We start from the raw sequence: 72,089 nt of genomic DNA on the forward strand, positions 1-72,089 counted from the left end.
AAAAATTTGAGATGAAGTATTTTTTACCTTTCTCATCTATTCTTTATTCTTTCAAGTATCTCTGCTGAGGTGTTTTTTTTTTAAGATTTTATTTATTTATTCATGAGAGACACACACAGAAAGAGGCAGAGACACAGGCAGAGGGAGAAGCAGGGTCCCTGCAAAGAGCTGGATGTGGGACTCAATCCCGGATCCCAGATCACACACGGGAGCTGAAGGCAGATGCTCAACCACTGAGCCACCCAGGCATCCCTGAGGTCTTTATTTTAAAGAGACATTGTGCATAAAATGTTTAGCACAAAGTCTAACATAGTAAATGCTCAAGTAATATAACTGCAGGCATTGCTAGATATCTGAATCTATCCACTTCCGAAAACATGTGGGAAAGCAAAATTTTTTTGTAGCAAGAGCAAATATTTTATTATTTTAAATGGGAAAAATAATAATGCATTCTTAGTACAAGCCAAAGCCCAAACCAGTTCCCCTAAACATCATTAAAGCACTCTGAAACATCTATATAATAATCTACTAAGAATTTATGCTATTGTAAAAATATATAATAGTTGATTATGTGACATTTAATGAACACACTGGTGAGTATGTTGGTATGGATTGCAGACAGGATCAGATACATATTACATTTTCCTTCTACACTGCAATGAATATGTGTTCTAACGTAAATAAGCAAGAAGATACATAAAAATACATATTGATGCAAGTAACGACAAAATAAACAAATGACTTTTTTGTTTTAAATGGTTACTTTCAGAGTGAGAGTCAGCGATAAGGGAGACTGTTTCACTTGATAATGCAGAACACCTTCAGACAAGGCAAATGCAAAGCACTGTTTATTCAGAGAAATATCAGAGATACGAATGCAACATATTTTGCACTCTCCTGTGTAAGTCTGTGGAAGTTACATGGAAATTCATTTCAATCTTAGCTTCAAGCACTAAATTTGGGGTAAATGTTTTTAAAAGTTGCTATAACCATTATTAGTGTTACATACACACCTATGCTGTGACTCCAGAGCGCTCTTGTGGGACGTGTGCAAAGCAGAGCAGTGGTTCTCAACTGGGCAAGATTTTTACCTCCCAGAGGATATTTGGTAATGTCTGGGGACATTTGTGGTTGTCATAAAATAGAGGTCAGAGATACTGCTGAACATCCTACAGTGCACAAAACAGACCCTCCTAACAGAACAACCCATCCCAAAATGTCAATAGTGCTGCCGTGGAGAAGCCCTTGAGGAGAGAAAGAATGGAATCAAACCAATAGTTCAGAGGAAACCTCATTTGGAATAAGGAAGACACTGAATATTGCAAAATCAGAAGTTGGAATGAATAGATGCTATTAGCTTGGGGAACTATGGCACATGTCCTTTTATCAATGACACTAATGAATCTAAGAAAAGGAGCTACTTTGGGAAGGTACTATGAGGAAAAATATTAAATTTATTTTTTACTACATTATACTTAAGGTATTGGGGAAATATCCAAATGAACTAAATAATTTTAAGTAATTTTAATTCATGCAAGAGTTTTTGTCTAAGTTTTTTAGTTAATTCTTTAAAAAAAGGTGTTTAGGGGCACCTGGGTGGCTCAGTTAGTTGAGAGTCTACCTTTGGCTCAAGTCATGATCCTGGGATCCTGGAATGGAGCCCCACATAGGCTACCTGCTCAGTGGGGAGTCTGCTTCTCCTTCTGCTTGTGCTCTGTCTCTGACAAATAAATAAAATCTTTAAAAAAATAAAAAATAAAAAAGCATTTAGGTACTCGTTAGGTTTTAAGTCAACTAATACATCTAAACTCTAACTCTATGCCATATGGCAAACTTTTTTCACATGCAAGCTCAACCTTCAAGAAGTTGCTGGAGAATGATATTACTACCTCATTTAATGAATGAGAGAGATAAGGCTTAACAAGGATAAGTGACCAAGGTGATACAGCTATGAGATCATTATACTAAGATTTAAGCCAATGTCTTCTAAGTCTTAAGCTTTTTGCTAAAATAATTTTCTTTTAGTACTCACGCATGCTCCAGTTATTTCAGACAATCTCCTGCAACCACATCTTCACTGAGCTTAATAAGTGACTTCCTCCAGCTACACACACACACACACACACACATACAGTAATGCACATACACATTTTACATGTATTTTGTTGTTGTTCTTATAAAAGTCATTTATGTCAATGCAGAAGTTTGGAAAATATAAAGCCTGAGTCAAGAGGATAAAAATCATCATTACTTTCACCACATAGAAATATCTACTAATAAATAACTTTTACGTAATGATTTGAATTTTTACTGTTTTTCTCTGCTGATGGCTTTGCTGATATGCAGTGGTATTTCTAAAATTAATCATGAGGAATTAGAAAGAGGAGATAAAGGGAATGATGGTACAGAAGCCAGAGAATTAGCTCTCAAATTTATAAAGAACTTTGGGTGAGGTGAGGGTAGTGAGAAAACATGGGGAGGGTAATTTCTAGAGCCTCTCTTTGCCCAAGGAGTTCTAGGGACTTAATAAGTCTTAGTTCATCTGTCATCTCTATGCTCTGCTAATGACAAGATTAAATGGAAGCTACACATTTCAGAGTGCTTATCATTTGCAGACTCGGTACTAAGAGCTTTACTCACATTATCTCATTTTATCCCTGCAGCAACTTCGAGGAGGATATTCTTATTTCCAACTTAGAGAAGAAACTTAGGCTTAAAGAGATTTTAAAAACTTGCCAAGTACCACATCTAGTAAGTGGGGAAGCGAGGATGCAAAAGCAAATGTGGCCACAGAGGCAGTGTTCTTCCTCTTTGCCCTGCTGCCTCCTCTTACTGCAGAAAATCAAGTGCAGAAAAGTACGTAATTCAGGAAAGTGAGAGCAGAGCATAGAACACCGTCTCAAGGTTTCCAGCTTTAGATTTCCGTTTCTTTTCTCTTTGTTGGAGTGGGTTGACACATGGCCTCCAGAATACAGTTCAAGTTTCAGTCACTACATGTTTTACATTGGATTCCATTGGAAAAATACAGTGTGATAGGTAATGTACATGAGAAAATTACTATGTGCCCAACACAAGAGTTTGCTGAATGAAGGATCAGAAGAAGGGAAGTCTACTAAACTGAAGATCCCTTCTCTGGAGTAACTTTAATAACAAGTTGAGCCAGACACGTACCAAAGCTTACCACTTATCTATCTAGAAATGCTGCATTTTAACAGATAGATGTCAGCTGACTGAAATTACTACTCCCTGCTACTTGTCTTGAGGTCAGACCACTGCTCATGGAAAAGAGATGAATACCAGAGTTAAAAATTGTGGGATTGTCACATTTTGGCTCAAATCTAAAATAAATAAGCATAATTCCCTTGGTTCTGACAAGTATTTGGAAAAATGTCATCTTTGGTTTTTAGCTTTAGTCTGTAGGATGGAGCTGATGTAGACAAGTAAAGACTTTGAGTAATATTTTGGGTGCATTTTCTCAGCTAGCTGTCTAGCTTGGTAATATTCTGTGGTCTGTGGAAACAGGCTCTTCCTGTGATGCTCAATGTAGATCATTGGCTTTACATGAAGGCCTATATTAATCTAATCACTCATGGACATTTTTATGCATAATTGTTAGGTAATAGTCTGTGGTCATTTTATGATAGATGTTTCAAAGCTACTGTTCTCTGGGGTTCTCACATAAAGGAAAAATTTATCTCATTGGAATTTTTTAAAAGATTTTATTTATTCATTCATGAGAATACACAGAGAGGAGAGAGTGAGAGAGAGGGGCAGAGACACAGGCAGAGGGAGAAGCAGATTCCATGCAGGGAGCCCGACATGGGACTCAATCCCGGGTTCCCAGGATCAGGCCCTGGGCTGCAGGCGGCACTAAACCGCTGAGCCACCAGGGCTGCCCTATCTCATTGGAATTTTAACCACACTACAATTAAAATGAAATGCAATCGATAAAAAATTAATGCAGATATGTTTGAAGATCAACTACTTAATGGTTAGGCCCCTATCTATTATTCTCTAGTATTCTGAAGGTCAATATATAGCAGAGTCAATGAGTCAACCAGCAAATCAGAAGCACAGTATCTAATTGTGGGTCTATTATTAATTGCTTAATGAAGTGCATGACTTGTTGATCAGAGTTTATGCTGGCTATTCTCTTTAAAATCTTATGCCAGGCTGGATTGTTCTCTAAAGTCTCAGATAATTGAACATTATTTTTAATGCTAGATATCATTGTAGCACTATAGGGAGTAGATAGAATCATAGGATGTGCAGGCAAGAAATGGCTATATAGATCTCTTCTCACCCTTTCTCTTAGAGAAGGGGACATTGAAAATCAGAGCTGCTCAATGTGACACAGTTAGTGGTGGAGCTGACCTGGAACTCAGGTCTTCTAGTTCCCAGGTCACTGGTCTCCAAGCCACCATGCCACTGAATTGCAACTTGTGAGCCTGGTCTTTTGTTTTCCGTGTTGTTTTCTAAGCAAACTGAAGTAGGAATTAAGTAGGTAAGGCATAAAGGAGCAGCAGCAGCTTGCACTAACTGGAAATTCTATGTCACAGCGGCAGGTGCTATGGAGATTTTTTGAGGCTACCTTTGGTGAGGATGAGCCACCTATCTCTCACTCAGCAGTGAATGTCTGAAATGACTAGCACCAACTTTAATCTTATAAAAAGTACTACCTCTAGGTTCCAGGCAGAAGGATAGAGCTCCATGGAGTTTCTGCCAAGTAAAATGGATTATTGAAAAATAATGATATCTCAATTGCCATTATGGTGTTTTATGCTGGCAGTAGAAGTCAAAAACTAACAATGAATTTTCCCACTAATTTCCATTGCCACTTTCTATGTGAGTCAGTTTTAATTATTCATTTTACTTAGTGCTGGATAACAAAATGATTCTATGCTTTGGTCATTTGTGTAACTCTAGCAGCACCCTACAAAGGAGAAAAGAAAGTTCTTGAACTAAGGTTTTACTCTAACCATACAAGCCTGTCACAAAAAACAAAAACATAATTATAAACAGAAATTGCTATTCATTTCAGTTTTAAAAACATTTATTTTCATCATGCAAATGGTCACTGGGCAATTAGAACAACTTAAAGATAATTAAGTTTGGCAATATTACCAAAACTGCATCAATTCTCATATCAAAATACAGCTACTGTGTCAAACTGATCCCAGAATTTGACTTTCAGCTCTACCAAAAAAAAAGTTTCAACTGATTCAATGACACTTTTCGATTTGATTTTTAAATAAAGGTCTTTTGCAACAATCAAATCAGATTGGCCAGTTGAATCCTAATTCCTGCTCTTATTCCCACTTCCTCATTACATTTTCATGTCTGAATAATTTAGCTAGAGTTATGGAGTAAAGAGTCAGTTCTTCCTACAAGATGTTTGTGTCTCAGCTTTTTGAAGCACCAGAAGAGAAATGAACCTCTGGGTCTTTTGCATAAACTGAAATGACTGGTTTGCAGTATAATAAAGTGTTACAGATGGCAGGGGTCTTGGACAACATTCAACCCCATGTTTCCCAGGTTGAGGGACGTGTATGCACCATTGGTGTGTACAAGATAATTTTAGGAGGCATATGGATATCGAATAACACAATAAGAAGATTTGCATCATTTCAGGTTTTTTGAGACTTCTAATTATATCAGGAAGAAAGTCACAGGCTGGTGCTGACAAAGAACTCTCTAACACTTTTCTCTTGCTTTTTAAGAAATAGAAAGTAAGCCTCAGGCTCAGTTTTCAGCAGACAGCTCTGTGGAGCTAGAATTTAATAACACTGTATGGTTTCCATTAAATTAATTTTGGTCATCTATTTATGGCAAGGACACAAAACTTCCTTTTAAGATACGTTTAGTTAAATTTTTTAAGCTAATTAAGGACAAAAATTAAGTAAACATTAGTGCAGTGAATATAGCAATGCAAACGTTACATAAAGGCTGTAGGCACTGATACAGTGAAGATCACAGAGCTGCTGGGGAGCAGGAGACTGACTCACTGAGCGGGTGGGAGATTCAAAGCTTCAAGAGGGCAGGAAATCCCAATCAGGACAGCAATGCACAAGCCATTCACCAAGTAGATGCCTCCCCTTTATTTCATTTCCAAAATATTACTAATTTGAATCATTTTCTTTAAAATGGCCTTTCCCCTCATTGCTTTGTGAATAATATACTTTAAGTTTGAACTTGGAAAACAATAAAGGGCAGAAGTGATTTGATAAGATTATTTAGAAGAAACCCTATTATTAGGAAAATTAAAAGTATATTTGAGAGACATGAGGGGCACCTGGATGGTTCAGTTGGTTAAGCATCCGCCTTTGGCTCAGGTCATGATCCCAAGGTCCTGGCATTGGGCTGGGAATCAAGCTCCCTGCTCAGTGGGGGAATTTGCTTCTCCCTCTCCCTCTGCTACTCTCCTGCTTGTGCTCTCTGTCAAATAAATAAATAAACTCTCTCTCTTTTTTTTTTAAGGATTCATCAGACATGAGTTAGAAAAGTGGAAAAAAATCCCCAGTATAAAACTTTTTAAGTTTAAATTAAAAACTAGTGTTTTTTCTCTTTTGAGGCTAGTTTGCCTAAGCAAATAAAAATATGTTTTGTTTTATTTTAAATTTACAAGTCCTGAATACTTGGAAAACTAACAAGACTAATTTTCTAAGCAATATATATATATATATATATATTCTATATATATATATATATTCTAAGAGATATAAATATATATATATTTAACATGTACAGGCTTTCATTGAAATATAAACCTAAATGCTACTAGAAAAAGGTTTAAATTAAGGGAAATTATGTGTCTTGTAACTCTTAAAAATATCATTAAACTTACAATTTGAGAAAAGAAATCTAGAAGTTTTTGTGAAATCCAAAGATTCTTGACAAAGTATTTTGGTGAGGTCTGAGAGGGACGGAGGAGCTACTTTTACTGACAACTCATGGCCTCCTAAGGTTCTAGCCACTCCAGCTGAGCAGACATTCTAGAGCACAGGGAACAAAATTTGAGAATGACAGAAGAATGATCACTGAACTACTGACTTAAAAATAAATAAATAAAAACTTTCCTCTTACTATCTTGTGCACTTGAACTGAAGCCTACCCCCACCGGAGAAGTAGAAGAGTTGGTGGGTAGCAGGATCAGGCTAGTTAATTAATCAATTGGGTGTGGAAATCTATGCTGTATATGGAAAGAGATGAAACAGAGAAAGGCATTTAATATATTTAAGAATTCTAGCCAGATGAGAACTAATTCCTTAACTTTGCACTGCCTCAGTTTCCTTTACTTAAATATTGGGACTAATAAGCATCTATGTAATTGGGTTGTCTAAAGAAATAACTAATATCTATTAATGAAATACAAAGTTCAAGGGCTGAAATAGGAAATAATTAGACTGATTCTCTTTTTTAAATTAATTTTATTTTCAAGGTTTTGCTTATTCATTTTAGACAGATACCACGAGAGAACATGAGCAGGGGGAGGGGCAGAGGGAGAGAGAGAAGCAGACTCCCTGCTGATGTGGGGCTGGATCCCAGGATCTGAGCCATCCAGGTGCCCCTAGACTGATTCTCTTAATGCCTAAATAACATTCAGGTTGTGAATGAGGGAAAAAGAAATACACTACATTTTCCAAGTAACTAATACTCTCCCATATTGAGGATTTCCACTCTCTGGGTCTAACATTGTTGTTCTTGATTCTGAGAGCCCAGCTGAAGAGCCTTTAGAGAACTTCCAGTCTCTGGGGATTTCCAAGGTGCATACCCCACCCCCTCCCCCAATCCCATCCCCATCCCCCCATTGCATGCACAGCACAGTGTATGGGAGGTTGCTGGGCATAACTCACCAGAGAAGGAAGATGCTGCTGCACCCTCTTTGATTTTCTCCCAAGATTTCAGACTCATTTCTGATGCAGAGTCCCTGAGCAAAAATGTTAGCCATTTGAAATTGGAGATCACTAGTGAACCATTCTCACAAAAATCTGGAACTCATCATTACAGCCCCTCTCCTCACTCATGAGACTGCCACAGGTGACATGGTGCCACACCATTCAGGACTCATCTCAGGTACCCAATCTTTACAAATTTCTCTCCTGTAATCTCCCCTGAAAAGGGGGAGGAGGGTAGACTAGAAGCAACACTGAGTAAAGATTCCACAATACCTCTTTAGCAGTTCACACCAGTTTGAGTCAGTTTAGTGTATGTGACTGCAAATGATTTTTATGACTTTGCTCTTATCCTGAAAATCTCCCCACTTCATCAGTGAGGAATCAGACACCCAGAGCTATTTACTTACGAACACCAAGTCATCCCATAGCTGGGTCGTAACTGGCATCTGCTCCAACACCCAGCTTCCCATTTAAATGTTTCTTCTACAGTGCAATTCCCAGCGGCGTTATCTCTTTCAGCTTTCCCAATATCCCAGGTCTGCTTGTCCTCATCATTTATGAAGGATATTACAAGGTCCCATTTACAAACAAGGGCACTGAGTCTCAGGGAGACTAAAGGACATACCCTAGATGACAGAGAAGCCACCTTGGTCAGCTGTATAGCGTATTGATTCTTTTCAGTTAAAAAAAAATCACTTATCCTTGCTTGCAGGGTTTCTGACCCAGGGGCCTCCAATCTTTCATGCCAATCCTTCTTAGCTGGCCTACTTCTTGGTTCTTCTGCTCAGCAAATACAAGTCATGTGATTCAGCTGAAGTGAAGTCACCTGGCAGATTTTTTCCATCCTCATCAATAGCATACATACCAATTGTCCTTTAACCAATCACAGAAGAATTTTCTTATTCTTTATTATCTTTTAAGCACTTAAAGAGAGCTTTAAATAATTCTTTTTCAAAGGAAGCCACTATCATTTGCAGCTTTAATAATTCATTCATAAAAAAATCAAAAATTTGTAGTGAGACATTATAAATTGAAAACGTTATTTGATCCTTTGGTTTCATCATATTTGCTTGAGGAAATGACCAGGAGCTTAAAAACCTGTTCTAATGTTGACAACCTCAGATATATAATCATCAAGGAAAGACTGAAGACCTTGGAATCATTAGAATTTGTTTTTGTCAAGACAGATGCCTTCACCTTGTATATGTTTTTCCCTTCTTTATTAGTAGTACAAGCAGATAATTATAATAAAATAGCCCAGGAGAGTTAAAATAGCCTGAATTAATGAGAGAATTCTCATGAGAATTAAAATAGCCTGAATAATAATGTGTTTGGTTTTTTTGCCCACTTTGAAAGGACAAAGATGTGGCCTCTCCAAGTAAGGCCCAAGGAGAAAGTTTTCTTTCTTTCATCCCTCCTTAAAGAGTAGTTTCTTTAATAATAATGAAAAAATAACAGATCTTTAGGCAACTTCCTTTTTATAGCTTGATTCTACATTCCATTCCAGGGAGAAGGAGTTGAAATCTCCGAGAGGTGGTTGCACTCATTATTTACATTCAACTTAATGTTTGCTGAGTATCTACTATGTACTACTCAGACACTCTCTTCAATGTTATATAGACAAATAGGTAAGACACAGGCCTTAGAGTTTGAACAAGAAGATATTTCTGTAAGGAAAATTAATCACAAGTACATGTTTTAAAGACAAAATTGGGAAAGATTTCACAGAGATCACACTGGATATAGCCCCAGAAGACTGAGTTGCTGTGCTAGAGGAGGCAAGAAAAACATTCCACAAAGAGGGAACAATTATTCAGAAGCGCAGAAATAGGAACATTGGAGATTTTAAGTTCAGGAGGTAAATAACTCAAAAAACTCAAAATTTGAAGTCAAAGTTTATCAAAAAGGTTTTCTCTCCTCCAGTCTTTTAACAAGTCTAATTTGTTGAGATAGCGATATCACTTTAATCCAATGCATCATTTAAATTCCTTCCATGAGCAGACTTAAATAGTCTTTTCACAGTATCCCTCCCCCACAAACTCTGGTGGGCCAGAAAGGTGCCAATAGAGAAGTGAGCTACATAAGGAGGCCTGCATGGTAACCGACTGGTCACTTTCTCCAAAACACAGGTCCTCATGAAAGAGCATGTTGTAAGATGTGGAGTACCCTAGAATAGATGCCATTATAAAACCACATGGACTCGGTTAGTGAAATCTAAGGTTAATGGGTCTAAATTTTGGAATCAAGAGGTTTTTAAATTCATATAGAATCATATATGTGAGGCAGGGAGGTGATATGAAAGTGGAGACCAGTGTTTTTTCACAAATGATTATTCAGGTAGTAAGGCTGTCATGGAAGGATTCTTTGCATCAGGAGACATTTTGGCATGGCATGAGGTGGTTGTACATTCTTTAAAATCATGAGGATTGGGGTGCCTGGAGTGGTGGGGGGCGCGGGTGGCTCAGCTGTTAAGTGTCTGCCTCGGGCTCAGGGCGTGATCCCAGGATCCAGGATCCAGTCCCACTTGGAGCTCCCAGTGAGGAGCCTGTTCCTCCCTCTGCCTATGTCTCTGCCTCTCTCTCTGCGTGTCTCTCATGAATAGATAAATAGAATCTTTTTAAAAAGGCATGAGGATTATTTTTTTTACTTTCTTTATGATAGTAATTTTACAGTTAGATAATCAAATATAACTGAACAGCAAATAATCTACTTTAGGTATCTCCATGCATTTATTCAAACTGAGCACATTCTTGGGTGCTAGGGATACAAAAAAGAAAGAGAAAAAAAGGCCAGAATTCCTGCCCTTCAGGTGCTGCCATTGTGAGATTTGAATAATATGTTAATGTGCCAAAAGGCAGTGTGAAGACTATGAATCGTGCTTACTTTTGGGAGGTACTATAGCAGTGGGAATGGTTAAAACTCAAAAGAGAAATAATTCCCATGGGAAACCTACAGTCATTTGAAATCTATTTCCTTTAGAATGTATGAACTTTTTTTCTCATTGGATTCAGGATCAGCAAACCATCACATCTTGAATAATCTGGAAATCTCAAGATGCTATAAAAATGAGCGTCTAAATACAAGACTAGAAAAATACTTTAATCCTTAACACCACTCTGATAAACCTAAAGAATCCATGCCCTACTGCTCCTACTATAACCATACCCATGAAGTAATTCATCAGAATTAGTGTTTTTTGAAAAAGACTTTATTTGTTTGAGAGAGTATAAGCAGGGAGAGGGGCTGAGGGAGAGGGAGAAGCAGACTCCCCACTGAGTGGGAGCTCTACCCAGGCCTCCATCCCAGGACCCTGAGATCATGACCTCAGCTGAAGTGAGACACCTAACCAACTGAGCCACCCAGGCACTCTGATTTAATGCTCTCTTTGATGAGGCAATAATGAGCGGATATCTAATTTTGCTATATATCGTAAGTAAATTATTAGCTCATGCCAGCACAGAGAAAGTGGGCATTGTCACTGATATGCACTGAATTAACCTTACATAATACAAAGACCATCCATAAGCTACATGTAGGATTTTCATGGGATTTGAGGAGTTCTTGCATCACATTTTGAAAGCCATAAGTCCATTGTGCTTTATGCTGGTGTCTTCTTGGACAGTGTATGTCTAGGTATATATATCTGGAAAATCCATGACTCTAAAAACACAAGAGATGGAAACTTTTGGTGTGCAACTTTCAGGAAAACTTCAGAAAAAGCTTCAGGTTAATATATTCACACTTTCTCACTACATTGCCTGGAAATGATTTTTGGTCAGAATAGGTTTTTTGGGTTTTTTTTTTTTGAAAGTGTAGGAAGTTGCTTTTTTTTCATCTGTGATATTTAGCATTCCAGCCATAGAGGCATACTTTTATCAGAGATGTTTAATCATTTTTGGTTTACTTTTCAAGAAACCTGAAATGAGTTTGGGTTTTCTATGACTTTGGTAAATAAATATGTAGTAGAGAGAAAGTCCACCTCATTTTAAATTTGCATTTTTTCTCCGGAGAGAGCATATTTACCAGTCTCTATTCCCCAATTTTTGTCATCACTGTAATAATAAACCAGACACACAGGCATGTGTGCATTCACATGCACCTGCACACACACGCATACACATTCCCATGCACATCCTCTCCTACCATGACATAAAGTTTAGTAGTTTGTCATTCTGATTCCCACTGGTTGAATTCTGATTTCAAAAAATTATGAAACAAATGGAAAAACCTTAGACTTTACATCATCCATGTACCCAGCAAGAGAGATAAAGCTTAATTTGAAAAATGGTGGTGATATGGACTAGATTTCCTATCCAGCAGGAAGATTTGTAGCATGAGTGAGATGCCAAGAAATGAACTAATTTGGTACAGTGTATGGTTGTTTTAAAACGGGAAAAATATTCTACAAGACTCATGAGCCATTATTTCAAATGCTTGTGTAAATATGGTTTAGTTCATCATCACCTTTTCCAATTATGTATACGTTCATCTCCAAAGTACAGCCTCTGCTTCCTTGTTTGAAATGCCACCAACTGAACTAGCATTTTCATTAACAAAATGTTTACAGTGCCCAGAAATGATGGTAGGAATATAGGAGTCTTTTATTATTTGTAAACTAAACATACCCTATTAGTTTCAGCTTAGCTTTTTGAACAGAGCCATTTAAAATATTACAATTTTTAGGTACTTCATGAAATTTTCATATTTTTTTATTTTTTAAAAGATTTTATTTATTTATGAGAGAGAGAGAGAGAGAGAGAGAGAGAGAGGCAGAGACACAGGCAGAGAGAGAAGCAGGCTCCATGCCAGGAGCCCAATGTGGGGACTCAATCCTGGGTCTCCAGGATCACACCTGGGGCTGAAGGTGGCGCTAAACCGCTGAGCCACCTGGGCTGCCCAAATTTTCATATTTCTATAAGAATTATTATCATCATGTAAGTAAAACAATATATTTTATTTCTAAAAGTATCATTGCATACAAAGGAGATTAGCAATTAAATCATAGTTTCTTAATAAAAACAATTTTATTTTTCAGGTGAGTTATGGACCCACTACATACTTGGAAACTACCTATAGCTCTGTTTGTACTGAAATTTTATTCTTGGAAGACTGTAAAATATTTTAACTGCATTAAATATGTAATGCAGCAAGGCATTATTGCATAGCTATTAAGAGCAAGGACTGGAAGAAGATGGCCTGGTTTCACTAACTACCTGCATGACTTTGGGAAATTGCCAGACCTTTGGGAACTTGCCTGAGGAACTTGTAGTTTCCTCATCTGTAAAATGGGATAATAATAGATCCTATCTCAGAGGTTAGTTGTGAAAATTAAATCAATAAGTATGTGTTAGAAGAGTGAAACAGAAGTGTTTACTTTTGCTTCTATGGCATATCACGATAGTAAAGAGGGGTTCAAGAAGGAATAAAATGACACAAACAGAAAGAAGACGTTGCGAGTGCTAGTTTGTGAAGGATGCCTTTACATCTTTGGCCCACTCCAGGAACTAGAATATCATCTATAAATGTAATTGAATCTTCCTGATTCAGGCATCATTCCTTAATAATACCTTAAGACAATATTTTTAACACTAAAAGATCATCAAAAGGTTAATGAAGAATACCTGAATGCAGAGCTCTCTGAGGGTCACGACTGTCCAGGGTCCTCAAGGTCGATATGTTTGCTTTTGAGTCTTCTTCCTTCCTTCCAGTGTCTAGCTATTGGCTCATTTGGGCTTTCTTTTTGAACATTCTAATTTAGTCCAAACTTGGGTCATTATCTGTCTTCTCTGTCAGAGCTACTCCTAGCTGTCAGCTACTTTCTGTCGCTCACCCTAATTCCACCTTTCTCAAATTCAAAAAGATTTTTTAAAGGAATATATACTTATCCTACCTCACATGGTTGCTTATATCCAGCTGTCCTGCTTCTGTAAGCACAAGAGACACACCATGTGTCATGAGAGTGAATGATGGTTACTGCTCTGCTAGGTCTCAGTAGTAACAATCCTAGTTGATTCCTCACCAGCACCTCTAAATCAAAATAGGAAAGAATGGTTTTATGGTACAATATACTAGTTTAAAGATACTGGTCTGCTCTTACTGCTTAAAGTCATAGGTTAGAAGAAGAGGGAACCATATATCTTTGGACCTAGTGTCCTAGACATGAGTTCCAGCACCTGTTAAATATCCCAGAGCTATTCTACTAGCCCCGAAAGTGATGTCTCACTGTTCATTTGAAAACAGATGCTAAGGAAAAGGAAAGGGACATACCGAAAACCAAGCATGAACTAAAGACCTTCAGAAAATCACTTTAATACTTGCCTAGCCACGCTCAGTGGGAAGACTTGCTCTATTGAATCCATACTGTATCAGAATGCCTTCTCAGAAGACACCCTGGTGGAAGAAAAAAATAAAACATAAAAGCCTTGTTCAGCAGAAAGCATCTTAGATAATAGAAGGCAACAGGGCCAAAGATGGTGTTTATTCCATGTCACCATACCTTCTTTGGTCCCTTTTTTCACTGAAATTCAGGCAAAGTAGCATGGTGGGCAGAATGTGGTGGTATTGTGGAAAGAATCCTGGACTAGGAGATGGGGTCAGGGTGTGGTTCCAATATCTGTTTTCTGGAAAAGCCATTGCTCTCTCTGAATTTCAACATCTATTCATATTAGGAGGTAATAATATCTACCTCACAAAACTGTTGTGAAGATTAAATAAGACCTTTGTGTGTTACAATAGCAATATTGGACATTATTGGTTTTTATTAGTGACAAATAATTTTGATATTACAGATCCAAATAATTAAGGTCCCAAAGCCTTGTTTTCTACCAAACTAGATGCTTGAAGTTTTTGGAGTTTTTTTCCCAGAAACTCATTAATCTGCATATCTTCTGGATACAGTAGGCAGAGTGCAAAGAGCTCAAGCATTGGAATGTGAGAGATGTGAAGTCAAGCTGTGGTTAAGGCACTCTGAATTCACTTACTAGTTAGTGCCAGTCAAGTCTTTGATCCTTGGTTTTCCTTTCATAATATGGGGCTAATGGCATTTTGCTTAGTTGTAGAGAGGATTAGAGATAATGTCCAACGGAGCCTAGCATAGGGAATAGTTCACAGTAAACAATCATATAGGATATCCAATATAGGATTTTTTTGGTTTTTCATTCCTTTATATTATTGACAATATGGGTTTACCTTTGTTCACAGTTACTTTATAGGTTCTTAAGCAGTGTGCTTAATGGGCAGTAAATTCTGACAAGATTACACCTTGACAAAGAAAAGCCATTTGGATTAATGAATCATTACAAAGTAACATGGGGGGGGGCTCAAAAATTATTTTCTCTTTAGATAACTGGAAATTCTTTAGAAATTCAAATTATTGAAGAATATGAACATTGATAAGACACGGTTAGTGCCTTCAGGAAGCTCACATCCTAGCTGGAGGAATTTCTTTCACTAATATCTATGTTCAACCAAATGTAGTCTTTGTATGATGACTGGGCTGTGGATTAAGAAAAAATACTTTCAGAAATTAGACAAAAATCTGTGAAGTCATCTTTCTGTCAAAGGGGATGGGTGACAGGGACCTGGGTAGTGGGAGAATTAAAATCTTTTAACTGTATTCTATGTGTCAGACTCAGTACCAGGCAATTTAAGTTCCTTGTTTCAGCTAATCCTAAAAACAAGCCTATGAGAAAGGCTGTAAAATGTTGACTTTATATTTGAAAACAACTGTGAATCTCAGAGAAGTGAAGCAATCTTACTTAATATCATACATCCAGTAAATGTTGGAAATGGTATTCAAATCATTAATGGGAGGACTGGGGTTTGAATGTGGGTTTTGTCCTATTTAACAGATTTTAAGAAATCTGAGTATTTCACCTTCTTCAAAAAATGCCTCCTTTTCTCTTCTTGGTTTTCTCCTTTCCTTTTCTGTTGGGCCTGATAGTGAGTTCAATTCTAGACTTTGGAACCCTCTGATCAGGGCTATAGCTATTTTTTTCTGTGCACATAGCCCAGAGGGTTTATCCTATTTTTTAATTTACAAAAAGAACTGATAGCCACTTCAGATGTGCTAGTGTTAAGTGTTCAAATAAAAGGAAATTCACCCAACATGAATTTAATTGTAGAAATGTGGCACAGGACAAGCTCAATTAAGATACACAGTTCAATCATTTATCCTTTTGTTTAACAAATATTAGTGATTATTGCTCTCAGCCTCCAATAAGTCTCAAATCTTTATAAAGCAGTTTTAGGTAATCAATATAATCAGCCACAAGTAACAAATTCACATGGCTCACTAGAAGGATGCTTTTTTTTCTTTTATGTATCAGCCAATGTAAGGATGGATAATCTGGAATAGGTAAAGAAGAAGGGCGAAGAGGTGAAGGAATCAGAAATTGTTTTGCTCGCTCTGTGTGTGAGTGTAGAACACTTAACAGGAGGTCTATCCTCTTAGCTAGAGATCTGCTGTGCAACTGAATCTGTCTCTTAAGAAGACATTCAGGGGAACCCAGCTAGCAACTTCATCTCAGTTCATTAACTTACATCTTCAGTCAGAATCTATCACACGGTTACTCCTGGGAGAAAGAACTCTGTTGTGGCTTGGAATGTAAAATTGGAAGAAAAAAGTAGTATCAGACACAAAGAAGTCTTTTTCAAATGTTAGGAATTTTAGTTTTCTAGCCTCCAGAATAGAGAAAAGCAAGGCAGAGAAGGGCTACTACGAATGGCTTTGAGGAAGCTATCAGCTCCTCTGCAATGCTGACCACTGGAAGCTACTGGTCTTCCCCGAGCCATGTGTGGTGCCACGGAGGGCATTGTGGTTCTACTATTTACTGTGAAACTGTATTAAAGGTTCTTGACTTCTGCCAAGCTTAGCCTCCCTATGTATAAAACACGGATAACTAAAGTATTTATTTTAAAGGATTCTTGTGGCCATTTTATACAATAGTGAATGTTAAGTGCTTAACAAAGTACTTGGCACACACTGAACTTCAATAAGCATAAACAACTATAAAGATAATAATCATTCATATTCTTAATACTGACACTTCTCCTTGACCAGAGTAAGCCTTTTTACATTATTATATTGCCAGGTTTTCTGCTTTGTTTTTTGCTTGTTTGTTTCTGTTGTTGTTTGTTTTAGTCCTAGGAATACCCATCCCGAGCTTTGGATGTGTCCTTTGAGAAGGTACCCATGACACAGACCACGCTGGACACCAACTCACACATTGGGAAAAGGTTCCATGACACTTGAGTGTGGACCTGCCGATCACAGAGCTCACTGATGCACAGTCACTAACGTCTCCTCTTGAGCTGATGGAGGCTGGTGCTGCTTTGAAGCATTGAGAGATGCCACGCCAATTTAAAGCAAGGTCTTTATTGTCGAAACTCCTGCATAATGACATCTTTATTCATGTGAAAATACAGGATGAATTTCAACTATATGATATTGTTTATGTTCATCAGAAATGTTATTTGTCTTTACAAAGTCTGGTTTCAATGAACCGGCTATGTAATGGATATTAAATAAACATGGAATTTTACACATCCATAATATTTGGTTTCTTGTTGTGATTTTGATGAACTACACTTTCAAGCACTGTCAGTTCATCCTTATTTACAAACAAAACATTTGCTTGTAGCAGAGTGATATAGTGTCTTGCTTTATTTTAAGATAAGTCAACTTTTCTATTCAATGTTTAATGTGAAACTGACTCAAAAATGTTCTTTTAGGCCACAATTACATTTCTCTCTGTATAACATGTATTATACTATTTTAACTTAATGCTGTGAGCTATATAAACCAAAGACATTCTAATTCTGTTTTTAATGTATTTTTTCCAAGATAAATAATTTATAATGTACTAATAAAACTAAGGAGCTCATATTAAAAGACTTATTTTATATGACCTACTGAAACTGATCTATGGGAATTGACTCTCTTAAAAGTAATTTTGTGAAATTATTTCGTATAAAATTGACTTTCTTATATGAATTCTTGACAACAAATATAAAACAAAAAGAACTTGAAATTTCTCTCTCCATCCTTCTACACACTGAAGAGAAGTAATCAAATACTTTCTAACTTTATTTGGAGATTTTTTAGAAAAAAGCAAGCAGATGAATAGTAAACATTTTATTTATGCATATCAGCCTCTGGCTACCTCTTTAAAATAAAACTCCCTTTCAAAGTACACTTAGTCTTTTCACATCTTTAAACGTATACAGTTTTACTTATGGATTTACTTGTAAAATGTTCTCATTTTGCCATCCAGGGGAAGAAACGTCCTTTTCTTTTCAACATGAAAATAAGTAACCCTAAGCCCATGTTCCTTCATCCTTTCAGCCTCAGCTCCTAACAGGCACCCTGTAAGCACTCATAGGCATCATGTGAGGTAAGGAAAGCTCTGGAAGGACAATATTCCAAACATTAAGGTTCCTTTTACATTGAAAGGGCTTATTTATTTATTTATTTATTTATTTATTTATTTATTTATTTATTTATTCATGAGAGACACAGAAAGAAGCAGAGACACAGGCAGAGGGAGAAGCAGGCTTCCTGTAGGGAGACCAATGTGGGACTCAATCCCAGGACCCCAGGATCATGACCTCTGTCGAAGGCAAACACTCAACCACTAAGCCACCCAGGTGCCCCAAAAGGGCTTATTTAAAATGGGTACTCATGGCATGCCATGAGCAACGTATGTCATCACATGGGCACGTTTTTGACATTTCCTTCACGGGGAGGCACCGGGAAGGTGCTGGGAAGGGAAAGCTGACAAGCTTCCAAGAGGGTTTCAGAGGGGGTGATGGTATCTGCATACCTAGTGTCTAGTCTTCAGTTTCAAAGCTTGAGGTGGTGGGGTTGGAAAGGGGGAAAAAAGGGGAGGAGGGAATTGAATAAATAGAAAAGCAGAATTGAAGGAATGAAGGAAGTCTGTAGGAATTTTAGGGACCAAACGCTGATTCCTGTGAGCATACTTCAGAACATTCTCGTACCAGCTTGCAAGGGCCAGAAGAATAACTTAAAGAACTTTAAATTCCATAAAAAATGCTTTTCTATGACATTTCTTGGATTGGGCTACTTTTGTGGGTGACTAACCTCACCCATTCCTAGGATTCTTTCCTTTTGACTAGTTCCATTTTTCAGGCAGCGACCCTTCCCTGACCTCAGCCCGAAACTCTGGGTCACCTTGCTATAGCCTTGGTGTAGCACTGAATAGAGGGTTTACCAGATTGTTGGCACCGGATAAGTGGTACTGAGCACAATCGTCCTCTTTCATGAGCTGGAGGGAAGTTGCCTTTTCTAGGGTTCAGAGAGCTGGGCTGACTTATGCCTCCTTTTCATTCTGTTGCCCAGTAATTTTCCCTCTGGCCAGATCTGCAAACTGGTTGCCTTGCAGGAAGGTGACATGCACCACTGATGCAAAAAGGAAAAAAAAAAAAGACTATTGGCATCTGCACAACATTCAACGGTACTTCAAAAGTTTCGTTTTACAGTGAAATAGGTCAATTATTTGCTCAAATAATTAAAAAGTTTAATTGCTTAATCTCAGATATCTTTATGTTCCTGTGTTGTTATTATACTCCTCTTCTGAGTGGAATCATTATCTGAACACCTGCTTTGCCAGTTTTCCAATCCATCCCCCAAATTAACTCAGATATCATCAGATATCAACTTCCTCTTCTTGAAAAAAAAAACCACCTCTTTTTCCCATGTTTTCAAACATAATAAATAAATAAATGAATAATAAATAAATAAATAAATAAATAAATAAATAAATAAATAAATAAATGTTTGATTATACCCCAGAGGCTCTACATAACCTCTATCATTGGCCCCCATGTTGCCACATAGCCATGGCTCCACCAGCAGGATGGTGATTTCTGATATTCTAGACTGTTCTGCGTCTTTTCTAGGAAAAAAACCTGATGGGTCTCCATGCCAGGACTCAAGGGCTACAGTGAATAGCGAATTTCGATGTCACATTGAAAAGGTAGTGCAAGGTACCAGCCTGTCTCTTTGACATAAATCGATCCTGCAATATTGACAATTTCCCAGGCTATCTATATTCTGTATTGGCTCCCATTCTAAGGATGTCAGCACTAAAAACTGACAAAAAAAAAAAAAAGAGAGAGAGAGAGAGAGAGAGAAGGATCTCAATGGCAAACAGGAAACCTCAAGCTAATCCCTATCTTGTCCAACTTTGTCAGTTCTTGGGAAAATAGTGCTAGAAAGTATTTTTCAAATGAATAGACTCATGTCTTACGTTTGGACATTTAATTAGGCCTAAAGGGGGGAAAAGGTGGAAGTTTTAAATACCATTTTGCTAGGTAAAATGCTCATGAATATTTCCACCATATTAGGTAATTCACCCTCAAATATACTTGTGATTCCAAGTGGCTTGGCCGCAGGACCGCAGAACGCAACCATCATTCACTGTTAGCTCCGCGCAGGACGTATTGTGCCCTGCGCGCTCTAAAGCAATCAAACGAGTCTGCAAATGTTCTTCAAAGAATACATGTAGAATGTTACTTCGTTAAACATCTCCTTGGCATTCATTCTATTTTCCACTTTGAATTGCTGCATTTAGTTTTGTAATGACCTTCTATAGCAAGGAGGTTTTATTAACTCTTTGATCTTCTAGCTTTGGGATGAAAACAAAGAAAATATAAATGAGCACTTTGTACACTGTCTTATAGAGGAGAGCAGGAGAAAAAAAAAGGAAATATGTTTTCATCAAACAGATTGGTCTGTGTGGAGACTTTCAGCCCTTTCTGTTCTTTTCTCCCTTTAAGCAAAATGCTTATCAATGTTGTACATGTGTTTGTTTTAATGTCGTTTGTATAACTAAGTCTTTGTTTCTCTTCTCTCTAGCTCCTGTAGCTGAGGTTAGGGTCAGATATCTCTTTGTGGATTTTCTTTTTTAAGGCATTCTCCATCCTTGGTTTCCTCTAACCCTAAGTGCAATTCTTGGGAAATCTGCCATCCTATTTGTGGGATGCTGGCAGCCCTGCTCTGTTTCCAACTGTTCCTTTGTGTGTGTCCATGTGAGTGGGGAAGGGGAGGGGATCCCTGGGCAGGTAGTTGCCTAATACTGCAGTGCAGAAAACACTGGCAACTCTGCATCCCAATCCCAGTTCTGTACTTTGTTGTGACTGGGTCTATATTCTGGAGCAGAATCTCAAAATTTAGTTATCTTGCTCCTGAAGTCCGACACTTACAGAATTATTAATATATAGATGAGATATTGCCTTTCACACTATTTTTTTTATCATCCTTTAGCATGCTTCCTTGAACATATTCATTTGATTCTATCTTTTAGTCTTTAACACAACTTTGGAATCAGAACTTTAAGTGCAATATTTTAAAATACCAGCATTTTATGATATTAGTTCTAAAGCATGAAAATAGGTATCAATCAGAACAAATCTTTTCCCAATATTATAAACAGCTTTTTATTATATCATACACATTTTCTCTTGAAATTTGAAACTCTTATTTGTTGTTGTTTTTTAATGATTTTATTTATTTATTTTTGAGAGACAAAGAGATTGAGTTAGAGACATAGGCAGAGGGAGAAGCAGGCTCCCTGCAGGGAGCTCAATGCAGGACTCAATCCCAGGGTCCCTGGGATCACCACCTGAGCCGCAGGCAGACACTCAACCACTGAGCCACCCAGTTGCCCCTGAAACTCTTATTTCTTATTAAATCAAAAGCATCCTGAACTGAGAGCCTGGGAATGTTCTGGATTTCCTCAATCTAGACTCTAGAATAATAGATGATCAGTTGTATGCTGATAATGTCATCTGGTCCTAATGCAGTGCCTTAGGTTTACTGGAAATGGAAATCCATGTTTTATCATGAAATGGATTCATTCTGTTTTGGCGAAGGTTTTCTTTTCCCTGACTCATTAAACACTAAGCATTCATTATGGTAGTGATGTGCCTTATGGTAGTGAATTATAACCTATATAATTCACCAGTCTTACTTCAGAGATGAAAAAAAAATGAGTGACAGTGTACTTAGGTTTCCTGTCCAAAGAAGCATCACCTTTTCGTTTCTCTTCTGCTTTAACTTGATTTTCTGGGTCAAAGAATGGGAGGAAATGATATACTATTGCATTGGGAGACATTCAGCTTTCCATCCTTGGTGTTTTCTCAGTTGACAATCCCATCAGTAAGAGAGGTGGCAACCAGCTTGGTGAACTCCTTTTCACATCCTCACTTGTTGCCTTTCAATTGTTTTCTACTTCTTTTCTTTTTAAGATTTATTTATTCATGAGAGACACAGAGAGAGAGAGAGAGAGAGGCAGAGACATAGGCAGAGGGAGAAGCCGGCTCCATGCAGGGAGCCTGATGTGGGACTCGATCCCAGGTCTCCAGGATCATGCCCTGGGCTGAAGGTGGTGCTAAACCGCTGAGCCAACCGGGCTGACCGATTGTTTTCTACTTCTGAGAACATTCCTTCCTCATCTAGGCAATTCCTTATATTGTTGTATGTTTATTTGTCTAGTCATACTTTAAATATTATAATTTCCCTAAGATGAAACCTTGCTTATGTTCTAGAATGTATTCTAAAAATAGTTTCCAATGATATTAATAAATATAAATGGCTAAAAACTCAGACTAGTTCTTTTAGGAAATTTGAAATTATAAATAACTTACTTAAAGGTGTCAGTCTGGCATTTATGATCAGATAAAAATCTAATTTAATCTAATTTATATACACATGAAGAATATTTCTAAGCATTTTACAGAAGTACCTTTTTATAATAAAATAAATAAAAGAGCAATCAGCATTTACATACATGCAATGCTTTGACCTTAGGCACAAAGCAAGAGGACAGGCAAAAAAGAATAACTTAGAACATTTATTAAATAAAAATTTGATTAACATATACATGAAGAAATGCTAAAATTTGAGATCTTAGGGGCCTGGGTGGTTCAGTCAGTTAAGCACCTGCCTTTGGCTCAGGTGATGATCCCAGGGTTCTGGGATGGAGCCCTGCGGCAGGCTCCCTGCTCAGCAGGGAATCTGCCTCTCTCTCTCTCCATCTACCTATCCCCCCAATTCATGCTCTCTCTTGCACTCTCTCTCCTTGTCTCTCTATCTCAAATAAATAAATAAAATCTTTAAAAATTGTTTTGAAATCTTGAAATACTAATTGTTTTAAATGGTCCCAGAAAGATTGGAAAAGATTGGGAGAAAAAAAATCAAGTTACTTACAAAATTCTCTTCTACTTTTACCTTTTGGTGGCCCATTTGAAAAAATATTTTAAACACCATATAGCATTTATTCAGTGGCTAATAGCATTTTAAACCTACTTGATAATATTTTATACTTCTTTCAAAAATCTCAAAGTATACAATCATAGAATAATATTATGGAGGGTGTACATAGAGTGTACACAAACAAGTGAAGAGGAAAATGCTTTATAGAAGACCATTATTTATTTAGATTTTTTTCAGTCATGTCACTAGGTCAAAGAGTAAGTTTGTTTTTCTACTTTGCAAAATGATGGGAGAAAGAGCATGTAAGGATCAAGGGCTCTTGTGAAAAGTTCTGATTGCACTGATGCTTTAGAGAGAAAATTCTAAGGAGCTCTTGGTTAAAAATGGTGAATTAATCACATGTACTTATCTCTTCTCCTTCTACAAACTCTGCCAAAATGATAGCCAAGGAAAAACAAAGGTATTTGCCTATAAGTAAAGAAAATGAGAAAGAAAAAAGAGTGGACATGGGATTTCAGCAACTACATAGAAAATAACAGATAGAGAAGTATAAGCAGATCAGAGGGACGCAGCTAGGAGGTATGCCAAAAGGTCCTGAAAGGCTGAATATAGAAGAAAGGATAAAGTGCAGGGCTGAAAATTAGAGTAGTGATGGAAAGTGTGAATATAGACAAGATGAAACCTTCCTACCCCCTGCCTACACAAACAGATATATATACATACCACACACACACACACACACACACACACACACAACACATACACTATCTATCCATCACCCTCTCCCAAGCACCAAAGAGGAGGTTATTTTCCAATGAAAATAAACTATACTGGCCCTAGTTTTAAGGATTTCAGACATCATAGAGGCTGAGGCTAAGACACAGGACTAAAATAAATGAAAATTTAATATTTAATTGTAAAACTTCCATCCCCTTCTCTGGCTCAGCTCTCAAAATGCTGACAACCAGGAACATGCCTTTCTAGGTAGGACACTTGAAAATATTTATCGGAAAAAAATTAAATGGTCCTCAAGAAAAGACCCATACAAACTGAAATTTGGGATCTCCCAGGAAAATGCTGGCTTATTAATCAATCCCCCTACAAGGAACTTTACTATTCATAAGCTCTGACCATACATGCAGATTTTTCACTCAGCTTTAAAAAGTCCCATTTTAAAAATATGATTGGTAACTAATGATTACCACACACAGAAAAAAGTCTTCAATATGATAGATAAAGACAAAAAATCTAAACTGAGAAAGTTACCCAAATAATAGAAAAAATTCAAGATTATCTATAGTTATATATATCAGATATATGAGAAAATACTGTGTCCAAAAAGCAAGAACAGAATGTTATTTAAAAAGGAACAATAAAATAAGCTTTGAATATGAAAAATGTATCTATAGTCTTAATTCAAAATTCAACACAAAGGTGAACAGATAAAATGAAGAAAATAATCCAGAAAGAATAGCTAGTTAAAGAATTGGAAACCAAGAGAGAAAAGAGATGAACTAAGAATTATATCTCAACATATTAAATATACAAAGAAAATACATTGCTCTTATAATCATGTCCATGAGCTAATGGTAAATATCTTGTGTGGCTGGAGTTATGGTTGCCTTGTGAATTCTGCAATGGAAGAAAATGCTACAGTTTACAGTGAAGCGCCTTCAAAGACTTGAGAAATGGCCAAGCTTGCTATGTACCAAACTCAGTGTGGTCCAGACTTGAATAAACACATTTTCCCATGAGTTTATGGACTCCAGATTGACCCAGGTCACTCCTCGTCCCAAGCATTCTCGGTATGGTAGCCAACTGATCAAAAAGACAATGAGAGGGACCGAGTCAACTTTGGAATCTTGGAGTTACCCACGATCATTAATGAGATACTCAAAATTCTAGTGCTTCATTGATTTATCTGTTCATTCTTTGATTCTTCAAACATTTAATTACTATCATTCTTCCCTCTTCCCTGTGCTCTAAGACATTTGGTCTTTAATATGCAAAATAACAAATAAATGTAGTTAATTGTCATTGTAACCATCTTTGGTCCATCTATACTCTCACCACTGCAATTTATTGCTAGCTCACAGCCTCCCAACTTTTTCAGAAAAAAAAGTCACATTAAAAGTCTGTCTCAAAAAAAAAAAAAGTCTGTCTCATACAGCACTTCCTATACAGTGCTGGTTTATTATAGTAGATTCATCTCTGAAATATTTTATATTAACTTGAATACACGTGGTGGCATATGTACTGTTGGCCAAATACTCTTGTGCACACAATAGAATTATATTTCCTTTTCCTCTTTGAAATTAGCTGTGCCCAATGAATTTGAGCAAAAGTGCTTTTTCCCTCTGCCATGGTGACTGGATATGTCCCAAAAGCTTTTATCAGAGACTAAAGTAAAGATGATAAAGAGCAAAAATCCAAGTAAACTCATGGATAAGTAGAATGAGCAAAAAAAAAATCTTTGTTTTATATAATCTCTGAGATTGGTGGATTATTTATATTATGGCAAAATCCAACCTATCCCGACTGATACAAATGTAATATAAACACAAATATAAACATATATAGTTTTTTTTCATAGCAAATAAACCAATATATATGATGGGTATCATTCTAAGCTTTCAGTTAGTGAGCACTGATATGGCATTCTGCGTTTTTCCCTGAATGGTACTTCTCTCTGTTGTTTGTTTAGTTCTGCCTTTAATTTAGTTCAGGAGAATAATTTTGACCAATACTGATAAACAAATATTGCAAATGATTCACGTAAACTTCCTATCAGGCTAGATGTTAAGCTGTAAACCTTCAAAGAAACAGAGGAAAAAGAGGCTGAAGGCCAACAGGTAATTAGAACTTGGGTGGAGATAGGGGTACCTGGGTGGCTCCGTCAGTTAGTTAAGCATCTGCCTACAGCTCAGGTCATGATCCCACCCTGGAATCTGGCCCATATCAGGCTCACTCTCTTTCAGGAGCACTCCCCCCTCCCTCTCGAATGAATAAAATCTTTTTTTAAAAAAAGAAATTTGTGGAAGACATCTGACATGAAGTGCAAGCATCATTGCAAGCTGGCAGGTGTTACTAACAGTATGAAAAGTAGCTGGAAGAAACCATGGCCAAACACCTGTCATAATTCAGGTGTTTTGAAGATAGAGGCTGTTCATTATCTCTTGCTGTATAACAAATCTCCCCGCATTAGCAGGAATTTAGAAGTGGTTTAAATGGTGGTTATGGCTCAGGGTTTTTTTCAAGTCTGAAAAGTTCCTTGGCATAAGAGTCTCATCACAGGGCTTCTGGAATGACCTTACAACACAACAGCTAAATTCTCCCAGAGCAAGTTATACAAGAAAACAGGATAGAAGCTTGAATGTTGTTTATGACCCTACACTTAGAACTTATCCTCTCTCATTTCCACAAAATAAAGTTTGCTACACAAGTCAACTCCATTGAATGTGGGAGGAACTAACAAAAGGATATAAATTCCAGAAGACAAGGACCATCAGAGGCCACGCTGGGGATTGGCTACTACAATGGAAGAACCTTCATCAAAGAGTAGCACAGTGATTGCATCTTTGCAAAGGGTTTCTGCTGTGATGGCCTGTTTCTGTGAATTCAGTGCTCCTGTTCTGGAAATGCCATCTATCCATGTCATCTGCACCTGCCTAATGGGATATAATGAATAAACATATTTTAAAAACATAAAAAATGACTGATTGATGGAAACCCCACAAGAGCTACTGGGATCCCTGGGTGGCGCAGCGGTTTGGCGCCTGCCTTTGGCCCAGGGCGCGATCCTGGAGAACCAGGATCGAATCCCACGTCGGGCTCCCGGTGCATGGAGCCTGCTTCTCCCTCTGCCTGTGTCTCTGCCCCTCTCTCTCTCTGTGTGACTATCATAAATAAAAAAAAAAAAAAAAAAGATATTACACCCAATATTCCACAGTGTTTTGCCATTATTTTCATAAAATTGTAAATAATTTAAAAGATTGAACTCTTGGTGTCTCAAGGAAGTCTTTCTTTGTTAAGTATATTATTTTTCTATCATGTAAATATAAATATAGGTTAATCAAGAAAAGCTAAATTATAATTTTTCAATTACAATTTTTCAATAACAATTTACATCATATAGTACTTACTGTCAGCTACAACTGTACTTTTGGAATAATTCTTTCCTCAGCTTATTCTGCAATGACTGATAATCATCGTCTTAATTTCCCTCCTTTTCTCATGTTTTTAAAATTGGAAATATTTCCTGAATTTCATTATAATGTCAAATTCATTAAAATTTAAAAATTCTCATTTGAAGTTTTTATTTCACAAAAAGACAAATATAATGAAATATTTCATCTATAAATTTTTAGTGAAGATATTACTTCTACCCTTGTTTGAAATTAAGATCAACATTTTAAAATTCATGTTGATTTCTTTTTTTTTTTGAAAGGCACCAGAAAACATCTATCATGATGGTGACAAGACCATAACCATCTAAGTGGCACCTACATTCCGTTCTCCTCCTCAAACAAAAACGCACTCTATTGGCTTTCCAATAGTTTCCTAGTTGACTGATGGGACTCATTTCAAAAGTTCTTTTTTAGTTTGGTTTGTTTGTAATCTGGAATGGATATCCTATAGAAACAATGTTAAATATAGTAGTGAGGCAACTAAATTAGTCCTTGGAAGCCCTCTTAACCAGAGAATTCCTCAATTTACCATTCTGCATCTACAGAATCTAATCCCTCTTGTGTGGGAAAGCCCAAAGATGGGGAGGTTTATTGGAAGGATGTGCTACAGCTTCTTGTGGTTTAGAGAAAAAAAATTAGTGGTCTTTTTGGAAAAAAAAATTAAGATTTTATTTATTTATTTATTTATTTGAGAGAGAGGGTGCACAAGCAGGAGAAGCAGAGGGAGAAACAGACTTGTCACTGAGCAGGGAGCCTGATGAAGTGGGGCTCAATTCCAAGATTGAAAAAAATATCATGACCTGAGCTGAAGGCAGATGCTTAACCAACTGAGCCATCCAGGTGCCTTAAAATTAGTGGTCTTAAGATTCTTTCTTTTGTTTTCTTCCTGGTGACCTCCATATATCTACTTTTTTTCCCTACTGTTAAATCTCTTTGCTACTTTCTAGAGTGTATCTGCATCCTTGGTTCACAATAGATACAAAACTTACTTCTTAAATAACAACAACAATAATAACTCCCACCACCTCTTGAGCACTACTGAGGATTAGATGCTGGTCCAAGCACCCTGTGCGTATTATCTTATGTTAGCCTCACAACAGCTGAGGTGGAAGGCATTGTTATTTTCATTTTACAGCTGACATAACTGAGGAATACAGAAGCTGAATAACCTCCCTAGAATCATGTAGTTAGCGGGTAAGGGGATAAGAATTTCAACTTAAGTAGTTTGATTGTAGATTTCATCTCTTATTAACCACAAGAAAATAGATGATAGATTAGATGATAGATAGATGATAGAAATTTCGATAGATACACAGACACACACAATTTCATCTCTACTAAAAATGAAAACAGACGGATATAACACCTTTTTTTTTAATTTAGCAGCAGTGGGAAAACTGAAGTCTCAGAAATCAGTAATAACTTGTACAGGTCATCTCCATATCAAAGGAAAAAAACTGGTTTTCGGAACTGAGGCAGTAGCACTGGGTAGATGAGGGAAGAAATCTGATAGTGGATTCTGGCCTGGGTATGGAAAGCACAGCAATTTGTTGGAGAGATCTGAAGGGAGGAACTCTTCCTTTTCCATTCATCATAGGACCTTCTGGTCCCCACAAACCTGACGGTGAAATAGCCTTCACCAGTCCCTGGAGAGCATGATAAGGAGGCTTTGGGATTCTGAGTTTGCCAGACCTGGAGGGAGCCCTGTATCAGGATATACTTCAGGTTGGCAGTATGAGGAACAAGGAAGAGGTTCAGAAGAGAGAAAAACAGCAAGTAGCACACACTTGTTTCTATCCTTTAAAAAAAATAAACAAAATGTATAAAGTGAAATTTGTAGATGCTATATTTTATATAGAATTTAACTGAAACTTCCTTATTTGATGCTAATATATTAGTACATTTTTTTCGTCCATTGCTGATATCTGGGAACAGAATCAAATATCACAGACACCTCTTGAGCAAGTCATGAGTGGCTGTGAAGCTAAGCCGTTCTCAGTTCCAAAAATTAGAAATACTTTTCCATGATGCATTCTCATATCCTTACCAGGAAAACAGTGACATTTCCTCTCTAGGAACAGAACAAGGTCACCTTGGCACAGGTCATCAGGAACTAACTCAGTACCAAACATTTGTCTACAGGAAGATAATAATATTGTTATTAAAGATTTCTAACATTTCCTTTTTAAAAAAGATTTATTTATTTCTTTTTAGAGAGAGAGAGAGAGCAGGGTCAGGGGCAGAAGGAGAAGGAGACTCTCAAGCAGAACCCCTGTTGATGCAGGGCTTGATCTCACAACCTGAGATCATGACCTGAGCCAAAATCAAGAGTTGGATGCTTAACTGACTGAACCTCCCAGGTGCCCCTCTATCATTTCTTTAAAAAGAGAAGACTAATAACATATGGAGATTTAATTAATGTCTAACAAATATGAGATAGCAATTTAGTTTATACTGCCAGCTAAGTGATTTTGTTTAAAAAAAGAACAAATGAATGAATAAATAAGCAGTGCAACAGTCAAGTAGTCAACTGACTTTCTCTAGCTAGAGAGAAAAGCAGAAAGTTGCAGAAGTTGCAAATGGAAATAAAATCCAAACAGCAGCCTGTTGGGGCACAGAGAGGGACTGGGCAAGTCTTCACCAAAGGAGCTATGGAGGTGGCTGGCCATTGCCGAGGAAGCTAGACATCCATGATGAAGGCAAAAATTTTCTCATATACAAACATAGTATATGTGAGAGTCTGGAATTTGGAAAATCACTGTTGATTCTGAAATGAATAGGTTTGGAATCTTGAGAAAATTGGTTTTCTTCTTTGGGGTCTTGGTTTCCTCTACAAAATGAGGGAGTTGGGAAAAAAATCAACATTCCCCAAGGAGTATGCTTTGAAATAGTCGCTCTTTGGGATCTAAATACACACGGCAAAAAAAGCCTGAGTTCCAGTCAAATTGTGTATTGGTTAGGGCTTTCTAAGTTGCAAGTGACAAAATACCTGACTCAGGCTGGATTGATCAAAAAATGGGATTTAGCCTCTCAATAGTTGGAAAGTTCAGGAACAGAGCTGGCCTTTGGTATAGCTGATTCTCTGGCTTGAATGATATCATTAGGAACTGTGGCATAGGCTAAATAATGGTCCCCCCAAAGAGGTCCAGTGCTCTAGACACTGAAAATTGTGACTATTTTATCTTAGATGGTAAAAGGGATTTTGCAGATGTGATTAAGGTTTGAGATGGGAAGATATTCCTACAGCCAAACTTATCTTGCAAATCCCTAAAAGTGGCAGTGGAGAAAGGTGACATAGGAAGCACTAAACGTGCTGTTGGTGCTGTTGTTGGCTTTGAAGAGGGAGAAAGGGGGCTACTGCCAAGGACTGTGGTGGCTTCCGGATGTTGAATATAGCCCTTAATTCAATAGCCAGAAGATAATGAAGGCTAATCAGGGGAAAAGAGTACCTTCTAGCATCTCAGTTCAGTGCTTTTAAATTGGGCAACTTTAAACTGCCAGAAGGAAAGATTTTCACTGGTGGGGGATGAAATGAATGAAGGTAGAGGGGGTTAGAAGAACAAATGGGAAGAACAGAAAACAAGGAACTGTGGTGGAATGTGAGTTGTGGCTTTTATGGCTAACTAAACCTAGCTGTTTTTTCCGTTAAGTCTTATGTTTCAAGCATTCCACATAGTTTTCAAAGTTGTTTCACATTGCATTTGATTCTTAGAACACCTTGGGAGACAGGTAATGCAGTATCCTTATTCGTCTTCCACACGAGGAAACTAATACGCAAAAAAGTTCAATTTCAAGTGTTAGAGTCAGAGAATGAGTGGTATAATGGACCAAAGATGGATCTTGCCTGTAAATTCTGTTTTCCATCCGAGCAGTGCCATTGGGAATGAGTTGCATCAAACCACTAAGCTTCTTTCTGCACAACTGTCAAATGGAACACATGATATCTGCCTTATAGAGACATGAGGATGAACCGAAACGAGATGTACAAACACCTAGGATACAGAAGAGCATGGACAGTCAATAGCCATAAATTCCTTTTACCCTCTTCTCCACCCAGAGCTCATATTCAGCTTATCTAACTCCAGATTGGTCGTTATAAACCACATGGCTGCTATTGTCATTCAGACATTCATTCATTTCCATACTGATGTAAGCTTTGGTTTAATGAGAATCCAAAAGAGTTGCTTTGGAGAAATTAAATTTCTTACTTTTTTCATACAAAATCCCCTCAATTACGTCATTATGGTTTTGGAATACTTCTTGCTAAAAGGGGATCCCTGGGTGGCTCAGCAGTTTAGCGCCTGCCTTCCGCCCAGGACGTAATCTTGGAGTTCCGGGATCGAGTCCCACATCGGGCTCCCTGCATGGAGCCTGCTTCTCCCTCTGCCTGTGTCTCTGCCTCTCTCTGTCTCTCATAAGTAAATAAATAAAAAAATTTTTTTTAAATTACCAATAGTGCTTCCTGCAGATGTACTAAGAGGGTTAGCAGAGTTTCACAGTTTTGAGGGAACAGAGAAGAAAGAATGCATTACTTTTGTGTTAAACGACAGTACTATCAAGGTATAAGAATTGTTTTAGATTTTATAGCTAATATTTTACTGTGCATCACATGCAAGTCTACTTAGATTAGAGCATAAAGATTGAGAAGAGGTTGGGGAAAAATTTACCATGCATATGATTTAAGAAATTACTATAATTTAAATTTTTTTTGTAAAATCAATGAGTTTAATAACTTTATCATGATGTATATATAAGTTTATATACGCATATATATGCTGATCTGGTGTTTTAGTGTCTTAAACAGTGGTTGTTTATGGAGATGTATTCTGATAGCAAAGAATATAGAATTTTCAAATTGATGCTAGCACTGTATCTCCATATTGAGAGTGAACAAATGCAACAGGAGTCTTTTTTCATATTTTTAATATTGCAGTGCTGCTGACATCATTATCCATTGGTCATGTTAATCTCAAAATGCACAAAGTATTTGTATGATTTGTATAATGTATACAAAGTGTTCAAAGATGTGACAATATACAGCTTTATTTGGGCATTTATTATCAGATTATTGTAATGTGCGTCTACTTTAAGGAATCTGATCTGAAAACAAGCACCTTTTTAAAATATTGTATCACACAGTGTGCTGGAAGTGGCTATAGAGAATCTTCTTTGCATTTCTGGATCTATGCAAAAACCCACTTGCAGCTAACCAATAGCTGCAATAAAAAAAGAAAATTTGTAAACAGCTGGTTTATATAGATTTTTCAAAACGCTTATGCTTTGATTCATAATATGTGTGGAATTTGTATTAGGTTTGGGGAAGGAAAAATGGAAGTTACTACAGCTGTGAGTCAAGAAATTAATTCCAGGGAAAAGAAATAATATTTCTTTTCTTAAAAGATAGCAACAAAATGTGTTTTTGGTAGGGATGCGTTTCTTGATTTTGTGTTATTGGCTATGAAATATACCTGCCCGGAAGAGCAATAGCATCTACTATGAAATTATTAGCCTATTTCATAACTCTAATATGGGAACAACCCCACTCATAATGTTTAGTTTATAAACTGACCTCAGTGGAAGTCATCAAGGTAGTAAAGAAAGGTTTTACAGGATTTGCAGAAATTCTTTGCCTATGTGCATGTGTTCAGTTCATATAGTTTAATGTCCATGAAAACTGGATAGTAAAGTGAGAAGCTTTGTTTTGGGGGGGATAAGAAAAGCTCAGGACATAGTTTTACATAAAATAAACTCATTAGAAAGGATCTTGTTTGTTAACAAATTCAGTTGTTCCATAGTTAAAATCAGTTCACCATGTCACTCTATCTCAGAAAATGTATTTACTTGGGTTTGATCCTTATTTCTTAAATCCACATTTGAAATATAGCTCTCCCACATCATTATGTTAAGCTATCATTTACAGGTGTTGTAAGTGACCAGTCTCTATTCCTTTTCCTGGACAAAGTTTCCCAAAGGCTTCATTTTTAGTAAATACTGCAGTAGCATATTTAAAAATATACAGTTTAAGACAAGAATTGCTTCAAGATATAGTTCCCATTGGTTCCTTCTAAGAGATATATGGATTTATCATTTTTGCAAATTTAACTTTAATTCAAAGCCGAACCACAGTGTTTCTGTATTTAATAAATTACTAATGAAGATTCTGTACAAACTTTACAGTGATCCCTGATAATAAAAACCTTTGCAAAAATGTACTGCTTCTTCTAATATAATGATTATATGGTATAACCATAACTCAGAGCCTAAAAAAATATGTATCAGTTTCCTTTAGTAAACCAGACCTAATTTAATGATTAATTCAATATTATATCAAGCTATGCTGAACTGTCAAAAGACATTTTTTGTAATTTCTATAACCCTTATTCTAATGATTGTTTTTATTCATAAAAATAGGATAGATGATATTTCCTTATCCTTCCTTTACATGGCATCCCTATTTGAAAAAAGTTAGAATACCAAAGAATAAAAATTAATGTGCTAATATTATCAATAAGATCAAAAAATAAAAGTCTAGATCTCTAATTATTGGAGACTGGTTAAGTTATAATAGATTCATATAATGGAATAGCATTTAAAGGATGTTGTCAAAGAATATTTATTGAAGTGAGAGCTTGGCTATAACTGATAAAAAAAAGTAAAAACAGCATATTATACACACACACACACACACACACACACACACACATATATGATAAAAAAAGCTAAAAACAGAATATATGGTCAGGATATACCAAGATCTTAACAGAGATTATATTTGAGTGGTCATATTGGTGATGATTTTTGTTTTTAAAATTTTCATTCTTCCTTTGTACCTTTCTGCATTTTTTAAGTTACCTGCATTGGCTCTTTCTTATTTTTGAAATTAAAAGAAAATTATTAAAATATTCTCATTAAAGAGAAAAAGATAACATGAGTGTAGAGGCCATAGCAGTATGCTTTGCCAGCGAGCATGATGTTGTAGTTAAACCCATCTGCCTTCTTCTGCCACCAGGCCCCTCTGATGACAAGTAAGAGCAAGGAAGACTGGTTAGGAGCCCATATCTAAAACATTCTCAGGTTTGATTTTGATTGCTCAAGCTAGGGGAAGAAGTTCATTATCTGACTCTCATTATTTACTTTCCCCCCCAAATGTTGGGCTTAAATATCTCCTTTTACTATTAAACTTATACTGAGCATAACTGCTTTATGACTATTAGGTGTATAATAGTGCTTTTATTTCACATATATAAAAAAAAGCACTATCTTCATTTTAAAGCTATGCTTTTTAAAGTATTTTGCAAAGGCAAAAGCATTTTTGACTTATTTAGCAAACTAAGAGGAAAAGATAGTTTCTGTTAACCTTTATCTTAACTCGATATTAAATCATCTGGCACATTTGTCATTTCCTCCGCATTTGGCATTTTCTGCACATTGTTAATGCTGATTCTATCTGGTCATCTGCCAAAGAGAAATCAGGTGTGAACAGTCGCTTCTGTGTTCCAGAGTTCCTAAAAGAAATAAAGACACACACTGTGGTAAAAAAAAATGTATATATATGAAAAATTGACAAATTCTTACAGCATATTTTAAACACAGAAATTTAAATTAAGGATGCTGAACTTATAGTATAATTTTGTTAAGTATACAAGTTCTCTGTAGATATGTGGGCCAAAGAATAAAGATAGGTTTGGAATTGAAGCCTACTCCCTCCAAATTCTAGGATTTTTATTAAATCATTGTAAGTAAAGCATTGAGAAAAATAACCCAAACTTCTTGCTTTCTTTCCTAACAGTTGCTTTTAGGAGACCATGAAAAAGTAATTAAAATAGTAAAGATAATCACTGGATAGAGAAATAATCTATTTAAATAGCTCTAACTAAGCTGCTTTGAGTTATCCACTAATGGACATGGCTATGTACTCTTCCTAGGAGACGAATACCCTAGGAGTCAAGAGCCACGCCAGTTCCACCCAAACCAATAGTGCGACCTTGAGCGAAACCAACAGTCTTTCTGGGTTAAAGTTCCTTAGTCACACTTTACATAAGAATTTTGATCACATGTTTGAGTACATATTTAATGGTAAAACTGAGTATTTCTGCCTATAATGATAATTTGACTAGATAATTTGTCAGGTGCATTCTAGCTTGAAATCCATTTGATTTTATGTATGTGTGTATTATGTTATATAGATAACATTTATAAATTTTAAAACATAAAGATGTGTTAGAAATGAGAGCTTACATATCGAACTGCCCTACTTTTCTATTTGCAGCCAATTACCACCCCAATCTAATGTTTCACTGTATATAAATTCATTTATTCTTTCATTCATTTCAAATATGTGATGATATAGCTATAAATTCAGTGTTTGGTTATTTTGAATAACCCAAAATAGCAAATAATTTAAAAATCACTTCCACTTGACTTTGGAATCTATTACATGCATTGTTTTTCCAGAAAATTTACCTCATAATTATGTTGTGTGAGAGCGAAATGAGTTTCTATTCCAAATTCACACATTGAATTCTGACTGCTGGGTGATGAGGGGAAGCATCCCAGGGTTAACACTTGTCATGTTGCCACGGATAATTAGGATTGCTTGAGTGTGTCTTTAACTCTAAATTTGGTATCAACTCTTATGAGTCCAGGTCATCATCCACTGTTTTATATTTTTTGGACCTTGTCAGGATCTCGCCTTTCCTTTTGTAAATTTATACACTTTGCTTTTGGAGACTCTGTTTCCCATACCTCGCCCCCCTTCTTGCTCCTATGAGTTACCTCTTATGATAAAAGGTAAGAGATCCTTTTAAAAAGGAAACTCTTCCTAATGTTTACTGTATTTACAAAACATTACTATACAAGTTTAATTCTTAACCTCACCCATAAGCCTTTACTGTAATCTTAACTCACTTCAGGTCAATCAAGGTAGAGAGTTTCTTAAGCACTGTTCTTCTCACTTGCTGAATTTCCACTTCCAGTTATCCTTCACCATCAGAACTTTGAACAGGGCTCATTCCATTCACTGTATATATTTGCTCTGTCAGCCTCTCTTAACCCATCTCCAGGTTTGTTTGTTCAGTTTATCTCAATCTACAACCTCAAAAAACTTGATTTTGTGTATTATGATTCTTCAGGGATCTAGTTCCCAGAGCTAGTACAATATATTTTGACCACTGAAATAATATCACCTGAATTTATTAGGCCCTTTGCAGTTGACACATTAATAATTAATTATTGCAAAAAAAGCTCAGCCTGCTGTTACTTTTAGTAGTTTTATTGATTGCTAAATTTCTAAATATACTTATTAAAACTTCTGGGGCTTCATTCATGCATTTTTACATTCAGCAAATATGAACAAGTGTTACATATGGACCAACACTGTTGCAGCTGCTATGGATACTGTGGTTGACATAGCATATCAAATGCCTGTTTTCAGGGAGGATATTTGTTTACTTGGGAGAGTTGGACAATAAACTAAAAAAGAAAATATCAGATTGTGACAAGCTATGAAAAAAACCTAATAGGGTAATGGTCACAGAAGACATCTGAGGAGGGCACATTTGAGTTGACCCCCCCAAACCAGCATCCCCTCAAAAAATAACAGCCAGCCAAAAAAAAAATAACAGCCAAATGTGAAGATCTGGAACACTAAAGGGGATGCAACTGCCGTAAGAAGGTGTGAGCTTAGTGTGTTCACGGTGGGTCCTCTTGTGCAAACATCATGAAAGAGAAAAGTGGAATGAACTGAGGTTGGGGAGGCCAACAAGATCTACATCACATAAGAGCATTGCAGACTATGGAAGGAGGTGGCAGTGGGAAGCCATGAGAAGGTTTAAATTAGTGAATGTAGACTCCAATTTAGATTTTCAAAGATTATTTACTGAATAGAAAATAGACTATAAAGCAGTGAATATGGAAGGAAGGAGATCAGTTGTAGGAGGTCTTTGCCTCCTACAGAGATGATGATGGTTTGGACTGAAGTGGTAGCTGTGGAGGTGCTGATGAGTGAACCTATTCAGAATATTTTTTGAAGGCAACACTAATAAGACTTCTGAAGAACTGATTGCATGTAAAGGGATCATGTGAGGGATGATTCCTAGTTTTTTTTGCCTGGGTTGCTGGGTGCTTGGATAGTGGTACATTTTGCTATAAGAAAGATGGCAATGGGAAAGGAAATTGCTGGAAGGGGCAGGAACCAAGCACTAGCTTTGGACATGCTAAGTGTGAGATGCCTATCGACTTCTAGTGGAGATAGCAAGCAGGCAGTTGGCCTTTGAGTCTAGAGGTTAGGTGAGGTCAGAGCTAGGTATATAAATATGGAAAGATAAATGAGATCAAATAAAACCTTGCAGTCAAATCTTCAATTTTTAAAATTGCACTCAATCTGATCTCATTTTCTCTTTTTTTTTGGGTGGGGAGGATCAAGAAGGGAGTCTAATCATTTTGTTCTGAAAGGAGAAGTAGATGCAGGTAGCCATTTCCTTGAGGTAGCTCTTTTCCAAGCACATTTATTTTAAGGATGGAAAATACATCACAGCAACTTTATTCTGATGTGCTTAGATGATCAGGAGAAAAAGAACCTCCTCACTCTCAGATTCTGACTTAAGAATCTCTGAGGGAAAAGCTGTTCACATGGTAGCTACAAATATTACTGACATCACAGTACATCATCTAAGAACAAGGGTTAGAAATTCCAGGGGATCCCTGGGTGGCGCAGCGGTTTGGCGCTTGCCTTTGGCCCAGGGCGCGATCCTGGAGACCCGGAATCGAATCCCACGTCAGGCTCCCGGTGCATGGAGTCTGCTTCTCCCTCTGCCTGTGTCTCTGCCTCTCTCTCTCTCACTGTGTGACTATCATAAATAAATAAAAATTAAAAAAAAAAAAAGAAATTCCATAAGCAAACTTCTTGTAAGATTTCTTGGCAGATGTTATAGATAGAAAAGTTCACCCAGAATTCCAGTAAGCAGATAAATATTTGCACGGTTTTCTATTTTTTAAAAAAAATGCACTTTATATCTTTTTTTAAAAAGATTTTATTTATTTATTCATGAGAGACACAGAGAGAGAGGCAGGGGCATAGGCAGAAGGAGAAGCAGGCTCCCGGCAGGGACTCGATCCCAGGACCCCGGGATCATGACCTGAGCCAAAGACAGACGCTCAATCGCTGAGCCACCCAGGTGCCCTGCACTTTATATCTTTAAAATTTCCGCTTTGCTTATTATCACTGGAGGAGTGATATTAGGGCATGGCACCCAATAGATGTATGATGACATAACGGAATAACCACTTTTAGTGACACTTCAGTAGAGTCTCTTTAAGTATTGCAGAGATATATATAACTTATGTAACTTTTGTATATAACTACAAAATCATGCTAAAGACTAGCATCCCATATTTTTATTTTTTTTAATTCCACAAGAATCTTGGGATATATATTATCCAAATTTCATGTTTTAACGCTATACATTAAATGAAATACATCTTGTCGTATTAAAAATTTTTAAAAGGATAAATGAGGTTTCATTCTTCCACACATCATTGTTAATTATACTGGAATCACTCTGAAAATTCTCATCACCCTTTCACTATGACTGAAGACTGAGTTGGACAAATAAACTAATGTCCAATTCAATGAATTTACCCAATGGCATGTATGTGTGCTGTTTTTGTTGAATTATGTGTTCTTTTGGCATATACTAAGTCCTTCCTGAGAGGGTCCACTGGGATCCCTAAGGAGGTGGGAAGCAATGAAAAAGTATAACCATTGCAACCAAAGAAAACTGTCCTGTTCCCTCTCCCAGCCAAAGGCTTTCCAAGCTCTCATAAGTGTCAAATAGCAAGCTTTGAAGTTGTGGAGTCTTCTGTCAGTAGAACTGATTCGACCAATTCATTGCTCTCTTTCTTCTTCTAATGCATAGAATATTAATTTGCATCAGGCTCCTTTTTAGCCTAAAAAAATCTCTAATGCCACAACAATCTCACTCATCAATGTTTCAAATTCCGGGAAAAGCATTCTTGTTATTACTTGACATATGTGCAACATTTAATGTCTGTTATTTAACTGCTGTTTATTTGCTCTTTGCATTTCAAATGAATTGTGACATTTTCTTTTCCATTGTCTTATTAATAATATTCCAAATGCATTGTGGGGAAAATAGTCATCTCTATAAGACAACAGAAAAATTCCAATCCTTATTGTATAAATGGAAATTCAAAATGAGACTAATAGATATATTTGGGTAGATAATAAAAAATCATTCATTCAGTCAATGCATTTATTAAATCCCAATTATTTGCTAGTGATTGGGGATATAAAGAGGAATAGGATACAGCCCCTGATCCCAAGAGGCTAACGACAGAGTAGAGGGATACAGACACATAAAAGAGAAAGAACACCAAAGTATTTCATGAACTATAATGTAATATGTGTAGGAAGAGAGGAAAGACTTTTCAATTCTGCCATAATAGCATTCATGGGAAAAGTGTCTTAAAGCTGTGTGTTATCAAGGAAAACAATCACATTTTCAGCATAGTCCTCATCCTTTTATTGAATAGTTTTATTTTTTAAGAAGCCATCTTTAACAATGTTTTACCTTTATGATGCCAAAGCAATCCTCTGAAAAATAAAACTTTAAACAATGGATTCTTTAGTTTACCAGGATGATCTCTTCAAACCATCTAGTCAGTAATTATAATGGCTAGTTTTAGAATGATTTAGATAGTCTGGACTCTGGCCAGGAAACTGGAAAGTCTCTGAAGTTACAAGGTTTCTTGCCATTGTCCAGCCAGTTGATTCCTTCAATAGAACTGAATTCAGTTCAACTGTCACTTGAGTGCTAGCTGGTAGCTATTAAAACACGTATCTGTAAAGTTTATTTTTTAGGGTCCAATGTAAATTCTGCTGCTTTGGGTTTCTATGTAGGCTTAAGGACAAGGTTTTACTTGCAGATTTTTTACCTCTGATTTTTCTTTTACAGAAGAAACAATGTCACTAAAAAATAAGGGGGAAATAAGCAGGATTTCTAAGAAAAACGAAAGGAGAATGAGTACAAGAAAGGTTGAAAATTGATTCACTCATTTTAAAAAATACCAAATGAATCCTGGTTATTAATTTTGGAATTAGCTAAGCTATAGGCTTCTGTTAGAATGTGAGGGTCCCCTTTCTCACTTTTTTAAAAAAGATTTATTTATTTTATTTATTCATGACAGACACAGAGAGAGAGAGAGAGAAGCAGAGACACAAGGCAGAGGGAGAACCAGGCTCCATGCCGGGAGCCCAACTCAGGACTCGATCCCCGGACTCCAGGACCCGCCCTGGGCCAAAGGCAGGTGCCAAACCGCTGAGCCACTCAGGGATCCTCCCCTTTCTCACTTCTTATTCATCTCTCAACACAAAGGTTTCTGCTCCGACCAGTTCATTACAAATTGCTCTTGACAAGGTACCTTGAAGATAAGCCCAGGGGACCCTTTCCATCCTCCTTTTATTTGAGCTTTTGGCACTATTTGACATCACTGGCAGCACCCATGTTCTTGAAACCCTGCCATCTCTTGACTTAACAGGATTCTAGTTTTTCTTTCCCCTGTTTGGCCACTCCTTCAAAATATCCTTTGAAGACTATTTCTTCAAAATGTTTCTGTTTCAGTGTTTTTGGTCCCAGGTCCTCTTCACAATTGTTTTTGCTTGTTTGTCCCTCATGCATTTAAGAATGTGAAAATAAGCTATGCACTCACTCTCCAGGATGAATACAGAAACATACAAAAACATTGTATGCATTATTAAAATGGGTTCATAAAATAGACATACCCCCCTGCTTCACACAATTTAGTAACATAATCTCCACCTAACATTAATATGCTAATTCCCAAACTCCTATTTCTCCAAGATCTGTTTGACCTGTATGTCAGACTCATATATCCATGTCCACTATTCACTTGACTCCTCTTATATGTCCCTCTGACACCCAAAACTCAACATGTTCAAAATGCAATTTACTATCTTCTTTCCCTAAACCCGTCCTTCCTCTGTTTTGCATCTTAGGACATGATATCATGATCACAACCAGCGACTTCTCCTTTTGGTCTTCTCCCGCCCCTCTTGGCATCCATCACAAGAACTATGAATTCCAGCTTCAAAATGTCTCTGCAATATCGCCATTTCTCTACAACCCAACGTAGACCAGCCTCTGTTGGCCCACTATTTTCTCTCTCCTGATCTGCTGCAACCACCTACAAACTGGTGCTCCTACCACCTTTTTTTTCTACAATGTATTTTCTGTGTCCATGCAATTGGATCATGTAATTTTCCTCATCCTTCTATTCCTAATTAGACCTATCATCAAACCTCATTTATGGTTAGAAGAGAGTTGATACAAAGAAAGTTTAACTGGCTCTCTGTAATCCCCAAATCATTTACTCATAGGACATAGAGCTAACATCTTCTGATCTCATCCCAATTCCCTCCTCATATGATCTCATCCCAATTCCCTCCTCATAGGATAGGGGTTGTATTAACACCTGCCTTTCCCAGTATTTTATGAAAAAATGAGGGAGTAACAATTCTAACAACTTCCATTTGCATAGTGCTTTACAATTTACAAGATGCTTTCATAGATGTTTTGTTGCAATAAATGTTAGAATACTTTGAAACACTGAAGCTGCAAGATAAATAGAACACTTTTTATTTTCCATATAATATTTCATATATGAAAGTCACTGAGAATCAAGGTGATAGGACAGGAGAGGAAACTAACGTTCCTCAGAGTAAGCTCTTTCCAGCTGTCAGCAGACTGCCCCGTGTGTAGCTGGAGGTCTTCCCAGAGAGCCACAGCCCCTCCCATCCATAGATGGGCTGGGTAATTTTAGCGTCTAGACTGCCTACACTGGCCCTTGAAAAGTCACATTTAGTAGAATCTTTAAAAAGCATCCTCTTTGTTCAGAAACTATTCCATCTGGAATATGATCTCTCTGTGACTTCGCACTACTTGTGGCAGTAATTTTATCTTTTAGTAGAAAGCCTGCAATAATATTATGTCCTTGGAGGAAAGAGAAGGGAAAAAAATTCCACATCACAGCAAGTGACTCAAAAAATACAAAAAATTAATATAACAAAACCTTTAGAGAAGGCATAGAAATGTATATAGAAAACTGCTCTTTTCCTTTCTTTTAAGGTTTACTTGTCTTTTATGGGAGATCTTGAAAAGACCAAGGGAAAAGTCTTTTAGCTTCTCTCTAAGCTACTTCAAATTCGCTGTTTGGAGAAGACTATGCAGTGGGAAAATATGGGTCTGGGGTAGTTTAATCCTGCCCTTCCTCCACAAAGCGTGACCACAGCTTCCTACTTGATCTGAAAGTATGGGCAGAGGAAAAAGCAATGGCTCAGGAAGGCATAAAAAGTTCCTGAGGGCAATTTGTAGCCATGTCTGTGAAAAGAGATTCATGTCATCACCAAGAGAGATTGGCAGGGCCTTTGCACTGGAAACAGAAGTGCTGCGAGTAGACTCACTGAGTGTTGTAATGCAGTGAGTCCAGGCTCCACTGCCATCCGCAAAACCGTCCTGGTATGCAGACAGAGGTAAGACCACTTTCACAAGGCTAATATTGGCAGTTACAGGGTCATCAAGGGGGTAAGTAGAAGGTCATTTGACTCTGGACTCACAGTCACAAAGATGTCAAATTTAGACTTTTGACATTATTTCCAAATGAGGTCACACATGCAGCTGCAAAGCCATACTGACAGGATTGAAAGAGGTTCATTGTGTCCTTTTAAACTTATGCATTGCCACTGAGACATCACTGTTGACAGCCCAAATCAAAGTCCCTACATTTTCCACCTGAATTACTGTGGGAGCCACTGAAACAGTCTCCCTACTTCCATTCTTGCACCCCTACCGCTAATTTTCAAAAAAAGCAACCAGAGTGATTTTTTTTCAGAGCGATTTTTTTAAAATGCAAATATCATAATAATCCTGATTGCAATCTTCAAATGCCTTCCAATCAAACCTAGAATAAATCCCAAGTCCTTAGTATAGCCTGTACAACCTTACGTGATGTGAACTTTAGCTGCCTCCCCTACTTCATTTTAATCGACTCTATTGCACTCTAAGCAAACTGAACTCCTTGCTCTTCGTGACACATGACAGGATGTCCCCCACCTGAGGGCCTTTGCACTTGCTGATCCCTTGTTTGGAAAAGTCTTTCACCAGATATTTTATTGCTTCTTTTCATTTATATCTTTCTTCAAAAGTAATTTCTTCAGAAAGATGTTCTTTGGACAACCTCTGCCACTCTCTTTTCAGGATGCCTTAATTTTCTTACACAAATACACACACATTTATTTTGTTTATTTGCTTTTTTTGTCTTCTTCAAAGACTATAGGCCCCATGAAGGTTGTTAACATTGAAAACAAAACTGCCAGCTGTTTTGCCAGGAAAAGATGCGTTTAGTTGAGAATAGCAGAGAACTACAGTCCAGGACAAGCAAACTACAGCAAACCTATAGGGAAGTCCAGAGAACAAAGGAGAAGCACTCTTATAGAGGAAAGGGGAAGTTGGGCAGGGCTGTTAAAAGCAAAAAGTCTATTGGAATAAACTGGGGGGGGGGGTCTAAGTATATAGCTTCTCATTAGCTGAGCTGTACGTGTCTCTCATTGGCTGGGTTGTTGCCAGAATAGGAGAGATCTTCCTTCCTCCTGCTAGGAGAGTAAAGTAGTAGTCACAGGAAAGGTCCCTCTCTTCTTATTGAGCCCATGAAAACTCCCTCTGCCTGCCTCTCAACTCCACTCTAAATGAGGCTCCCTTTTATTAATTTTCACATATCCCCCTTTTGACTAAGATCTTTCTTTGAAAGCATCACTAATCAATAGCCAGGTTTTTTTAAATATATATTTAGTGGCTTGTCCCTCAGTAACAAGAGGGACCTTTTGTAGTTATCATGTCCTACATCAGAGGGAGAGGACGTAGTGGTTGGAAACCAGTGAAGGCCACATTTGAGTAACAAGGAAGGTTAGGAGGGAGAATCTTTCAAGTACTCCAATCTAAAACTCATACTTTCCCAAGATCATAAGTGTTGGAGATCATCTCAAAGCACTGAGCCAGCATTACTTTACTGGGTACATCACTTTTTTTTTTAAAGTTCAATAGTCAACAAAATACAAAACTTAAAATAATTATACAAAACAGAAGGAATGTTACAATTCCAAGGTGTGTATGATGGTTCTAAATCAGGGCTCTAGGGCTGAAAGTAGCCAACTGAAATATTTATTGGCACTTATTTCAACTTAGGGAAGAAAGGTTCTTCTTATAAAGTCAAACCCAGAGTCATGTATGTTTCCTGAAGTCTCCACTTAAAGCAACCATAAAGGCAGGCAGGTGCTCACTGAAAGAATTAACCAAGTTCTTTTGGGAAGACACAGTTTAGGTATAAAGAAGCAATAGTTGATGAATTTTTTGCAAAACAGCAAAACCTCAAAGATGTTTTAATACAGTATTATCTCAAAGAACTCTTTGAAACCAAATGTGTTATTGATAATACAGCTTATATTACAAATTCAGAGACCGTGAATGTGGAGAAGAATCCAAAGTCAGTTAATAGTTCAGATGAAAGAAGACTTTCGTGAATTCTGAACCATCTAAACCTTCAGAAAAACAAGTGAAAATTACCTTGTCCCAGGATCACAATGAGGCTGTTTCTGAAAGGCCATAATCAAAAGAAGAGGTTTCCCCTTTTCACAAGGGCTTGGGAAGTACAAAGACATGGTTTTTCCACTGAAAAGAGAGAAGAAACATCGGTGAGAAAAAGAGATACACACCCAGTCTGAACATCTTGGAAAAGCTGTCTCATCAGATGTCGTCTGCTTCAATTCCAGATCTTTACTTTCAGGTCACCAGATGGTGTGCAGGTCTAGTCAGGGTTTGGTGCTTTCTTTAGATGCCTCATGTGAATCCAAGAGTCCATTCCCTGGAGTTTGGTGGCACAAAGATTGTTTAGCAGTTCCTGATGAGGCCTTCCCAGAGAGGCTGGAGAGTCTTTCTGGAGATGTTTTTTCCAATAGACGAAATCTCCATATGCTTTAGGTCATCATCTCCTCAGAGGGCACTGGGAAAAGACTGCTTTACCTAATCACAGTTATTTTTAATAGTAGCAATTAGGCTTTTACAATATTGAAGTATATCTCCTTTTATTAATTGTGGATCAGAAGAGACAGGATCCAAGTACATTAGACATCCTGAGACTACCTCAAAGGGTGACAAGTCTCAGTTCTCAAGGGGGTAGATCTGAGATTATTTAGAAGGATCAAAGGCTATGCTTTCAGCCAAACTATTTGGAAATTCTCTACAAATTTTGCCTGTTGAATCTTAATAGTGCTGTTAATGAGTGCAACTAACCCTGATGATTAAGGATGGTATGCACAGTGCAAGTGTAGCAAAAACTGAGCAAACAGCACATACTTGTTGCAGCATCTGGCCAGTATATTGGGTTCCCTGATCACTATGAAGTTCAAGAGGGTTCCCTCGGTAGGGGCAATCTTTTCTAACTGAAGTGTGGATGCAGTGAGAAAGCATACAAACCGTGACTAAAACATATTTATATCCATGAGATGGGGACGCTGTATGAAATCCATTTGTACTAACAGGTTTCCCTGGATTATACTTTGGACAGGTGGGACAAGTGATATTAGCATTTTTGAGGCCCAATTAACTTTTTCCCACCAATATGGGTTCATGAATGCTATCATTTTGTCAGTAGACCAATAGTTTAATGCATGTACAATTATGAGTAGTGCAAATTTAAGGATTTCTGGTAGGTCAGATTGTTATTTGGTCCAAACCAGTGTTCTGTTTTTATCAAGCCAACAATTATTAGGTTTCCATGTTGTTTCTCTCTCTGGGGCCAATTATTGGTTATCTCTTGTCAATTTTTCCAAAATTTATAACTTGGGAGAATATCCCTTTGGATCATGACAGAGGTTTGGCTATGGGCCTTCTTGTGAGAAACATTTTTGGTGGAAATATCAGCAAGGTGGCTTACTTTGGCCCCCAGGGAGTCAGGTCCGGAATGCCTAGAAAGCTTAATAATAACCAGAGCAGCTGGCAAAAGTATAGCATCATAAATTTTGAATGTAGGAGCCATTTTTTAAGTTATTCTCATAACTTGTTGTTTCTATAATATTCCAAAGTCATGAGCTATCCAAAAGGAATACCAACGATCAGTCTATGTGTTTGTGCTTTTTCCCTGGCTAAAGTATAAGCCTGGGTAAGAACATATAACTTAGTCTGTTGGGCTGAAGTACCTGGTGCTGCCTCAATGACTTTAAAGGGGATTGCAATAGCATACCCAGCACCACATTTGCTATTTTAAGTAAGAACCACCAGCAAACCATGAAAATTGGGCATTGGTGAGAGGAGTTTCCTATAAATTGTCATGGGTACTCAAAAAGCAATCCGTCAGCTTTAAAGAGTCATGAGGGATTTCATGTGGGTCCAAATATAGCCCTTATTTCAAGATCAGAAGACCTAAATATCTAACCTGAGCTTGAGCAAACTGCAAATTTTCTTTGGAGACTAAGTTCCTTCAAAGCCAGAAGTTTTAACAGGTGGATGATGTCTTCTTGTGACGAGGTTTGGGAAGAGCAGAGAAGCCAATCATCTATGTATTATAACAAGGTAGAACCTGCAGAAAACTTTCTATCACCCAAGTCAGGTTTTAAAGTCTGTGAAAAGAAGACTCTCTGTAAAACCCTTGGGCATGACTTACTGTCCAGGTGTATTTCTGTTCTTCCCAAGTGAAAGCAAAGAGATATTGGCTAGCCTTTCCATCCGGAACACTAAAAATGCACTACGTAGATAAATTTTGGTAAAAAATTTGCTTTCAGTGGGAATGGATGTTAGCAGCACATGGGGGTTAGGAACAACAGGGTGCCAAAGGATAACAGTGCTATTCATTGTCAGAGGTCCTGGACGAACCTTCATCCTCAGCCAATGGGTTTCATCACAGGTCAGAGAGGGTTGCTACAGGGACTAGTGCAGGGGATAATGAGACCCTGAGCCTTCTAATCTTCTATTATGAACTGAGGGGCTTCTGTACTTATAGGGCATTGATTAATTATGGAAAGAGTGTTGAGAAATCTATTTGAATCTTGATGGGAGGTGCACAGAGGAGGTGCCATTATCACCTGAGGATTTTGCCTGTGAAGAGGATGGTAGTTGATCCCATAGGAACAAATGACCGGTGTCCCCAGACTGCACTACAGCGCCATCAGAGACAGAACGAATAAAAGATGTCAAATAGTCACTTAATTTCCTGGATGGCTATTTTGGTTTCTCTTGTCAAATTCTAGAATTTTTTCCCCTTTTAGAAGAAATTCTGGCATCATACATTTCTAAAAAATCTTGGCCCAATAAGTAGTGGTGGAGTAATTAAGGAGAAAAGTGGTGAGTTAGCTCTCAGAGGATCTAGACAAAAGGAGATAGGTTCAGAGACAGGACCCTGTTGAGGTTTATTAGAGACCCCTACTATGTGAAGTGTTTTCATACTCTGAGGCAGGGGCTGCTTTACAGCAGTGGGGCTAAGCACCCGAGTATAGCTCCAGTGTCAATACAGACAGAGAGAGATTGATTCCCAATCTGGAGAGTGGTTTCTCCAAGCTGATTAAGAGGGAGGACCACCCCTGTAGTTCCTCAGAGCCCCGCCATTGGGAATTAGGACACTGGAAAAATTGGCTAGAGGGTTGATGATGCCCGAGGTGCTTAAATTTGTGAGAATTTTCTTTTTCTTTTTTTAATGCATTCTTTGTTTTGTTATGATGCCCCAAACCAGAAGGTTTTTGGTTTTGTTCAGGGGCCTTCACTTGCTGGAGTTGAAAACTGAGAACTTTAGTCCTCTTTCTAGATGTGGTGACTCATCTAGGATGTTAGCAAGCGGGTTTTCCTATTAACTAAGTCTGCAATGGGCAGTTTCCCATTCCATCCTAGTCTTTTTATTTTATTTCCATCTTGGTCGTTTTAATTAAGAGAAAACTCCTCATTCAGTCCACTAATAAGCACAGAATTAAAAGCTACTCAGGTGGATTCAATATTAAAGAAAGGCCAGAATTTTTTGAAAGACCATTTGGAGCTCAATGTAATAATCATGAGCAGATTCTCAGGTTTTCGTGTGCAAGCCTGAATTTTGTTCCAATCAACGGACTTAAGAAAAGCTACTGTGACGCTTGATGGAGATTTCCAAAGAGGTTTCTAGCCTCTTACCAAAATCTAGGGGTCAGGGGCACCTGGGTGGCTCAGTTGGTAAAGCAACTGATTCTTGGTTTTGGCTCTGGTCTCATGGGCCATGAGATGGAGCCCTGCCCTAGGCTCTGCATCCAGCGGGGAGTCTGCTTAAAGATTTTCTCCCTCTGCCTCTCCATCCACTAATGCACCCATACTCACCCACTCTCTCAAATAAATAAATCTTTTTTTGTTTTGTTTTTAAAAAGTTAAGCATCTGTTTCTCTAAATCCTTTTCAGGATCTTCCTATCAGGCTAATTTCATCCAATGTTTGGCCTGGTCCTCACCAATAAGCATGTGGACTAATTGACATAAATTTGAGAAACCAAGTTGATAAGTTTGAAACAACTATATTAAATTCTTCAGAAAATTAATGGGGGTCCTCAGCCCCTTTGGGAACTCTTTAATGATGACTTGCAATTTGGCCTTAGTCCAGGGAACACAAGAAACTTGGGTTTTATCAAGATCTTCAGGACACTTAACTTTAAGGGTGTAGGTTTTAGTAGGTTCAAGAGAGGAGGGAGCAGAGGGAGTTTCAGAGGAAAAGGGAAACTTGACAAAAGGATTGAAATGAGTGGGGGGTGGGGAGGGAGTACAGAGGAAATGGAAAAATACATTAGGAATAGAAAAAGATGGCACCAAAGGTGAGACCTGAGCACAAGGTGGCTGCCATGTGTCTGCAGGCAAATAAGATGGGTGAAGGGGAATAGGAGGCCTCAGAAGCCATGGTGACATCTTTCAATTGTTTGCCTCAGTTAATTTAGAAACAGTGTTTTGCAAAAAGGCAAACATAAAATCCTAAAAACATCTGGAAGCTTCAAAGTACCATTTAAAATAGGCATCCCATTCAGGTTTTTTGAAGCTGCCGCTAATTTAATTTTGAGTTAAACAAGTTTGGAGGGATTGAAAATTCCCCCATCATGGCCTCTGAAGTTCTCAATTACTTTTGGTTAAATCAGTCGACTTAGCTTTATCGGTGTGTATGTGGAGGGGCCATACTTTTTAAACATAAAATAGGCTGGAGTTCCAGTAGGAAGAGGCACCCTCAAATCATTTTGACTTAGGTTTTTCTCTAGAACAAAGAGAAAACGTCCAAAACAGCACAGTTTTTACAGGAACAGCCTGGTTCCAGGAGGGATCAGACTAACGGCCAGCAGAGTGCTGGTAGGAGCAGACCAGCTCTGAGAAGGAGTCAGACTAAAGGCCAAATGAGCACTCTCAGAGATTTAAAAAAAAAAAAATTAAAGCAGGTACAGAATTAAGCCTGGAGAGTTTAGACATAAAATGTAGAGCTCGAAATCAGGGAGAAAATTTACCCTCAACTCCCCGGGTCTGCAAAGAAGCAGCACACCCAATCAGCATGTGGGTACCAGCACCTGCTTAGACACTAGCCCCCAATCCCTTGGGTGTCTTTTCTGCATCCCACCACTGATCCCCAACTACTGTCAGCCTTAAAAATAAAACTGCCAGTTACTTTACCAGCAAAAGATGGGTTTATGCCAGACGACCCAGGGACTGCAAACCACAGCAAGACCAAACGCCAGGCCATCAAACAAAGGAGGGGCAACAGAACTCCTTTTATAGAGTTAGGGAGCTGCGCAGGGCTGTTATAAGCAAAAAGTCTATGGGCGTAGACTGGGAGGTCTAAGTAGCGGCTTTTCATTGGCTGAGCTGTAAGTGTCACTGTCTCCCATTGGTTGGGCGGTTACCAGGGAAGGCAAAAATCTTCCTCCTGCTGGGATAGTGAAGTAGTATCCGCAGGCAAGGCACCCTCTCTTCCTGTGGGGTCTGCAATTGTGGAAGAGGGGTAGGTGGTGAGAGTGCCCCCTGCCTGCCTCCCAACTCTACTCTAAATGAAGTTTCCTTTTATTAATTTTCACAAAGCCGAAAACTTTTTTTTTTCATTATTGTATCTCTGGTGCTCGGAAGAGTCCCCGAGACACAGAAGGTGTTCAATAAATATTTGGTGTCTGAATGAAGGAATGGTCATTGGATCATGCTGCCTATGATGAACTAAGAATTTATTTATTGTTTATGTTTTAAAATAAAATTATTAAATTGCTAAATGTGCATGCATGGCATCCTTCCGGATAGCTGTACCCTTCCACGCTATCCCCAGCTTCCTGTCCCGTCCTCCAGCACAGGGGCCTCATGCATGTATGTCTAAGCACTAGTCACGCTGCTTCCGCCCAGCTGTCCCTCATCCAGTCCCTCGCAGCAAACTGCCACCCTCCGGGAACTCCTTTAGTATTGGGTGTGTACACCAGCAGCAAGGGTTCCCTGGGCAAAGAAGACCACGGGAGAAGGCTGTACAGCCCTGGAAGTGAGCATAAACTCTCTGAGTGGGGAATTCTGGAGTTCTGAGGATCTGAAGTACGGTCTCTAGCCAAGAACATGAGCTATATAAGTGGAGATGTCCTCTGGCACAGGGAAGGGTGTGGCTGAAGGACTATAAAACGAGGACCTTTTAAAGTTATCTAGCTACTCGTCACTTGTGGCTGTTTAAATTAAAACTTGAATTAATAAAAATTTAATGAAATTAATTAATTCCTCAGTTGCACTAGTTACATTTCAAATGTTTAATAGCCACATGTGGTTACCATAACCCACGGTAGGCAGATATAGAGTTTTTTCATCATCACAGAAATTTCAAATGGACAGCACAGCATTAAAGCACAGGCCCTTAGAGCCTCTCATCCAGGTTTAAATGAAGTACTCCATAAGCTTTGTTAAATCACTTTGATTTATTCAGATAATATTTACTGAGCATCTGTTATGTTCCATGTGCCATATAAATTATTAGAAAATCAGAAATGAACAAGGCACAATTTCTGTTTTCAAAGACCATGCCATCTTGAGAAGGGCTATGGCTAAACCACTACCAACATGAAGTAAAAAGCCCCCCACAGAATGCTTTGCAGCATCTTTGCAGTTCTACTAAAGTAGCCTCAAGTAGAATCCAGGTGTTCTATGCAGAGAAATGACATATAGGAAAAATGGGATAATATGCACAAAATGTATCCAGTAATATATAATCGAAGAAACACAAGATCCAGCACCTCTTATGTAACAGAAAGTTCTGTCTTTTAAATTAGACTAGAGGTTAAAAGAAAGCAGATTAGGTTTGGTTTCAGCTCAGGTCCCCATCTCAGGGTCCTGGTATGGAGTGTCCCCCTCCCCCGCAGGCTCCTGAACACAGCGTTGAGTCTGCTTAACAATCTCTCTCCCTTTTCTGCTGCCCCCACTGCAAATAAATAAACCTTTTTTTAAAAAAAAAAAAGAATAACTGAAGAGAGAAAAAAATAATGGCTTTTTAAAAAACACATTTTCAAAGTTTTATGTCTCTGTGGTTTAATGTTTTACTAGAAAAAAAGATTACCTATTTGTATTTGTAGTCCAAAATTTTCCCAAGTATATATTTTTCAAGGTTTCTTCCTTCAACTTTTGTCCTCTAGTACACAACACATAGAAAAGTCTAATTCAACTAATAACTCATTTTTCCACTCGAACTGAAGAAACCTGTTTTGAAAAAAATTACCTTGTAAAGTTAAGCCCGGATTTATTTTTCTGAATTGGACTCATTTCATTCTGGCAATTTGTTCTGTTCTAAGAGATGTATTAAACAGTCCTGTGTGGATGTTGTGTGAGAATAAACACAAGGTTTGTATAAAAATCCTTACCTGACTTCGGAAAGGGTTTCAGGTCTTCCTTCCTACTGTTTGCCTGGCCATTAAATCTAAAACCTGAATGGATCCTCCCAGAAGCTTTTGAGAAACCAGAACTAAGGCAAAGGTAGGTTTCTCAGCAACTCCAGGACTGTGGGACTTGATTAAGTTTAGTTAATTGTTAGTTTTGTTGATATTCCTAATTAGTGCTACATTGTCAAGTCAGTTCTTCATTTCACAGAAACTTCTAATAATTGGCACCCATCAGCCAGGCAAGTTTGATACACGTTATGCTAAAAGTGTGAGGACACATGTTCAAATACACATTCTCTCTTGGGGATGAGTGTACAGGCCAACAGAATACCATGCCCGTTGTAAATTTCCTCTCATTATCATAAATGTGATATTTTATACAAAGATATTGTCTAAATAAACTAAATTGCCATTTATAATCTATTAGCAATCCCATATGCCTTACCCAGAATGGATTTTTGCCCTTGTTTGGTCTAGATTCTATACTCTAGAATTTCCATATGCTTCATAGAGTTACAGACTGTATATTATAGTGCTGTGTATCCACACCAACTTATGGATTTGTATTAAATCCACATTCACATTTATATTATTGCAGAATATTTATTCAGTTTCAAAATGTTTATTTTCACAAATTTTAAGCATATTTAATATGCACAGGCAATTAAATCCTTTAATATCATTTTCTAATAGACTAACTGTAATGAGTTTATTCTGCAGGAAAACAAATGGAAACATTATAAACTAGTTTAATTCTATTTATATTGCCTATAAGGAAGATTTATTTGAAGTGAAAAGAAATTGCCTTTGGAAAATTGGTGAATGTGTCTCACTTTCAGGAGAATATCAGAAAGACAATAGTAGTACTTCTCTATGAGATCCTTTTTTTTTTTTTGGAGATTCATAAACTTCTCTAGTTGGATCCCTCTTTCTTCATAAATGGCATAGATCTGTAGAATATCATTGTTACTGTCACGTTCTATTAAATACATATTTTAATTTCCTTTCAGCATAGCATCATAAATTGAATTGACAGCCCAAACTGTCACTTATCCTGAGCACTCATTTGTGGGGTCCAGAAAAAGTAGCTATCCACGAAGAAGATATATTGCATTATAATATTAGCTATTATAGAGTAAAAACAAAACTTTCAAATTTAAAAATAAAATCCTGGAAGTATACTATTATCTTAGCCTGTATCTAGACATATTGACTAGACCTATTTAGGATTCGTTTTATTCATTGCCTATATTTCACATTCTAAAAATTTAACACATCCCTTCACTTTTAAGAGGGATTTACTGTGTTGTTGAAAGAATACACCTTAGCAGAAAACATGACAACAATTTTTTTCAGGAGATGATTCCACCTTCATCTACCTGGTTGAATCAGCTGATAAAATTATTTATATGTGAAAATCAGTTTAGTCATTTACATTGTTCTCTCCCACAATGTGCCCAGTAGTTCTAGGATTCTAGGGTTCTAATTCGGCAAGCCAGAACTTCGATTCCTTAAGGGAATCCGTGTTCCAGAGCATAATGTTCTTGGTTTCCCTTTAACATCAGTCTGGTTAACACGTCTGCTAGAATTACCAGTAGAAATGAATGCAACAAGAATAGTCTTAACTGACCCTCTTTTGACTATACAATACTGATGATTGCCAAACTTGGTACTCTAGGACTCAGGTGTTTCTACTTTGTTTCATTTTGTTTTGTTTTGGAAAGATGACTCGTATGGAACAAACAACCATTATAAGAAAATATCAATAGAATACTGGATTTCTCAGATCCAATAGAATGGAATAGGCCTTCCTGATACATGAAGATGCCTATTTCAGCTCAAAGAAGGAAAATATAGTAGGCAGTGTTTCCTACACCTATTTAATAACAGAACCCATCTATTGAGATACCCCTTTTAACATCTCTCAGAATCAGTGCTTAATACACAGTAGATTCTCAAAAAAAGTTTGGGTGAATATATAAATGAATGAAGGCATGAACAAATTGAATTTGCAAAGTGTTAACAAGCATACGATCTTATTTCTCTAACGTCAGAAAGCATTTCTAATTTATAATTTCAGATGCCTGCATCATCCAAAAGTTTCATGTGACTTATGAACACAAACACAAAATAAATCTTTGCTATTGTTACTGAAAAAAGAAATGAAGAAATTTGATTTTTGCCTAGATATTTTTAAATAGCATACTAGGAGGGCCCAACTGCTGACTTGTTCACCCACAAACTAGTTTTCAAAAGAATATATATTAGTACCTTCATAGTTAGCACAGTTGAAAGTGAGTTGAGTTAATGATATAAAAATGAAAGTGACAACTGCACCTAGACAGTACATTATCCATGATTAATATTTTAACTATCAAAAATATTAGAGAAACATATTCTCACGAAAGAGGTGCAGGAAGGATATGATATTCTTGAAGCATTCTCATTGAGGCTCTTTGGTGGGGATAGGTAGAGACATCCTTAACTTCCTCTCCATGTTCTCTCTTTGGTAATAAACGTCTAAGTGCCAGTTTTAACACTCAACACCACTCCTCTGAGAAGACCATCGAATGGACCCAAGTGGGTATTGCCTGGCCACCTCTCTCTCTCCAGGAAAATGCCCCGGAGTGCACAAGATTCATTACGGCCTTGGCAAAACACCAGCGCACACCAGCTGTGTGTGGGACTGCTCAGCCTCCTGCCCAGTGGAGAGGAATAGAAGTCGTCAGTCTTCCTCTGCAGGTTTTCATTAACTCTCTGCTAATCTAGAGCATTAATTCTTGGACTTCTGGGAAAACAGAGTTGTTTAATCCTAAGATCTTAAAGGCAAACATCTCTCTTTTCAAATCTACTTCTGGAATTTGTGAGCATTTGAAAGTAACATTCACAGCAGATTTGCAATATCCACTTTTTGTAAAGGACAAGTTAATGGTGTGAGTTCCATCTATTACCTGTTATCTGAATGCACTAAATTAGAAGGAAAAATAGGGGGGCTAACATGGGGGGCAGGGTGGGAATCTGTTACTTCAGTTAGATTTACAGGGAGTCCTTGTAAACAGGGTGCTAAAAAGTGTGTTGGATTTTTTTTAACCTTTTGTGACACACAACAGAGCTGTGAAATCAGTGAATTAAATAGTTCCAGTCCCCTGGGCACACATGAGCAATAGCATAAAAATGGACAGCACCCATTATAACATTACTGTTATGGAGCAGATGGACAGCTTCGGTTTCAGTCTTTTGTCCTTTCTTCAGAATGGGGCAGAACTGGGAAACGACTGTAAATTTTCTCAAAAGAGATGAATAGGAAAGCTGTTAACTTTTTTCTTATTAAAAAAAAGAAACCTGGAAAAATTCCAAATTACACATTTTGCAGCTCTTTGACTGCAATTCTTTAGCTTTTGCTGCAAAACATCTGTAGGTGGTTAAGCATTTCCCACCCTCATTTCCCAAAATGGAATATCTCATTCCTGGCAAGACATCCAATGCCCGTGAAGACATATGTTTACCAAACCAGTTCACTGCCATATGTGTGCCACAGTTTCTCCAGAGCATGATGCATGTGAGTTGATTGGCTTAGCTTAAGAGACTCAGAAGAGAGAAACAAGCAGGAAACAGATTGAGAAAGAAGTAAAAGATGGGGAGAGAGCGAGTGAGAGAAAGAAAAGAAAGGGGAAGGGAAAGAGAATTATTTTTCACTGTGCTTTTAAACTTAATTTCTTTTGTAGTGAATGTTGATGAGAAAATTTCCAGTCATATCACAGTGGTTTCTACTACCGGGTAATTTCCAAAAACCCTGAGTGTCAAAATAACGAGAGTACCAAATAGATGAGCCTTTAGACTTGAGATATTTTGATATGCAGTCATCTCCAAGTTTATTCCTTTGATGCATGTTAAGATTATCAAATGAAACAACATCAATAACCACTTGAATTTAAATTTTAATTTCAAACTTAGAAAAGTTAGGATATTTTGAAAAAGTGCAAAATAGAACCTCAAATGCAATATAATCCTATTAGACCCAGTGACTAATTCTAGCCACCAAAAAGGAGCGGTTATCTACATAGTACCTCAAATTCACTGAAATGATTTTAAATTTTAAGATAATTTTGCAAAACAATAAAAACTTACCCTTTCAACAAGCAAAACAAAAAACAAGGCTGAGAAAAGAAAACGTATACCTTATTTTTCAAAAGTTTCTGTTCTGCATATTAATTAAAATAGTCTAATAAAAACCTAATATATCAATGGTGCTAACTATTGGTAGTAAATAGCTTCTAAATGTTAATAAACAAACATATTGATAGTCTCCTGGGGAGAGAACAGTTTCACTTAAAAGAATTTTACATAAGAAAAATAATTTGAAGCATTCAAAAAGGACAAGAGACTAATATGAGTCCGGATATAAAATTGATTTTGTTAATTTTTCGATCTTGACTCAGGCAAATCACATTATCTGTATTACGAAAAAAATCTATGAGAATTTGCAAAGTTTTATCTACTCTGATTTTTCTACCATCTGGTACTATTATAGTCAATGGGTGGACTAAGATAAAGCTTTACAACAATAGAAATGTGTCAACACAAGCAACTCTGATGTTCCCATAAAGTTTATGTTTCAACTTTTGAAAATCTTTTGCTATCTCATAAGACTTAGCCTCTTTCTTACTTTTAATCTCATTTTGCAGTTGCAAAAAAAAAAAGGAAAGAAAGAAAAAAATTTAGTACTGTTCTGCTATGTTGCTATGTTGTCATGGATACACAAGTATAGAACATCACTACCACCAGTAAGTAAACAAGATTCTCAAAGAGCGCTTGGTAGGACATACTAACCTTGTAGTATTGCAGCTGCAGAGAACTTTAAATAAGCAAATGGTTTGTGGTTTTAAAGTAACATATATTAGTGGAAGGAAAGAAGTTAGACTAATATCCACTTTATGTATGTGTTTATTCAATAATCTTTAGAGGAATTTAAAATTGCATAATGCCCTTTCTTCTCTACTTTGACATTGCGTATCAGTTATTCTTACATCATTAACAGAAATTGTCATTAGAATGATCAGTTTCTGTTTTCTATGGCCATAATAGTACTTCACAAGTACTATTATTTATGAGGAGAATAAGAAGTGTTCTTTATGTTTATGCAGGTCTTTCAGCAGGTGTTTGGAAGATTACATTTAACATCACAGCCTTTAATGATATTTCATTTTTGTGGTTAGCTTTATTTTTTGTTCGTTTGTTGTTTCCTTGAAAGCAGAGTTTACTATGCATCCAACCTAAAAAGTTAAAATTTCATTATAACACTGAAAACAGGGTGCTTGATTATAGCAAATGAGTGTCTTATAAGGATGAAGTAATGGCGATTAAAACCTTTACGTTTGTATTTCAAACGAGAGGGAAAAATACATGGATTATTCGGAATGGACTGTTTAGTTCTGGGTATTAAACTTGGCAGGAAAGAAAAGTCTGTCCCATGATTAATTTTTCTAGCTCATATGTGACAGGAAAAAATTTTGTGAATCCAGATAGCTTCAAGTTTAAATACTTTTACCAGACACAGAATAATATGCTATTTTGTCGGTGTGCATCCTGTGAATAACCATGCGCACATTGTTTTGGGGGAAAGTTTCTCCTCTATGTAGTTGTAGAAAGATCCCAAAGCAGGACATTTTACACATTCCAGTAGGCTTCTCTAATTTTTTTGTTTGAATGAATGTATCAATAATGAAAAGTCACCCAAAAACTTAACTCGTGAGTTTCGTAAACTTTGTTTAAAATATGCATAAAGCCATGCAGATGAGGAAAAAGAACTGTATTCCATTACAGCCAGGAGTGGAAGCTGATATATTAAATTAAAAGGGTCTGAGTATTATACAGTTTTCTAAATTATCTTACTCTAAGTCTCACGGCAAAGAATAATTAATCCGGGGGGCGGGAGGAGGGAATGCAGTTAGTTCCCTAACGGAGGTTAAAAAAAAAAAAAACCTAGCTGAAATACAGATGTGCAGATGAAAAGATTTTGCAATAAATCTGGACCTACAAAAAAATTCCAGGGGAAAATACAGGTTTGTTTCTCGTCATTCCAAATAGATCTTTCTCAATTTAATCTGCGAAAGACTGTTACACCGCAGGCCTCCACGAGAACCACTGCAGCTCCTTGTGGGGACTATCTTATTTCTATTTCCCAGATACATGTTTTCTCCTTTCTCAACTATTTTGAGAATTGTAAAGTAAGCAGGGCTCTGAAATTCAAGTTCAGTGTGCACAGAGTTAATTTAAATTTGATAACAAATGGCTCTGCTTTTGAAATGAATGTAGCCTGGCAACTTCAACTGGGAACCCTTCGGAGGGCCTCAATTATGTATGCAGCTTCTTTGAGAAATAGTTTCACACATCTGACCCAAGGACCACTATGTTGTTGCCATGAAATAAAACTGTACGTAGGCATTGTTTCATTTCTGTACCCGCTATACACTGCCAGACTCCACTCCCTGCCCCCACCCGGTGCATGCATGTACACACACACACACACACACACACACACACACACACCATCTCTCTCTCAAACTCCTTTATTGTCATTCTGCTGCTATTTTTTTCTAGTAGAGCAAATGCATCTATATAATTATCATGAGCATAATGGACCCTGATTACTTTTTTTTTTTTTTGGTCATAAAAATATTCTGATTCTAAATGCCTAACTGTTCCGGTCAAAATCAGGAGTGTGAAACCTCAGCTGAGGAAAGGGTTAAGCCACCCACACCATTTCATTTTTTTTCAAAATGGCTGCTTTGTCTGTGTGCATACACCAATAGCAAATGTCCTTCTGTTATTGTACAGCCAATTTGATGTGTCAAGTATTCATATGCTAATAACGGTACAGTTTCTCACTTTTTCACAGATAAATGGTAAAGATTGTTACAGACAGTGAAACACAAGAATAAACAGCTTTTATTTCAGACGCGATAAATTACTTTCCATTCAAATAACATGCGACACACGCTGCTGACCATTTTGTTTCTATTCACTGTTAGTTTGCCTTCTGGGTGTGTTTTTTTAGAATAGTTTGAAAATATTTAACAGATATGGACAGAGTTGTTACTAAAGACTTGATTGCATTAATTTGCTTTGTAGTCATTTCATCACTCGAAGTTCATTTTTATGCTCCGTTATTACAGGGGGGAGAAAGTTTGATGGAAAATCTGACACTGTTTCCCTAACATGGTACAATCAAGTCTTTTTAAAGCTGGGTAATGACAGTATTTGAAGAATGGATATCTTCCTTTCCAGGTTAGCAGAAATGTCATTTAGTAAATAAAATCCCTTGCTAAGAATATCACCTAAAAAGAGGCACTTGAATGAAATGGAAGTTGTTCTGTCAGAACAAAGTGGAATCGTTTTGGTTTTCTGAGGCATAAATATGTCCTTCACAAAAGGCTGAGTAGGTTAAACATATATGATTAAAAATACTGGTATTGTTAGGATGGACAAATTAATGCAAAAATGGGGGGGCGGGAGGTTAGAGTAAGAGGTAATTAAGCAGTCCTTAGAGAAATATTTTTTAAAAGAATGTACTCACGAACGTGCATGCATTGATGACACAGTTGTTAAGGCAAAAGAAACATTTTGGATTTACTTTTCATCAATTTAACACAAATGTGCTTTGATACTCCAGGTGTAATACTTTCCTCTAGGCACAAAGATTAGAAAACTTAGAAATAAAACTGGTGATTCTTCTAGCTACTTCTTCAAGTCACTTTATTGTGCCTAGATCGTTTGTCTAAGCTTTACACATGACCACTATTTAGCTTATAACTGGTCCCCTGTAACTGTTATCCATGCTTGGTTTAGTGGCGACTTTTGATGGAAAAGCATACAAAATAAACACAAAAAAAGTCATGGGATTCACTAAGCTGAACGATCACGGCTTTTAAAAGTGGGTCAAACAAAAGTTATTTTTTCTAGTTGCTCAAAATTAAATGCACGCATGCACACGCACACGTGCGCACACGGAGATATCCAGACAAAATCAAATTAGAGAATTTTTAGAAGTACAACCCTTGATCATGTAACAGTCTGCCTTGAGACATTAGGAATTCCAAAGGTAACTATGACATTGGGTCAATGAGGCTGCAGCTCCCTAATAGCGTAATCAGCAGATTGCAAATTTTTATATAATTCTAGTACAAAAGCTAGCCATTTAAAGGCAGTCCTATAATCTCAGACCTTTTCTCTGAACTCCAAAATACCAGAGCTGACGATTATATCATATCAATGAAGAATAATGAACGCCAAGTGACCACTTTTCTATCAAACATGGACAATCAAGGGGTTTCTCTACTATAGGTCTATGCAAGGAAGCTAATAAAACTTTATTCCTCCTTTCTTCCCTTCTGATGCCATTGTTAAACCTATAAATTAATAGGATCAACTTTCAATATCTATTTTAAATCTTCTCTGTTACATATATTAACATTATTTTGCTACAAGAAGAGTAGTTAATGGCAGATGAGATACTAATTTTTACTTTATGGGACACCCATCAAAAAGTGACTGTAAGCTAATTTATCAAAATTGAAATAAAGTAGGACACGAGTAACTATTTCAAGAATTAATTTAAAATGTGATATATGCCACATAAGCGGCATTACTCGGATTGTGTTTTTTAATTTAAATGTTTCTTAACTAATTACGAAGACTAAATGGAGAACTTTTCCCCCATTGTTTCTTTTCTTCTCCCATCTAGTCTCTCTTTATCTGTGTAAATACAATTAGGTGTCACTCAGAGCCCTGAATCTCCTATTTTTCTCCCTGTTAATTCTTGTCGTTAGTGTAATTAGCACCTTGGTCACAAGCACAGGAATACACAACAGGAGTTGACTTTCCTGGCCTATTTTGGTATTGCTTCCATCTCTATCTACTGTATGCCTTTGCTCTGGGAGCTGCCTTTTTTAAGTATAGCGATTTAAATCACCAGCTCAAATTTTATACAGTGGACGCATGGTAACTAAGAACCACTACCGAAGGTGGCAGCTGCCTGTAATATTTGATCTTTCAAAATATCCTCCTGCAAACGAACTCCAGGCAAACTGCTTTGCGTTCAGGTAGTGGCATTCCACCCTCACTCATGACGGGTTCATTATAACTGAGGTTTCAGTTAAAAACAAACAGAATGGAGCGCCAAAATTCGAGGGGCTGCCAATGGACTGGAGGAAACACACTTCTGTCTTCTGGCCTCAGAAAGTACAGGTTGTAGGTATGTATTATAAAACATCCTGCAATTTCCACCGACGGACTAATTTTGAGAGGAGAATTGTAGTTTTCTTTCTCAAGAAGCTTGAGAATTGTGTTTTGAGTTTGGGGGTTTATAGGCACACAACTTTTCTCATTCATTTATACTCTCTGCCGCAAGTTTCCAGCCTGTCACTTAAAAGGAAAAGTATTACCCCGGTAAGGTGAGCAAAAAAATGAAGGGACGGTCAAGTGTCATACAAAGTCACCGAGCTTCTCAGTTCCAAGAGTAGAATTATGTACGAGGACTAAGGATATTCTGTGCCTGGAATTGCCTACACCCACAGCTACCAGCTGAAAGAGACAGTGTGACACGCTTACTTCTTTTTCTTGTAATCAGATGGACCAGGAGGTGTTCTATGATATTTGGGGACGAATGACACTCTACAAGAATGCATTATCTGTACTCATGTGGCCTAAGTTACATACTTCTTGGATCTCTGTAGATGCAGCTCTGAGAGTACGGTGCCAGTGTATAGTTTAGGTTATAATTACATACACAAAAGGCAAATGGAGACTCCAGGCAATAATCAACATGAATCAAGTGTGTAAAAAAAATCTCACATCTCACCTTAAGTATCTGCATATGTTAAGCAAAAAAGTTTTTTCACCTTTATCTAGAAATTGATTTAATTGTGGATTTTTTTTCCTCCACTGGTTCTATGTTACTAAACTATTATAAATGTATAGGTGTGTGATTATAGATTATGTCTCACATAAACAAAATTGCAGTGTGAATTTAAGGCCAGGACCATTAGGATAAGAAAAATATTCCCATTAAAGCCAAATATACAAATGTTACATGAAATGAAGAATTGAGGCATTATCTGAACGATGCAAGTTCAAAGCACTTGCTACTGAAATAAGCGTCGGGGGCCCAAGTTATCTAGATAATTGTCTTAAGTATTCATGTTATTTGTATACGTCCGTTCTGACCAACTGTACCTAAACAGATTCACCGGTGGCGTGAGGATCATTAAACATGACGAACTTAACAGACAAGCAAGTCCCTCAAGCTTTCCAGATGGATATTTTCTGCATCCCTTTTTGAAGTAGCAAAATCCCTACCAGGAGAGATTCTCTCATGGGCACACAGGCTCTTAGGTCCAGTGTTTGCCACATATGAAAGCTGATGGTTTTGGTGGTTTGGGCCATAAAATGAAAGTCACTTTTTTCCTTCTATTTGGTCAGGGGAATGATGAGTACTGTGAGTCACCAACAAAGGAGAGCAGGACTAATGAAGAGAGAGTAGGGGCCTTCTCTGATTGCTCCCACACGGATGCACCACCCTGGACGGCTCATTAGGGTACTCAGCAGAATACAAAGAGTCTTTTAAATAAAGCTTCCTTGTTCCAAAAGAGTGTATTCATCACCTCATGCATATCCAGGATAGGAGGGCTTTCTCCTTAGACTCTGAATGAAACAACCTGTAATCATTTGTACAGAGATGTTGCTAAACATATTTGTAACCTCAAAGAAGTCTTCATTCATTGGAACAGGGACAACCTCAGAAGAAACGGATTTTCCCAAGGGTACCACTTGTGTTTTGTTTTGTTTTGTTTTTAACGTTAGTACCTTTGTAACCTATTGGACCGAGGGCACTGTGGGAACAGCCTAGAGAGACTTTGCCCTTTACACAGAGAAAAGAAATCTAAAGGACAGGAGCCTCGTGACAAAAAAAAAAAAAAATGAATGAAAGAAAGAAAGAAAGAAAAGGACAAAAGTGACTCATGTCCATCTAGTGCAGCAGGCACCTAACTAAGCGATAATTGCAACTTTTCCACGATTGTGTCAGAAGGTCCAGCCACAGGCTGGATTTTGGCACAGTGTTAGTGTGCGAAATTAGAAGTTACCCTAAATAGAAGGGAAGCCCAGGAACACGAGGTAGCATTTGTGACTTGGACTATACTAAAGGCAACATGGGTTGCCTTGGAGTCAGAAGAACTATATTCATTTGTGTCTTGGCTATGGCCGGCCGTGCTGCTTTCCTCTTTTAGGCTTGAAGTTAAAAAGCTATGGGATTAGTCTTACCTACCAGAGAGAACAATGGGCTAACGTGACACAAGCCAGGAGAGCTTTCTCGAATAAATGATGCTGTGCTCAATTTACAATAGCTTGAAAATAACAGTAATTATTATAGGTGGAGAAGACATTCTATGGCACTGTGCTGAAAAGTCACAAACCTTTTGGGGCTAGCAAAAATTCCTGCAGAGGTTCTCAAGTTAAAGTGAAAGGAAAGGACTTAAGTCATGAGAGTCATCTCACATGGGTGCAATCTCAAGTGATCAAGCAGGTACTCGAGAAAAATCGTTCTATAAATTCAATTTGGGACTGAATCTGGCAACTTCTTCTTGGGCCCGGCGGATGAGTGGTGGTGTACTGAGCAATCTCCATTTCCTCATTGTTGAGGCCGGTGGCAAATGAGAATGCTTGAGGAGAATAAGAATGCAGATACATACCCTACGTGTCATTTTTAGATTGAAAACTTCTTACAATGTTATTGTTAACAATAATTGTTTAGGGCAATATTGATCACTTGTATTCATTTTTGGATGAGCTCCAAAGCAATTCTAATGGAAGAGTGAGGCCCTCCCGGCGGTGTCCTCCTGCTGCCTGGGTCTGGCGGTGGCTGCTGCTGCTGCTGCAGAAATTTCTCCTGACTGGGCTACGGGTGCGTCTTCACCTCCAGGAAGGAGAGTTTTGCAACTGAGCAGATGCTTTACATTAGCAGCTGGACAAGCTATTGGCTGATCCTTGGCACTTATTTATCAACATTCTTATACCAACTCGGCACATGTACTCTTGAGGCGATGTGAAACATGACAGAATGAAATATTCAGTCGTTATCTTGCAATTTACATTTTACCATAATTAGCAAAGAGGCATCAATGAGGACTCTGGATGTAATTCTAAATTTCAGTTGAATTTTCAGTTTTCGTATTAAGAAAACCATAATTAATCCTTAAACTATGTTGCTGCCTGAACATTGGGAAAACTGAGGGGATAAAATCAGTGCTAATAACTACACATAGATACAACATCTATGTATTTATTTTTTTATATTTTTAACATGTATGTATTTAGTTATAGCTGCAAATAAATATAGATTGCAGAAACAGATATTGAGATAGTAGAGATATAGGATTTTGTTGTATGTAAACTTGAAATAACTGGAGATTCTCTTTCGATTATATATCTTAAAGTCTGTGTCTTTAAGAAACAGTCCACCATGTAAAAAGGAAGAAACTTGGCAACCACTGATTATCTTTATTTGGGAAATAAATCCTTACTGAGTTCCTAAAACTTGGATTAGTTGCTACTTGGTGTGCATGCTTGTATGAGTGTTGGAAAGAAATCCTATCTTGACTTAATACCTGAACAACTCAAATGTATTAGGTTTTACATGTGCACATTTTTATTATAACATTGCTATTGAGATAACAATAATACCAGAAACTATAAATGTGAACTTCATTCTATCAGAGAAGGCACGTGATTTTAAACAATCATAATTTCAAAGACTCATGTGACTTTGAGAGCACAAATACATTTCCCTTGGACCTTTCTCCTAGGTTGATGACAAAGGAAGGTGGAGGGTGTTTTTTTTGTATTGTGCTGTGTTGTGTTGTGTTTTTAAAGAAGTTCAATAGTTAGGCTCAGAAGAACTCTCTACTATTAGGTAGGTATTGGAGGTCTGAAAGGGGAACACTCCAACTGATAGGAAGTCTGCTGGGCTGTGATCTGAGAATCTACCTGGAGGAAGCACTGAGAGGAAAAGAGGAAGACTAATGGAGATGACCATGGGAGCTCAAATGTGAGTGACTTGTGTAAGGCTGAAGGGAGAAAGGAGACCATATTTTCAATTATCTTCCATCACTCAGACACATGGCCCCCAAATCTTCACACATAACTTTCTAATGTGGGTTTCATAAGAAAGAGATACAACAGGATCACAGAGTTTAGGAAAAGCCACATAACCAGAGCTCTGTTTTTGCAGGGGAAGGAAAAATCCTGATCCCTTACTAAACTGACAAGACAGCTGGAAATCGCTGTTTTTAATATAGACAATTGTCTCAAATTGTGTTTTTATTAAAATCAGTTCCAAGATCAGGGTGCCCAGGTAGTGGGGTCAGTTAAGGCTCCAACTCTTGGTTTTAGCCCAGGTGGTGATCTCGGGGTCATGAGATGGAGGCCTATGTAGAGCCCCATATGGGGCTCCATGCTCTGTGTGGAATGTGCTTGAGATTCTCTCTTCCTTTCCCTCTGCCCCTTCTGTTCATGTGCATGTGCGCTCTCCCCGTCCCCCAAATAAATAAATCTTTAAAATCAATTCCAAGATTGAGGTAAGACATTTTAAATGCTAAAATCCTCAAATTCTTTTTGGATGTGCTCACTATTTTCCTAATTATAAGGTTTTTAAGTACAAAGCTGAATTTAAATCTGGATGATGAAAATAATGGAAATATCTTTCTGAGGCCAGAAGCACGTATACTTTGGAAGCTGGCTACCTCTTATTAATAATACATTCAAATATAGGAAGCATTATAACATGCAAAGTCTTCCAACTAAAAGAGCTTTCCGGTAGATATCTAATTTAGAGACAGTATTGTTAACAATGTTGACATTTAAGTGGCCATAGCTAAAGCATTGCAAAGAACATTCCATTACAATAAATGTGAAAACCGACAACTTTTCTTGGTGTTCAGCTTAACAGAATTTAAGTGTATTGGTTGACGTGTGAAGGTTGAAATAACTAGAAATGACTTTCATAACTAGAAAGTTTACCTAATAATTTTAAAAAGGGAGGCTCTCCTAGAGAAAAGGTTTCAGTGCAATGGGACTACAATAGGAAGGGGAAATTTATGGCATATGGAAGTCTACTTCCCTGAGCTCTCTATCTGAAACCACGGTTAGCTGTACAAGCCCATATTTTCTCCTTCACAGAACTAGTCCACTTTCAAGGCTCCAGCCCTAGTCTGTTACAAGACTAATTGGATGCCCCATCAGGTTAAACACAACATTTCTATACCTGAGTAGACCATACCATCTATAATGCCCCTACTCCTTCCAGCCCCCCACTAAAAAAGAAAATCCAAACTTCCTCCCCTTTCTGACTTACCTGTATTCCAGTTGGATCAATTGACAAGTACAAGTTTTAATTTTTTGTAGTAACTCACTTTTAACCTTTTATCCATGACTGTCAATATACTCATCATATCCAAATTGTTGATATTCCTCTCAGTTTTTCTTTCTTTCCACTCTATTCAGCTCTAGAAGCCACTGGCAAGTTAATCCCCCAGAACTTCACTTTTAGTTGGTAACTCTTTTGCTAAAAATGCTAAATGTCTACTCACTGCCTCCTAAGCCTGGGAAACAATGACTCCCACAAGCAACTTATTTCCTATTTCCTCTCATCACTGTTGCCTGACTACAACTCATAAGGCCTGAGTCTCTAAATATGCCAGGCCATTCCCAGCTCTCCTTTACATAGCCCACTACTGGACCCTTTTCCATCCTCTTTACCTTTCCTGGCTCACTAGAAGACCAATTCCTCTAAGGATACTTTACTGACAACATTAGTCTCATCTGTCTTTTGTCTTACTTCATACATAAGCCATAGGAATAAACCAATATTTCTAGTTTGTTCATTTAATTATAGGAAAACATTTTACACTATTATGATTTCAAGAAGCAGTGGTGAGACCCTAAAAAGTAATGTAAAGTGGAATTTTACCAATTAAGTCACATATTTAACATAGAGAAGAGCCGACTGATTAAAGGAAACTTGTAACAAAACATTTTAAAAACAAAAATAAAATTGTAATATTAATAAGCATTAGCAGAGAGGTATGTTTGGTTTGTGAAATTTAAATATTCACAAATTAGTTTTAAATATTGAGTCATGATTTATGATATTCAACAACTTCCTGATTTGATTAAGTTTGGGAGTTAAGCAAATACTTTATAGTAGAAATTATTATTCATCAGAAATAATGTTTGAATTGCATTTTAATTGTAAGGATTTTAATGATGTCATATTTAATAATTTTGATAAGATTTTAGTGATAAAAATTAAAATTTCTATAATACTTCGCAGACTTTTATTTTTTCATTTTGTTTTTTTTTTTTAAAGTTAATTCAAGAATTCCTGGGATAGGGATCCCTGGGTGGCGCAGCAGTTTGGCGCCTGCCTTTGGCCCAGGGCGCGATCCTGGAGACCCGGGATCGAATCCCACATCGGGCTTCCGGTGCGTGGAGCCTGCTTCTCCCTCTGCCTGTGTCTCTGCCTCTCTCTCTCTCTGTGACTATCATAAATAAATAAAAACTTAAAAAAAAATTAAAAAAATAATTAAAAAAAAAAAAAAGAATTCCTGGGATAAAAAGTCCTGGGTCAGTCCAGTGGTTTAAGAGTCAGGATTAAGACTTTTTTTTATTTTCTTTCTTTCTTTCTTTCTTTCTTTCTTTCTTTCTTTCTTTCTTTCTTTCTTTCTTTCTTTCTTTCTTTCCTTCCTTCCTTCCTTCCTTCCTTCCTTCCTTCCTTCCTTCTTTCTTTCTTTCTTTCTTTCTTTTTTTCTTTTTAGAGGGAGGGGAGGTGGATGGGTGAGGGAGAGGGGGAGAGAGAATCCTCAAGCAGTCTCCATACCCAGTGCGGAGCCCCATGCAGGATTCCATTTCACAACCTTGAGATCACCACCTGAGCCCAAGTCGAGTCCATCGTTAATTGAGTGAGCCACCCAAGCGCCCAATACTTAGCCGACTTTCTAAAAATGTACTTTCAAATGCATTGTAAGTGGGCCTTCATAACAACATTTTAAGATCATAAAGACTGGCATTTCCATTCTAAAGATGAAAAAACTAAAATTAAAGAACCACATATATCTGTAAACTAATTTGATTCTCAACATTGAAGGGTGGTTATTCCTATTTTTTACTTTGGAGAAGAAACAAGTGAACCTGTAAGAAGTTAAATTATATGTCCATAGTCACTAGGCTGTCAAGTAGCACATTTGTGATTTATAAATCCCAGTCTGTCCAATTCCAAAATCTCTGTCTTTCTGTAGTTCTTCCAACATGTTCCATGATATATCACAAAGAACACATACCATGACTGGAAGTAAAAATATTTTTTATTGGGGCACCCGGGTGGTGTAGTCAGTTGAGCCTCAGACTCTTGGTTTCATCTCAGGTCTGATCCCACAGTCTTGAGATCAAGCTCCACCTCTGGCTCCCAGCTCAACGTGGAGTCAGCTTAAGATGTTCTCTCCCTCACACTCTGCCCCTCTGCCTTGTGCTTGTGCTCTTTCTCTCCCTAAAACAAATAGATTTTAAAAACATAAAATAAAAATACTTTTATTGGGTATCTACTAAATATATCAGACTTCATCATTTATCTTAATGATAATCCTTACAAGTAGTTTTATTTTAGAACATGCCTCTTAAATGGTGCTTAATGTATGCAGGCATTACATTAGCAGAGGGGGATAAAAGTTTGAGAATACAGATGACAAAACAGAGGACAATAATCACACTACTAATAAGTAGGAGACAGGGTCTGCAACTACATCTATAAGAATCCAAAGAAATATTCACACACAAAATCTTTCTGCTAACTTTAATCGTTGCCAAAAGAAAATATAAAATCCACAACTATCCCATAACTTTGCTGAATTTTCTCACAAGTATAATTTTCATGATTTTTTTTGCATGAGACAATTATAAATTATGAGCCTATAAAGCTTTGATTCTCCACTAAATACTATGTTGGGAATGTAATAATTGGATTCTCTTTCCTCCCTTGACTATTCAAAGACCAGCTAGCTGTTCTGGTGTTGAAAATTATTCTTTGTTGGCCAAACTTTTCTGTGTATAACTTCAATTATGTATTCATTCAAAGTTATTATGGTTTAACCACACTGGATTTTATATCACTATATTAGTTATAGAAGGCAACATCATTCTGTATGTAAAGTATTTGAGTTACTACAGAGCACAATACGTAAAGAGGAAAAACATTTTTTTTTACTTTTGCCAATTTTCTTGGCACCCAGTTTAAATACGAGAAGGTCAAATTATGTTGGAGTCCCTCTATCTCCAGTAAAATATATTTTATGAAAGCAATCTCTATTTTTAGATCACATTATCTACTTTATATACACACAAACGTACATAAATATCTCCTAAATAACCAGAAAATAGGTGTATTTGTGTAAAAAGAAATAACATATAAGAGAGAAAAAAAGATCTTGAATTGTACTCTTGAATCTATTAAAAATTTGCTGCATTACCTTAAACAAGAAAAGTCTGAGTCTGTTTCCATTTTTTATGAGATAAAGATAGCATTAACTTCCACCTGTGTGAAAATGTGAGGTGTCTACCTTAAAAATAAGCCCAAATATTAAGAAATCTACCATGCCACTTTAGAAAGAGCACCATATGACAGTTCAGTATATATTGGTCTTCTAGTTGAGTTAGACACAGCTGAGGAGGTAAAGAGCAAAGAAGAGGCCAAGGCAGAAAATGCTCTTTCCAGATTTTTCTACACCTCATTCAACAATCATGGGAAGGTTATTTAGATTCTCTCTGTCCAGGTATGTCCTTCTGTAGTATCAGGGAACTACAAGAAATTAATTAATTAATTAATTCTTTTTTTTTCTTTCTTTCTTCCTTCTTTCCTTCCTTGAGATCCTTTCTTCCTTTCTTTTCTTTTTCTTTAAATTCTCCTAAGTCTGGAAAAATGAACCACCTTGAAAAGCTCCAAATAATCTCATCAGTAATTTTACAATAATTAAAATCAGGTAATAAAGTCTTTCTTCCTTTCTTTTACATTTCATTGGCAATAAAGCTTTGCCTAGAGGAAACAAAATCAACTCAACTCAATGAGAAATTTTAAAAATCAAATTGGCCATTTTATATTGGAACAATAAATTTCGACACAGTTAATTTGCTGACTTATATGTGAGGTTTGCATTTATTTATTCTCTTCTTCTACTTTACTTTTCTAAAGCCAGACCTTCCACAAATGGCAGATGCCTCTGTTACTTGTGCCTCCAGCCTTGACCACTTCCATGTACACATTGACCTGACTTAACAACTGCCAGCATCTCTTTACCTGAGGGCTTTCCTGACCAGTAAGGCCTGTTCTTTTTTTGCTTGTAGCAGATTGGAAATGTCTAAGAATTAATGGCCCTCCTGTGTAGCCCTCATAAGATGCTGTGCAAACACCTGAGCCCCCTCTGAGGCATGGGTTCTACACATTACCCAGAGTTCTCTAGTGGATTAAGGGCCCTGTTGCCCCCACACGCTTTCCGAATGCCTTCCTTTCCCTGCCCCGCTTCCCCACTAGGGTATTTTCTGCGACCTGCCAAATAAACTATTTAAACATGAGTCTGTGTGTCAGGGTTATTCTCATCCAAAAAGATGAAGATCTTACGGTTTTGTGGTGCCAGAGGTCACCAGGAGCTTCTCAATATGACCCACTGCCTTGATATACATTTCAAGCATTGCTCCCAAACTCTTAATTTTAAAGTGCAAATATGATTGGATAACTTCTCTATTTTTTTCAGGTTGAAATTCAAACTTCTTTGCATGATATAAAATATCTATGGAAATCTAATACTTGACTAATCTTCCAGACTATCCCCTTTTTTTGTCCTATGGTGGGAGTAGACACCAGGGAAACAATATGTAGTGGGTGTGGACTATACTAGCACTTGTACTAGTTGCACTATATGTGATATATAGTCATAGCACAAACCTACAAGGACAAAATTTACCATTTTACAGATGAGGAAATTGCTAGCAAAATAATTGACTGAACATAGTCACTCTGCCTCTGACCATCTAACTTTTATTCAAGTCTAAACCCCTTCCATTCTGTGGCCTCCTCACTCAGGGTCACCAAACATCCTAATTTACCTGGGACACTGCCTGTTTGTTCCTGTTGACCCAGAGCAATTATGAAAAGCACCGCTTTTCACTTTCAAAAGTATCATCCTGGTTTTGTGGGTGAATTATATGGCTCCTCTGGCCATACTCTAAATCCATCATGTGATCAGCTGTTTCTGGAATGCACTATACTCATGATTCCATTTCTTGCCATGTGCTGTTCCTTCTGCCTAAAATGTCCTTTCCTTCCCTTTTCTCCTGGAAAAATGATGTCCAGGGCTCAGGACTCTGCTCTTCTTTGTTGTCTTTGGGATGTCTTTCCATTCTTCTAGCTACAGACAAGGGGTTTGATATGCTCTTCTGTGCTCCTCATATCCCATGTTTACTGTTATTCTATTATAATTTTTTGAGTATTTGTCAGTCTTCTCTACCAGCCTGTGATTTCTTAATATTTGGGCTGTACCTTCATTATCTTTGTATATCCACAGTGCCTATAATTTCCCATGGCTGGGCAGATGCTTATTAAATATTTGTTGAATTATTTGATAAATGACATAATAAAATTTGAAAAATCTAGCCATCTCCAGAAATTATGATAAAAAGTAGAAATGGGCTCTTTCAAAAGGAGCAGGTTTATACTAGC

Source organism: Nyctereutes procyonoides, unplaced genomic scaffold (assembly GCF_905146905.1).
Source record: "Nyctereutes procyonoides isolate TBG_1078 unplaced genomic scaffold, NYPRO_anot_genome, whole genome shotgun sequence".
Classification (NCBI taxonomy): Eukaryota; Metazoa; Chordata; class Mammalia; order Carnivora; family Canidae; genus Nyctereutes; species Nyctereutes procyonoides.